The sequence below is a fragment of the Ambystoma mexicanum genome, chromosome 5p, assembly GCF_040938575.1.
Source record: "Ambystoma mexicanum isolate Mex_15411 chromosome 5p, UKY_AmexF1_1, whole genome shotgun sequence".
Lineage (NCBI taxonomy): Eukaryota > Metazoa > Chordata > Amphibia > Caudata > Ambystomatidae > Ambystoma > Ambystoma mexicanum.
In genome coordinates this window covers 592,062,204-592,134,292 of record NC_090930.1, presented here as the reverse complement: position 1 = coordinate 592,134,292, position 72,089 = coordinate 592,062,204, and positions in this window count along the sequence as shown.

Below are 72,089 nucleotides of genomic sequence, written 5' to 3'. Positions count from 1 at the left end.
ACATTTCGGAGAATTCTCCCTACCAGGAGGTCTCTAGACGGTAGGTATTTAGGAAGAGAGAGTTAGATGTAGTGACGGCCACTGGTCCAAAAAGCCTTGTGGACAATGCAGAGGGTCACCAGGAGCCATTGGAGAGATTTCAGGGCTTGTAAGGATATTTGGCGTGTTACAGCACAGAGTACAGCACTACTGCACAGGATCAATGTGTAGCGTGTTTTTTTTATGCAGCACCACTGCATGGGTTTGGTACACTGTTATCATGCAGTTGTTTCAAGCTATGTGTTGCCAGTGTAACATGGACATATAAGTAAGGGCAGGTTATTCAGTCAAAAATGATTTTTACATATAAAATGCAAATACATTTTTCACAGTTAAAAGCACACATCAGTACCTTCAAAATGCACACCATTTCTCACCTGAAATGCCTATGTTGCAAGAGACACATTTGGTAATTAACAAACTAATATCACTAACAAGACTAATAATTATAACTCATTAATAAAAGAATGTGTCTTCACTGCAAAAAGAGGCAGACTCTGAAAATCAGTTTTAAACACACATTCAAGTTTTTTTTTCTTCTTCTTCTTTGCCTTCCTGTGCTCTGTCCACAGTAACTGCAGGAAGCAAAGACTTCGAATAAGCACGAAAACAGCTTGTTAGAGTTGCAACTGTACAAGAAGAACCATTGTTAAAAGTAGGAGGATAGAACATGATTGATTCTGATTGGAGCACGTCACATCAAGCATCATGTTGGAGGCTGTGACTAGTGCTTTGCTGCAGAATCTGGGGGAGGAAAGAGAGAGACATCTGGACACAGCTCGAAGAAGGACGGGGTTGACAGCTGGGGAGGCCTGATTCCTAAAGCAGATTCAACTTGGTTGCAGAGACTGGCTTTTCCAGTCAACAAGCCCCAGTTCGAGTGACGGCAGATGCTTGTACTTGCTGGGTGAACCGCTCCAGAAGGCGAACAGCCAAAGAAGTTACATGCTGAATAAGCCTGGTAATTATCTCGCTGAGGTGTGGGGGCTGAGTGTGTACGAGAATATTCAGTAAGTGTAGGAAAGGAGATTCCTGTGCTTTACTCACGTGTTTAATGTTGCAAATTGAGTTCTTGCCTCCGCCACTCTCCTTTCAGTGTATCACAGATAATGCTGTTACTGTGCTATTTCATTTATTTGTGTAAAGAGTGAGATCGTGTTTAAATGCAACTTTTATAATACACAAAAATACCCAACATATTTATGGTGCGTTGGCCGGGAAAGTGATCATAGAGTACCTACTGGGCGTGGCAAGCGTGTCTCACACTGCCATTTGCACATTAAAGGGAACCCATTTTATAATAGCAGTGTGCCACTAAAAACGAATTTCAGAATGTCACAAAGGGAAACCACATTTTCAGACCTAGTGCAATATTTAGAGGCAAAGTTGTTTGCACATGGGTCGTGGTCGTCGAACAGTACCTTAGAATGGTGTGACCGCATTTAGGGTGAGGTGCAACATGAAAAACTAGACAATATTTTTGCAGAAGGCAGCATAATTCAGGTCTGCCTTACAAGATTATTGAATACAGCCGATAAAAGTGCAGAGAAAGACTGTTTAATACGGCTATGCGGTAAAATATGGTTTATTTTGAATAGGTCCCTGCGAATGCAGGAAAATGATACCCAGCTAATTAACAGGTTAAAACTGAATTAGATGGGGCAAGTAAAAATCAGGAAATGTTAAGAGCAGAATTGGATGTATGCCAAAAAGACATACAATTAAAATGCAGAGACTTTGATGCTCAGTTATCCAAAAGCAAGAAACAATTTGAGGATAGTGAGCAAGAATTGGTACACTTAAAAGCCTTAGTGGACCATATTAGACAGGATAAAGATGAGGTTGTTTCAGAAATGCAGATTTTACAAAAAGAACATTGTGAAAAAGAATGTGCTCTCCAGAGTGCAGAACAAGAAATTATTAAAATGACTCAAGAAAGAGACAAGAGAAATAAAGAGTTCAATGAATGCCAAATGCAAATGTGCGACATGCAGGAGGTGATTAATAAGATGAGTGATGAAAACAACTATTTGCAAAATGAAGCAAACAGACTCCTTAAAAAGTGTAAGGACTTAGAACAGCAAATGTGCATTCCCAGGTCCCAGGAGAGGCGGCAGGGTACCACATTCAATGGAGTGGAGGTGAATTCTAGTTCTGCCCAAAGAGCTAGTGCTCCAGCGACTGGGCCGGTGACTGAACCTGGTTGCAGCGCCCTTGGGGGATTTGATACTCCCATTGGGGGCAGCCACCAATCTCATACACCTGAAAACAGGATTGAATCACAAAGTAGTGCAATTCCATGCATTGCAACAAGTAGCCCCATAAAAATAATGAAATCCATTAAAGCCCTGATCAAACCATTTAAAAAGGGAGGTGAATGCTGCATTGAGGATCACTTAGAAGCAGTGCATGACATTTTTAAAGCACTCCAGATACCTAAGGAACAGTACAGACAATATTTTCATTTAACTTTAGATGCCCCGACGGCCAGCATCATAAGGGGATTAAATGAACAGCAGAATATGACCTGGGTGGAGTTTGAAAAAGAAATTAGGCTTCATTTTTCTCCTTTTCAGTCTTGCAGGAGGCAAAGAAAGTCGCTTACACAATCACTGCTGGACCTAATACATCCCCTCGCCAATTTTTAAAAGACTTAAAAAGAGCATTTTCTCGCTTTGATGTATCTTTTGACCCAAATTCCAATGAGTTTAAAACTGCATACTTCTATGGGCTACAGAAAGACATCATATCCCAATTGGTCCGCGAATTTGACCGTGACAAGTCCCTTGAATGGATTGTACATCAAAGCACAAAACTATATGAGGTACTCTATTGTCAGGGTAGAGAAAGTGATAAAATCAAAGATACTAGACCTAAATCTAAAGAACCCTCAGCCTCAGTAATGGGAATCAGGTCAGCCAAAATGTCCCTTGAGTCTGCTCAAAGCCAAGGTAAAAATAATGTGACACCTGAACAAAGGGGTAATCAACAAAGATCGCTGTTTCCTGTACCAATATTCCAATCACATGATCCTAGTACTAGAGAGAGCTACATCAGCCCTAGGTATTTAGGGGACAGACCTCGGGTAGGATATCGGCCTGATATGGCAGGTATGAACAATAACCAGAGACAAAATCAAGATCAAAGAAATGATGGTCCCTACCAGTCATTGGGGACACAGAGCAGATTTGATCCCAACACCATGATATATGGTAATCAGGATAGACCCCGATATGTGGATCGATTTACTGATATTGGAAATCAACATAGGGGCCAGTACCCACAATCTGAGAGACAGGACATGAGGCAAAACATGAACTACAATCCTTCATCAGTACAATGATTCCCCACCAGGGGACTATAATCAAAGGATGGGTGCACCCCGCTCCCCTCCACAAATGAATCAAGAGTTCAGAAACCATCCCAACAGACATCAATCACCTGAGAGGTATCAGAATAGATCCAATCAGGGGAAAAACAACCAATATCGACCTAGGCCACAGAAAGAGGATTCTAGAGAGATGGAAAGGTTCCAGTGCCTTGAGGCCCAAGTGCAAATGTTAGCTGAGCAAATAGGAAAGCTCTATACAGCACAAAAACAACCATCTAAAGAGGGGGCTGATGGCCCTAGCAATGACCGGGGGGCTTCTGAGAAGTGACTAAGTACTTATGACACCTGCAGTGCCAAAAAGACAGATTGCCTTGATGTAATTTTGCATAATGACTCTGAGATGCCTAATGATTTAAAAGTGAAAGCACCAATAAATGAACATGTAACAGAAAATGCAAATACTTCTAAAAAAGAGGTATGGTTTAACCTAGAACTAAATCAAACATTGAAGATTTGTGCAAATAAAAAAGAAACACCTGGAATTCCAAAAGAACAAAGAGACAGATTTAAGAAAAATGCCTCATGCATGAGGAATACCAGTGAACAGGGAGTAAGTGGGGATGCTATAGCTCCTTCCCTGGGCAAGCAAAACAATGACCAAACACAGGTAGAAAAAGGAAATACTCAAAAGGAGGGTACGGGTCAATCACCTGAAGAAATCTTTGAGCCACATATTTTTTAAGAGGCTGAAAGGGCTGGTATCACACTAAATGATCACAAATGCACAGAATTAAAAAATGAATTGCTGAATGATGTTGTTACACATGTTCAGTTGGAAGGTTGTAATGTGGCCTCTGATGTTACCCAGATGGATGGGCGAACAGTGGCCACACTCCAAAAAACCTCTGATCATGGAGAAATGAATAAAGTCTCTCGCACAGAAATGGGTAAAAAGGAGGGAAAAATGTCTTTCCATTTACCAATGTGCTTAGCCAAAAGTGAAAAAGGCCTGAGAAAGGTGAGCCCTGAAATCAGTAAGAATTCACACTTCTTATGTGTATTAGAGGAAGTTGAGGACAGATATTATGCACCCATCACTGTAGAAGAAAAATGCCACACATTTGCTATGATTGACACTGGCGCACAGGCCACAATTATGTCCAAGGAGCTGGTAAAGAGTATCAATGAAGGGAGACCCCCACAGATTCAGATCACGGTGAAGGAAAATCAAGGTCCAGTGCATAACTTTAATGGGGAGGAGGTGCCCATCATAGGTGTAACCGAGGTTGACATAAAAATAGGAAAGCACAGAATTAAACAAGAGGTATTGATCACATCTATTTGTGAAATTCCATTTCTGATGGGGACAGATTGCCTGAAAAGATTGTCTCCTCTCATAGATGGGGTGAATGGAGTGCTGTGGTCCTTAACCAAAAAACCATTGAGGCCTAAGAAACCAAAATCACAAAACAGCAACATAAATGAATGTCACACCGTTGCCAAAACAAATGATGCTGTGGAGGTATATCTCCAGAATAGTTGCATACCTAGTGTCACTGTTATATTAATGTGTCAAGACAAAATGCAGAGCGGCAATGAAGGACTACCTGTACAAATCTACTTGGACCCAAGGAAAAATTGGCAGACTGCCATAGATGAGCACACATTATGTTTTTATTTAAAAGAGAAAACAATCAAACAGAATATTGCTTCTAAAACAGATTCAGAAAAACAAATTACCACTCTTGCTGAAATACACATGGAAGATGAGCAACCATGGGTTCATGTTGGTTAAATGACTGTTTTAAAACAATAAAAGACACTTTAGCACTTGAACAGGTGAGGAGCTTCATTAATGAGAAATTGTTGCAAAAAATAATGGAGAGGGAGGAAATCCCGAAATTTAGGATTAAAAACCAATATGTTTCTGGTTTGGACAGTCCAGACTTTGAAAACCGAATTGCAGGCAGATGCATGCTTAAAATTAGCATTGGGCAGAAAACAATTTACCATAATGTATGAATAGTGAGTGGAGCACAAAATGAATTTTACATGGGCAATGACATCATGCACAGAATGTGTATGGTGTTAGATTTCCTTAATCAAAAAATATGGTCACGCCTAGGTGGCCCGGCACCTGAATTTAAAGACAAAGGCCCTCATTACGACCCTGGAGGAAAGTGACTGACCGGACCGCCACAGCGTAAATAGCGTTTCCGCCATTGCACGATGGAGCAAAGTGCGGCCCATTCCGACCCATCGGGCACGAGCACCACGCCATGGCGGAAGTGCAAAGTCCGCGATGGCGGAAATGACCCCAAAACGGCCCACACCGCCGCCGTACGGCGCCCTAGGTGCAATACCGCCACCCATCATAGCGGACACCGCAGTGAGCGCCAACCGGAAAGTACGGTGACCGTAAATATACGGAAACGGAAGTAAAAACATGGGCCCGGAACGGGAAACAACACCCCGTACACCTATAAAACCACAAAATACACACAACCACTAAAAACACCACCCTGAGACACATCCCAACCCGTCATCCACCCTAGTGAAACCAAGAAAAATGGGAAAAGTAGCGAAGAAAGCGTGCGACCGCAAGCGGCAGGTCCACTTCTCCCGTGAGGAACTCACCGTGCTTACAGAGACCCTCCAGGAGAATGCCGCCGCCGTCTTCTCCACGCAAATGACCAGGACGGCACTTGCGAACAAGAAGGCCATATGGGCCCTGGTGGCACAGCGGGTAAGTGCGGTGGGGACCGCACCCCGCAACCCACAGCAATGCAGGAAGCGGTGGGACGACCTGCGGATACGCGTCCGTAGCATACTTTCTGCCAACCGCAACATTGCCACAGCCACCGGGGGAGGATCGGAATCACCCATCAAGTTGACCCCCTGGGAAGAAATCTGTGCCTCCACCATTGGAATGGAGAGCATAGAGGGAGTCGGAGGGATGGAGAAAGGAGTGCAGACATCCGGAGAATCAGGTAGGTGGCCCAAATAAAACCATGCCAAATCCACAATGTCCAATCATGTGACTCACATGTGTCCACATAGCGCAACAGCAACACATGGCCAGGAGAACGTCCACACACATTGGCCTGATAGCGCACTTTAAAACTCACAATAAATACATAAATAAGTAAAAACCCCAAAAACACCCACTACACGTGCAGCAGGCACACCCTAACTGCAGGCTGCCAAACAACTGCACCCTCACTCCACACACAAATGAAAGCACCTCCAAGGCCCCGACCCAAATCACCCTCAGGTACCACCCCAATGCATGTGATACATTGCCATTCCAATTCCCACAGACCCATTAATAACGCTCGCCCTCCTTTACTCCACCACAGGGTCCGATCCAAACGACGAGCTCCAGGACACCCCTACCAGCACACCTGCAAAGAGGGCCAAGACCGACGGCCAAAGACCCTCCACCTCAGCTGCACGCATCAAGACACGGCAGCAGCACATGTCAAGTGGCAGCACACAGGAGGGAACATCAACAGGCACCCCAGCAGCCAGCATGCCCACAACAGCACCACCACAGGTCCCCCCAATGGATGCCACAGAAGGTACTGCCTCTGGTGGCAGCAGCACCATAGGTGACACCCCATTAATGGCAGCATGCTCCGACACAGAAGACGGGGATGTCGAAGTCAGATCCATCCATGACCTGTCCCAATCCCCCTGTCTGTTCCATCCCGTACACCATGAGGATACCACGCAGGGGCACCCACAAGACGACGACTGGCCATCCCCCACAAGCCCTGTGGCAGGGCAACATGAGGCTAACAGCCCCTCTGTGACACCACCGCAAATGGCCATGGCCCAGCAGAGGCAACAGTCCCTCGACCAGTTAATCGTGCAACAGCAGCAACTGGCCACGCTCCTCAAGGACCATGCCGATGGATGTGGGGGCACTAAGGCAGACATAGAAACATCAACTGAGACACTTAGGGCACAAATGGAGAGTAGCACCGAGAGCCTGAGAGTCCAAATGGAGAGTAGCACCGAGAGCCTGAGAGTCCAAATGGAGAGTAGCACCGAGAGCCTGAGAGTCCAAATGGAGAGAAGCACCGAGAGCCTGAGGGGGGAACTGCATGCGACGTCCAAAGACGTATGTGCCGAACTTGCCGCAGTGCGCCGTGTGCTCACTGAGCTCTCACAAACCCTTAGGGACATGCATGGACGTGAGCAGGCAGAGACATCATCCGTTGCAAGTTCCGTCCAGGGCAGCCCCCAACGTAGATCTGGGAGGAACCTGCGCTCCACAGGCAGGGGTGCCCCTGATACCCGCAGAGGGGGCTTGCAATAGCGACTGCCCACTGACAATGAGCATCTTTGGACACTGGTGTTCGGGGGGGAGGTAGGAGGGTGGAAAGGGTGTGTTGGGCTCACTTGGGTGGCGGGTCGATAGGGTGTTCAACATGATATCACATATGCCATAAACAATGCACGATCAAACAATGAGATGTGTGGACAATGATCTTTGTGTACTAGGCCATCATAGGCGTACAGTCCATATTGTGCATGTACCAGACACACACAGTGCCACGAGTCCCGTGTCCATGTATCAGCCACCAGGCGTGAGTGCTAGAAGCATGCATCTATGAGATGCTGACGAATTTCACGGCCCTCCTGTGCCTTGCAGACTCCTTGAGGTGCTGCCACATCCCCACCCTCATCATGACCATCTTCAGGTGCTTGCAGTTCTGCGTCAGGGGGCATGGGCACATTTCTACGTACGCACATGTTGTGGAGCATGACACATGCCATCACCATCTTTGCAACCTTCTCATGGCGGTACAGGAGTGCCCCGCCAGACCTGCTGAGGCACCGGAAACGGGTCTTCAGTAGGCCGAATGCCTGTTCAATGACTACACGGGTACGTGAGTGGGCATGGTTGTAGTCCTCCTCATGCTGGTCCCGTGGGTTCCGGACTGGTGTGAGGAGCCATCTCTTCAGTGGATATCCGGCATCACCTGTATGTGGACGATAAACAAATTATGTGGAATGCCATTGCTACGTACGCACCCCCCCCCTTCCTGCCAGGTCATTGCCGCATCACATACCCCACATCATCATGCATGAAATGAGACTCACCGAGTAGCCAGGATCTGTTCCCTGCGTGTCGCTCCATGTAGCGTGGTATTGTAGAGTTCCTCAAGACCATAGAATCATGGGTTGATCCAGGGAATCGGGCACAACAATGTGTAATGATCCTGTTGGAGTCACACACCATTTGTACATTCAGTGAATGAAATTGTTTTCGGTTGCGGTACTGGGCCTCCATGGCATGTGGGACGACCAATTCCACATGGGTGCAGTCGATGGCACCAATGCAACCCGGTATGCCGCCAAGTGCATGGAATCCCACTTTTGTGTTGGTTATTTCCTGCTCCGAGCGTGGTAGAGAGATGTAGTCGTCTGCGTGCTGCAGGAGGGCATCGAGCACTTGCAATAGTGTCCGTGAGAACAGTGGCTGAGAAATGCCGTGCAACTGTCCGACTGTGTGCTGGTAGGTGCCTGTGGCCAGGAAGTGGAGTACAGACACCACCTTCAGTAGGGGTGGGATGGCGGTTGGGCTATCTATCATGCTGACAAGGTCAGCCTGTGTCATGTCCACAATGGCGGCTATGGTGTCCCGGTCCAAACGGTAGAGGGTGTGGATCTGCTCATCAGTGAGGTTGAACGGATGTGCTCGGAGGCGTGGGATTGCGGGCTGCCTGCGTGGTGGTAGTGGCTGTGCTGGCAGCCCTTGCTGGCCCTGCCTTGCCCTCCTCCTCCTCCTGCGTCTCCTCCGTGCGGCCGGTTGTAGTTGGTGTTCGTCTTCTTCTTGGAGTTGGAGTACTTGCAGTGCTATCAGGTCCCCCAGGGCCAACATCGCGAGTCCTGCCGGTAGCATTTCGGAGTGGGTGTGGTTGTGGGAGGAGACTGGGTGTGCAATTTATGTGTTTTCAGGCTGTATGGCCTCCACCTGTGGTGATTCATTCCACCTGTGCAAGCTGCTCTCCCCTTTGGGCGAGCACGTCCCGCACACAACGCTGCAATTCGAGGAATGGCATCTTGCTATTACAATCATGTATTAGTACCCGATGGCCGTGTAACATTGGTTGATATGTTCATTCGGCTATGGTCCCATTGTTTCACATGCATTCTTTGCAGTCGCGAACAGACTTGTGAAGGGTCAGTGGAACGTAGTACTCGAGTAACGGTGGACCCTCATGCATCACTGTACCGAGGTTCACCGACGGGCGGGGCCTCCCATTTGTGAGTGAAGGCAGTTGCCATTTTCACACACAGCCGCACTAGATGGATTAATTTGTGATTTCAAGCGGCCACAGATGCCTTTTCGACGTGATGTTGCAAATGAGGAATTCGAAGGGCGGCGCTTTCGGTCTTCAGCTAGCGGCGAGGAGATGCCCACAGGTCTGACTGCAAATATAACGTTCTATTGTTCAGTGTCCTTGGGACAGGGGCCATGGCGAGGATGCAATGATTGATATGAATAGTTTGGGATGCGCAATAGCGAAGTGGATGATGAGGCCGGACGTTCCCAAATACATGTTACTTCACAACACTGGAATTACGGGCTGGGGCACAGTGGATTTTGCAGGCTGCATAACGCACAGACTCAATGGAATTCTCACATGTTATGTGAGTATGGAAACAGGCGTTATCATTACGGGATGAGGGAATGATGAATGGATGCATGGACAGATGATTTGATACGGTGTTTGCCATGTACAGGGCTTCTTGGAATCTGTCCGCCTCCCCTGCGCTATGTGATGCAGGGCTGCCATAGTGGGACCATCGTCTATCTGGCCTTGTTGAGCCCTCCCTGTCTCGACGCGCCTTCAGACACTTGTGTCCATGCACGTTACCAATCCCATCTGATGGATTCTGTTTTCACAGACGCATGCACAGGTACACTCGTTTGTGATGGTGTTTTCACCTCGATATGGATAGTTATGAGTCGCAAGTGGTTTTGGGGTGGTGATGATCCTTTGGAGTGGGCTAGCATGCATATGGCTGTGGATCTAGTGTGATCATTGAAGTGAGTTGTTCGAATGTAGTTCTGATGGCCATTCTATTCTTTTTCTTTTCTTTTGGTTGACAGGTATCTCCTCCCCTTTTGCCACTGCCATCTGTATGCCACTCCTGCAGATGGGTTTTACTCCCGACACCTGCTGCTTCGTGTTAATCAGTGGAGCAGCATTACGATCTTATGGGACGATCGCCAATGGGCCACATGCCCTTACGCAGTACTAGTGGCTCGGAGCAACATTTCAGCCTTTCAGCTGGACTAGTGCCTCCCTATTGGGACGGCCCTGCGGTTCTAGGCGCTTCCATGTTGCCTTTTCGTACGAGAATGTAGCCCCTGTGTACCATGAAGGAACAGGGCGTCACACAAGAAGTAGCTGGTCATTTATTGCGGATGCAGCCCACAATGGTGAAATGTGTTTTGGAGTTCATGGCCTAATGGCTGTATGGGCTTGGTGAATTTGTTGTGCATTAAATTTCTATTCTGATATGGGCCGTGTAGCGTTCTTCTTTGCAAGTGATGTGGCATATTCCTATTTGGGGAGCGATGTATTGTGAGGAGATCTGCATTGGGTTCCAGCTTCGGAGTATAGTTGCGTGGTACTGTGCTGGGCGCGTTTGCCTACGAAGCCCAGTGAGGTCAGGGGTGAGGGCTGCCAATATGACTGTTTGAATGATGTCATGCTCAGGGGCGGGGGATTAGGTTTTGTGTAACAGATGCCGGTCAGCCAGGTGGATTGGTGGAATGATGTGATTATCGGAATATTGCTGGTCACAGGTGCCTGTGTTTGCGTGCGTTTCTTGGTGGGAGACTGAGGTCATGTCCATTGGTATAGCTTCTGTATTCGTGCCATCTGTGCCCTGCAGCTCCCATTGGCCCCTCTTGTGATTCTTTTGTTCTTTGGCATGCATGGGTGACTTGTACATTTCACTGGTTGCATTGTGACTTTGTTGTACCTACGGGGAGTTGTACTATGTGGCCAGGGAGCGGTGTACAGGCACTCAGTGGGGCCGTTTACGGTTGATTCGCGATGCCGTACTTCTCACCATGGCGGAATGGTACTTTCCGCCGTGCTTGATGGCGTTAAGTACATGTCCGCTAGGGTCGGAATTCGCGTACCCTTGCGCCATGGTGCTAATTACGGTTTGGCATGGCGCGCGCGCGCGTACTTGGTGCAGTTAGCGTTGGCGTTCACTACGGTGTCGCTAATGGCATCGTACTTTACGGTGACGGGTCATAATCGCACCGAGCGCTATTCGATGGCGGTATTGCATTTCCGCCATCGTTTTTCGATTTCCGCCAGGGTCGTAATGAGGGCCAAAGGAAGGGCTTATCATTGTGCACAACTGGTTCCTTATGCAATCGAATTACAAATGAGGAAACATACTATTATTCCTGCATTTACAAAACAGTTTGCAATAACACTGAAATGCAAAAATGGACAGCAGATGAAAGACTCTGATGCATTTGTATGCCTGAATGAATCCATAAAACAGCAAGGCCTGGATTGTGAATATACTCCATTGGTAGATATTGGTGAAGGATCTGTAAAAATGATGGTAAATAATAAAGGTTGTCAGGATATTCATTTAGAGGAAAACTCCCCATTAGGAATGGCCATACAAAAATCACATTATACGGCAGATTTAAATAACATGGTGATTGGAAATATCCCTGAAAAGTATGTAGATGCCAAGGGTGAGTTGCCAGAACACCTGGAGTCTCAGCCCAAAGGAATATTTAAAATTCATTCTGTGTATCCTTATGATTCAAATGAGACAGTGTGCTGCCATCAAGAGGATTGTATATTATTTAATTTAAATGAAAATGAAACAGAAAATCAGCCCATTGAAGTGGAAGCTGATATGCCAAAATATTTAAAAGTGGCAGCTTTACAAAAAGACACAGCCACACAGTTAGAGGAAAGTGCCGAGATTCCCTTACCAGAAGATTTTCCAGAATTTTCCAAAATGGTAGAAGAGCAGATCTCCTTAGCAGATGCGTGTGACAGCAATGAGGATAGAGACAATCTGAGGGAGATATTTATGGAGTTTAAGGATGTATTTGCAAAAGATGCTTATGATTGTGGTTTAACTGATTTACATGTGGCCACACTACCAGAAGGGTGTAGCAGAAGTCCAGTGTTTGCACGTCAGTATAGACTACCGCTGGCATGTTTAGAATCATTGGCAGAGATTATAAAAAATTTGGAATCGCGGGGAATCATCAGGCCCATTCATAGCACCTCCAATACACCTATTTTAGGTGTGTTAAAGCCTGCAGTCTTGAGAGAGTTAAATAAAAGAGTACCAGTGTCCAGATGGCCATTGCCATTCATTGATCAGGGCTTAGCTCAGATACATGGTTCAAAAGTGTTTACCACATTAGATCTCACCTCTGGATATTGGTGCGTGCCATTGGCAGAGGAGATACAGAATTTATTTTCCTTTACATTTGACAGGACTCAATACGCCTGGCTTAGAACGCCGTTCGGGTACATCAATAGTGGGAGTGAATTTGGCATATTTTTGAGAAAGGCCATGCCTGTTGCAGCGGAAAGAGGAACCATAGTTTACGTGGATGATGTCTTGATAAAAAATGAAGGCCTGAAAAGCCATTTTGATGAAATAAGACATATGCTTGGCCATTTGCAGAAAGCAGGCGCCAAAGTATCTTTGCAAAAATCACAATGGTGCAAGAAAAAAGTGAACTTTCTAGGCCATGAAGTGACTGAACATGGGCTAAATCCACAAAAGAAGAAGATAGAGGCCATACAAAGATTAAAGGATCCTAAGAATGTGAAGGGAGTAAAATGTTTTTTAGGAATGACAGGGTATAACAGAAAATTAATTGAAAATTATGCTGAAATCACTCAACCATTGACTAAACTGCTTAAACTGAATACTCCCTGGAAATGGGAAAAAGAGCAGTCTGAGGCAGTGGCTAAACTGAAGGAATGTCTGGTACAGGCACCATGTTTAGCATATCCCATAAAAGGTAGGGATTTCTTTTTAGAAATAGGTTTTCCTGAACATTGTATGCCAGCAGTGTTATCACAAAAACATGATTTGAATCACAAAACAATTGCCTATGCAAGTAAGGCATTTTCCCAAGTTGAAATGAAATTTAATGAATGTGAAAAGGCCCTATTAACCACTGTGTGGGCGCTACAACATTTCCGCCCCATTGTTCAGGGAGAAAAGGTGATTATTGAAACAAATCATCAACCTTTGCAGTTTTTAGAGAGTAAAAGAATTAGGTCAGGTAATCTAGCGCAGTCCAGAATCACTTCATGGACGCTGGCATTACAAGGTTTTCCTGTAGAAGTGAGATATGGACAAAATAAAAAGAGCCCAATTGCTCAAGGGTTAGCTGACTTACATGACTGCGCAGCTGAACAAATATCAAATGAAATGGAAGTGGAACCTAATTGGCAGGAATTTGAACAATCACCACACAAAGCTTTTGATGAAAAAACATGCAAGGATTTGCCAACTGTATATGTGGATGGTTGTGCTTTTCACATTGAAAATGACAGTAATAAACAATTAGTGTCAGGAATAGGAAATGTCTGGTTGAAATGTGAAGGAGTCCCCAGTATAGGGATGAGGATTGGAGCTAGGAGCAGTCAAGTGGCGGAATTGGCAGCCATTTATAAAGCAATTACTACTGCAGTTGATAGAAAGTTCAGTGAAATTGTCCTGGTGACTGATTCTGACTATGCACAGAATAGTTTTGTGGAATATTTACCTGGCTGGAAAGCAAGAGGAATGATTACATACAACAAAAAGCCACTTAAACATGGAAAAATGATACAAGCCATAGACAAATTGGTGTCAGAGAATGATCTAACAATATACTGGAGAAAAATGTGTGGGCATTTAAAAATACCAGGAGAGCATAAGGAGGGAAATGATAAGGCAGACCACCTGGCTAAAATTGGGGCTGTGATGGGAGAATTGCTACCTATTGATGATTTACTGGGTGAAATAAAGATTGATGCAGTAACACGTTCTAAAGCACCAAAGGAGGTAGATCAACCAGTGGTGCAATGGGGCCATGACACGCCAGACCAAGATTTGATTGAGGCACAAAAGAATGATCGAATTTTGGGAATCTATAATAATCATTTGATAGATCCTGAACAAAACCCTTTAACAGAAAATGATTTTATGGGAAAAGAAGAGTTGAGGGTACTATTAAAGAATAAAAAACGAATTAGATTTGCAAGATGGACTCATGATTAGAGAGTCCATAACAGGACAGATACAGTGGGTGGTACCCCTTTCATTCAGAGGGCTAATGCTACAACATGCACATGATTCAATAACTGCAGGCCACAGAGGTTCACAAAAAACATTGGAAATACTGAAAGATTATGCTTACTGTCCACATATGTCCCAAGATGTGGAATTATATACTAGAGGATGTCTAGTATGCGCCCAATTTAAACCTGCTTCACCAATGCATAGAGCACCATTGATGAAAAGAGGCCTAACTCTCCCATGGTCAGATTTGCAAATAGACTATGTAGGCCCTTTAAAAAGGTCGAGCAGAGGGCACTGTTACATTTTAAGTGTGATATGTTTGATGTCGAAGTGGATTGAATGTATTCCTGCACCAGATTGTAGTGCGCAAACAGCAGCCACATTGCTGGTGAACCATGTGTTCTCAAGGTTTGGGTTGCCACAAAGAATTGAGTCAGACAGAGGAAGTCATTTCACAAGTACCCTAATGAGTAAGGTATGGCAAATACTGGGTGTGAAAAGGAAACTACATATCGCATATCGGGCAGCCTCTTCAGGTGGAGTTGAACGGAGCAATAGGTCTGTTGTGGATATTTTAAAGAAATTCGTGGCAGAAGCAGGTTCCAGCTGGGATTTACGTTTACCGTTGGTTTTGATGGCAATCAGATCAACTCCTGCCAAAGCAACAGGTGTTAGCCCCCATGAGGTCTTGACGGGTAGGAAAATGGTGTTACCACAACACCTACTATACAGAACACATGAGTAGACACTTGTGAGTGCATCCACAGTTCATGAGTACATTGATGAACTGAGGAAGCATTTGCAACATGCATTTGCTTTTGTGCAGAGAAATCTGGAAAGGGCCGCTGACAGTGCTAAAACATACTATGATAAAAGAACATCAGTGAGAGAATACAGTGTTGGGGATCAGGTGTACAAGTTTCATTTTGGAAAAAGTAAACAGAAACATTCTAAATTTGTAGCAGCCTGGCAGGGGCCATTTCGAATTATAGATAAGGTCTCTCCTGTGGTTTATAAAATTTTCAAAAATGAAGGTGAAACGGCGATAGAGCAGTTTGTCCACGTAAATCAGATCAAGCCATGCCATCCCAGACACGAGATCAGGCGGCTTGAGCATGTAGAAACAGAAAGCCCTGGGGCTTCTGCCCACTGATATAACAGAAAGTCCCTTGAACACAAAAAGATAAGATAAATGGGTACAGTCAGGAGGCAGTGACAGAGAAGTTAAAAAGTTGATTATTATAATGGCACATAAACACTGTAATATATGTAAATAAATAAATAATATAAAAAGTAAAAAAAATATATATAATGGAAGCTCATGGTCGGTGTGCAGAATGAAAATGCATTGAATTTAAAATGTTGTTTCATGTATGCTTATTTTCTTTTTAACCTGTGTTTAATTTCAGAAAAAAATGTGTTATTTTTGGCAAAGGGTGGTTAGTATGGTGCTATATACTTAATCTGTTTCTTTTCTATTTTGGTTTAGAACATTAACTATTTATACCGGAGGTCACGGGAGACGATGGATTCCTGGAGTCCCCTGGATGAAGACCAAAAGATGCTTGCCTCCAGGTGGAGGTGAAGACAAGATAACCAGAATGCCAAAAAAGATTACTCCTATGGATCCAAGATTGCCAAGATGAAAGAGTACTCGAATGAACCAAATGATGTGACATCGCTGGTCGGGAAATATCAGAGGCAGACAAGTGTCCTGGCATATGGAGTTCCACGTATTTATTGTTTTAATTATTTATTTTAATCTGTTATGTTAATTATTTGTTTTTGTTAGTTGTTTTATTTTATTGTTTTCAATTGACTTATAAAATTGAAACTATGGACTATGGACACTTCCATTGGGAAGGCAAATGTAGAACATTTTGTAAACTGATGAACTCAGATGAATATTGTGTTGATTGCAACTTTTTCATTGATGCACATGAATATTCATTTTGTTGTATTGCTACATTGTGAAAAGAGGAAAGGGGGCAAGTTAGATTTCTTTCGATTGTGGCTTGGACAAGGGCCAAATCCTCTGAAAAGGAGCAGGTTTTTTTTTTGGAATTGGCTTGGATCGTAGCCAAATTTAAAAAAAAGGAGGGTATGTAAGGATATTTGGCGTGTTACAGCACAGAGTACAGCACTACTGCACAGGATCAATGTGTAGCATGTTTTTTTTATGCAGCACCACTGCATGGGTTTGGTGCACTGCTATGATGCAGTTGTTTCAAGCTATGTGTTGCCAGTGTAACATGGACATATGAGTAAGAGCAGGTTATTCAGTCAAAAACGATTTTTACATATACAATCCAAATACATTTTCACAGTTAAAAGCACACATCTGTACCTTCAAAATGCACACCATTTCTCACCTGAAATGCCTATGTTGCAAGAGACACATTTGGTAATTAACAAACTAATATCACTAACAACAAGACTAATAATTATAACTCATTAATACAAGAATGTGTCTTCACTGCAAAAAGAGTCAGACTCTGAAAATCAGTTTTAAACACACATTCAAGTTTTTTTTTTTCTTCTTCTTCTTTGCCTTCCACAGTAACTGCAGGAAGCAAAGACTTCGAATAAGCAGGAAATCAGCTTGTTACAGTTGCAACTGTACAAGAAGAACCATTGTTAAAAGTAGGAGGATAGAACATGATTGATTCTGATTGGAGCAGGTCACATCAAGCATCATGTTGGAGGCTGTGACTAGTGCTTTGCTGCAGAATCTGGGGGAAGAAAGAGAGAGACATCTGGACACAGCTCGAAGAAGGACGGGGTTGACAGCTGGGGAGGCCTGATTCTTAAAGCAGATTCAACTTGGTTGCAGAGACTGGCTTTTCCAGTCAACAAGCCCCAGTTCGAGTGACGGCAGATGCTTGCCCTTGCTGGGTGAACCCCTCCAGAAGGCGAACAGCCAAAGAAGTTACATGCTGAATAAGCCTGGTAATTATCTCGCTGAGGTGTGGGGGCTGAGTGTGTATGAGAATATTCAGTAAGTGTAGGAAAGGAGATTCTTGTGCTTTACTCACGTGTTTAATGTTGCAAATTGAGTTCTTGCCTCCGCCACTCTCCTTTCAGTGTATGACAGATAATGCTGTTACTGTGCTATTTCATTTATTTCTGTAAAGAGTGAGATCGTGTTTAAATGCAACTTTTATAATACACAAAAATATTTGAAAGCAGACGGGTGGTGTGTTTTATATTTACCAATACAGTGCTGATGATGTGGGGAGATGTTTAGACAGTGCAATTGTCATTTTCAAGGTAGCTAAACATAAGATTTGGCTGCAGCCATGTGCACAATGTAATTCAGTATGAGCAATTATGACTAACTGTGTGTGTTGTAGTCTGCCGGAGGTCTATGAGTCGGCGAAAAGGGAGGCCCAGGACATAGTTCACTACCGTATATAAGATAGTGAAAATACCACATGATAGCTCGCTGCCGTAGATAAGACAGAGAGAAATTGCCCATGGTGGCACACTAAAAATGAAAATGTGGTGTTCCTGAAATGCAAGCCTGAGGTCTCTCTAGTGATTACATGAAAAATCTAAACAAAAATAAGGGGTTCTGGATATTGGGGCCACAAATAAAACAAGGGAATTATGCTCACCAAAATACCACCAACCACGCATACCAACCACGCATACCAACCACGCATGTCTGTGAGCTGAAAAATTGCATGTCCACTGTATTATTGTTGTACATGGCCCAATCTGAATACAAGGAGTGATTGTTGCTAAATTATTTTTCGGCGGTAAGAAAATACCGTCAGGCCCCAAATCTCCACAAAAATACCCAACAGGCTGGAGAGATGCAGTCCCTGGGCTTCAGGCCAAGGATACATTTTGCAGTCCTGTTAGGGATGAGCTGAAGAGGGTGAAGAGCCGTGTTAGGAAGATTAAGAAAGAGGCTGGTGAGTAATCCAACCGGGAGAGAACCAGAGCTCTGCAGACAGTGAGCTCCTGGGGGAAGGTGAGAAAAGGGAGAATACATCTGAGGAGGTGGAGCTGGAAGTGGATCTTCTTGGCAAGGTTTTGCTCTGAGGAGAGAAGGAGAGAGTGGAGTCAAAGATGACACCAAGGTTTTTGGCCTCACAAGTGGGTAAAGGGAGGGAGCCCAAAGAGGGTGGTCAGAGTGAGAGTGGGAAAGCAGGAGCAGGGGCCCCAATGAGGAGAATCTCTGTCTTAATGGCATTACAGAAGAGATCGTTGGAGGAACGCCATGCCTGAATAGCATATAGACAGTCAGGAATGAGTGAGGAAGGAGAGGAGGCTGAGGGCAGCATGAACGAGAGCTGTTTTTCATCCGCATAACTCTGGAAGTTAGAGGAGGGGTGGAGATCAGGTATGTCAAAGGGGCCAGATGGATGTTGAAGAATCAGGGTGAAAGGATAGAGCTCTGGGGGTACCACATGTTAGAGAGAGGTGGTGAAGAGAAAAGAGACAAGTTGGACCTGGGAGAGGCGGTCCAAAAGAAAGGATGCCAACCAGGCAGAGCCTGATCTGTGATGCCAAGGTTCTCGCAAAGTCGATTAATCAGGGTGGTGTGATTGACCGTGTCGAAAGCAGAGGAGAGGTCAAGGAGGATGAGGACGGAAGGAGAGCTGGAATCAAGGTTAGAGAGCAGATCTTCACAGGTGTTCAGGAGAGCAGTTTCCATGCCTTTTGCTGCTCTGAAACAAGACTGATGGTCATGGAGACACCAACAGATTCAGTGTGGAGGGTTAGCTGGGAGATGGGCAACTTCTCCAAGAGTTTATCCAGGAAAGGAGGGCTAGAGATCAGGCGATAGTTAACCGGGCAGGAGGGGGTCGGCAGATGGGGTTTTTCAGAGAAGGAGCACAACAGAGTGATTGAGAAGAGAAGGGTAAGATCCAGTGGCAAAGGAACGATTATAGAATTTGGCCAAGGCTTGAGCAAGGGAAACAATGTTGTCCTTAATGGTTCTGGAGGAGCAGGGGAGCACCTGTTTGTCTAGAAACATCATCAGATGTTATAGGCGAGAGGGAGGAGTGAATGAGGGAGGAATGAGGGGAGGAGGGAGGGAGGCCAAATGGGGCCTGCAAGTGGTAGAGGTAGAGGAAGAGTAATGAGGATTAGAGGAAAGAGAGGAAAGGATGTCCTGGGTTTTAGTAGTGAAATGTGATGGGATGTGGCAGGATATAGGAGAGGTGGAGACTGCAGTAGGATTGGCCAGCTCCTTGCAGATTTTGAAACGTTCAGCCATATTGTTAGTGTCCACAGAGATGCAGGCTTGAATATGGACCCTCTTCTTAGAGAAGATGGAGAGTACATATTTTTTTTGGAGCAGGCAGTAGGTCCGTTTGTCAGAGGATGTGCTTGAAGCAATCCACTTCCACTCAGCTACTCTGCACTTGCATTTCAGAGCTGCCAGGTTGGAGTCAAACCAGGAGTTGCACTTTGAGGCAGGATTCGGACGGATCCACACAACAGGGGCAGGGATATCCAGAGTGTTGGAGATAGAAAGATGAATGTTAATAATGGCTGAGTCAGAGTGGCAATCAGCTGAATGGGTAAGAGGGGGCGAGAAAGCGGACGCAAAAGCAACAACTGACACTTGCTTCATCGGTTGAATGACTGCCAAGGCAGGTAGAAGTGCCGGGGGGGCTTTGTCAGGGGGACAGGAAGTTTCAAGTGAGAGGAAATAAGAAAGTGATCAGTCCAAGAGAGTGGAGTAGTGAGGGGGCTGGTGAGGGGGATGTCTGAAGAGATGAGAACATCCAAGATGTGCCAGGCGAGTCCAGGTGGATGTTGAAAACCCTGAGAAGTTTGGAGGCAGAGGTAAGGTGAGAAGAGGTGAGGACAGCCCATTTGGAGAGGAAGGGAGCAACCTGGCCAGGTGACCTGTAGATGGTGGCCACAGTCAGAGAGAGGCCAGGAAAGATAGAGAGCCTGCAGATAAGGCATTCAAAGGAGGAGTAGGCCTGAGTGGGAATGATAGAAGCATGGACCCACTCAGAAAAGATCAGGGCCCGATTGGGCGTGGACTCAGAGAGGATCTTGTAGCCCTCAGGGAGGAGAGTGACAAAACTCTTTACCCAGCTGGCTGTGAACCATGTTTCAGTAACAGTGAGAACATCCAGTTCAAGGTCTTCAAGGAGGTGGAAGATGTCAAAGAAGGGTTTGACAGCAGAGCGAGAGATGAGAGTAGATACGTGGAGCAGATTGTCACTTTTGAATGATTTCCATAGGGGGGTACAGAAGTAAAGTATTATCATCGGAAGTGGCAGAGAACGGGCAGAGGACGTAGAAGGAGCAGACAAAGGGGGCAGTGAGGAGGCAGAGGGGGAAGCCTGAGTGGAGGCAGAGGGGTGAGGTTAAGAGGAAGCATATTAGGTAGAAGAGGGTGGCAGATGAGCCAGAGAGATGGTAGTAGGAATAGCAGGAGAAGGGAGACAATTGATGAGATGCAAGAGGCGCCTATCAAGGAGGAGGTGATTGGGCTCAGAGCTCTTGACCATGAGGTAAAGAAGGACTAAATTCAATGTATTTTCTGTGGGAAGTTGTCACAGAGAATACCTTCCAATAAACAGCTGCAAAGCTTGGGCTCCTCCACTTTGATTCAGCACCTTGTCTGTGTCCATTGGGACAACATGGAAGAACCCTACAGGAAGGCACATTTTTCATCATACGGTGCAAGCCCATGGTCCACAACCTGCATGCCAGTATCGGCAGATCAAAAGCACTTCTGTGCTGTTGCATACTTGTGTTATACAACTCTAATTACAACATCATCATCAAATAATACCACAAGACGATCCACAAGTCTTTACTCCTTTATTCATAGTCCTTAAGTGCCCTCCTTTCCCCACACCACATTCCATTCCTCCTTCCCGTTCTACCCTGGTCACATTCCATGGTCTACCAGCCACAACATCCCCCCCTTGCTCATCATATAAGTTCATTCTTCCATCTGTCCAGCAGGATCACCTCTACATCTGCTCAATCAGACGTAAGGGTTTATGAATAGTTCTTTGAGGACAAATAGCGTCCGCTCCTCGAACTTCCTCACCAGTCAAACAAGGTGGTGAATGTCCACAGTCTTTAAGTGACATCAGACCAACAGGTTCTCCATCAACAGGTTCTCCATTTCCCCATATCTCAACAGATTCTCCATGTCCACATGTTTCATGTGGTTCTTCATTCTGTCTTTCCTCACATGTGTCTCCTCTATCCGACTCATCTTGGAACATTACATGAGAGAGCAAAGCATCACCAGCTGCTGCACTACCAGCCCTCATGACGGTGACTGGGGGCCCTTTAACAGTTGTCACCAGGTAAGGCTTGGACTCATCACTAGAGCCCATCTTCCTTTGCTGCCTCTGCCACACCATTATATTCTCATTTACTGACATCTGGTATTCTTCAGCCATTCTCTTGCGAGCTGACCAAACTGTGTCCCTCTTTCTTCTTTCACTTTCCCTTTCACCAATCGCTTCACCATTTATGCAGTTATAACTTTCATGCCATGGAATGTGGTCCTTCAGGTGATACTCCATCACTCTTTCAATGGAAGCACACCCTGTCGCCTCACAGGCAATCTTTTGATAACTCTTTAGGACTTGTGAATTGTCCTGCATTTCTTCCCGAGGCAGCCAACTTCTTCTTCTAGGCATTGATTCTTGATCAGTTGTGGCCACATAACTTTGCTCTCTCGTCTGCCTCTTCAACTCCCTCCAGCTCATCTCTGCATTCTCAAAACGGTCCATGCTTCTGCAATGCACTCCAGCAAACTAAGAGTTCTGCGAGCAGATGCCTTTCCGCCTGCCTTGTTTGACCTGGCGGGCAGAAAGGCACCCGCTCGCAGACCTTGATGGATGCACCGGCACGGTGTCCAGTCATAATGTCGAATACAATAATTTCGAAAGTCAAAATGTCGAAAATATTTATTCGAAAATAAAAATGTCGAATTACAAAAATGTCGAATTTTTTTCGATTTTTTTTCGAATTAATGTTTAAATAAATAATGAATTAATTATAGTTTATAAAACATAATTTTTTTAAATGGTTAAAGGTATATCCATGGTGGGTGGGGGGATGGGGAGGAGGGGGGGGGTTGGGGTAGGGGTTTGGGATGGGGTTTTTTAATAATTAATTATTTAATTAATGTTTTATTAAATACTTTTTAAAAAAAATTAAAGGTATATCCATGGGGGGTGTTGGGGGGGATGGGGAGGAGTGGAGGGTTGGGGTAGGGGTTTGGGATGGGGGGTTTGGGGGGGGACCCCCCCAATAAAAAACGTTAGTATGTGTGACATTTTACATAGTTATTTTAACATTGGTTTTTCGATTTTGTTTTGGACATTTTATTTTCGAATTAATGACTTTTTCTATTATATGTATGTGTTTTCGACATTTTTGAATTCGACATTTTTTTTTTGACATTTTTGTAATTCGACATTATTTTTTCGATATTATGACTATAAACCCACCGGCACCATTCATGAACGGTGCCGTTGCATCCGTCCTCCCCATTCCCATTTAGTCCAATGGGACTTGAATAGGAATTGGGAGTAATATTTTCTGGCACCCAGCAATGAGGAATTACCGGGACCGCCGGGGCTATAATGTCCCGGGAAGTCCCCATTGCCGGGTGCCGGAAACAAATTACTCCGGCAGCAGCCGTGCCCTTTTACTGGCACGGCTATCGCCAAACTCATAATGAGGCCCATTATGTTTATTTTCTTTGCAACAATGGGGAAGAATTCCATCAAAGAATCAACAGGAATGTGTCAGGACGAAGGATCGCTTGCAGGGAAGTAAAGTATTTAAATCTAGAAATGTTAATTTTGATGTTTCATGTTTTGTACAATCATGTCCTGATGGCTATATACAAATGCCTGTTAATGATAACATTTTTGAACACGTCGAAATTCAAATAGAAGACATGTTAAGTAATGATGTAAATGGCACCAAGTACATTTCAATACACACTGATAATACCAAACATGTTTCAATATTATTAGTATGCAGTAAAAAAAAACAGCTTTTTAAGAAAAGAGAAACTAGAACTTCTTTAAGTGTTAAGCAGAGGAATACAAATATTTATTAAAATCTTTTGAGATGTATGACATTAAAATCCAGGCATGTGCTGAGGTGTTTACTGCAAAGAATAAGGAATAATTAGAAAAGCTTTCAATATGAAAATAAAATTGTTCATTTTCGTGTTGCCTAAACTTAAGAGTTACTTACACAACAAAACGTTTGTGAAGTCTTTGTGGAAACACACTTCTCATACAAAAAGAGTCTTTAAAGAAGAGAGTTAAATTCAAAAAACGTGTCTGACCCTTGCTATTGACGAGAATGGACGTAGCTATGAAGTACAAAATGATGTGATTTCTGGAAAAAAAGAAAACCAAAAGACAGTCACTAGTGAAATAGAAACTTTAGGAATGCGTGCGATAAAAGCAACAACAAAACTCAGGTATGAATGTGTCATTCTTTGTGCAATAATGACAAGTTTTCTTGTAAAGTCTTGAAGAAATGTTTGCAACTGGTGCACAAAAATAATATTGTTCAAAGACAAATCAAAATGTGGCACTGAATAGATGACTTTGAAGTTCATGACAAAACAGGACTTCTGGGTCACTCTCTAGCTTGTCTTGATATAAGCAGATGCAGGAGTCAGTTTAATCATATACTGATGCGGGCTCATAGCAAAATGAGATGCCTTCTTGTTAAATTTTATCAGTACAAAATGAAATGTGTATGTCTCTTACACTTTTATATAAAACACTCATGACTGCAACTGTAGAAAGTTTACTTTCAATACTTCAGATGATTAACCTGACTCATTTAAAATATGATTTATATGTGGATGAAACAGTTATAGGACGTGGAAATGATGATTGTATGCTTTTGAAGGGTCTAATTTTTCAAGAGTACAAAAGAGGTATTGCGAGGGTGGTGTTGTCTTCAAGCAAAAAACTTGATATTGCGTGTCTTGTCGATGCACTTTCCATAAAACACAAGTACAACTAGTGTACATTGAGGAGAAAGTTACATACACTGTAGAAGAGGTTTGGAAAGACTGTTACCTATATTTGTTTGTTGATGAATGAGTTAAAAAAAGGGAGGCACTATATTCCAAAGAAAATGCATTCCTCATAGAAGTGTATTGAATGAAATGGAAGTGCCTAACATTTCTGTTGTGCATCAAAAATAGAGCATGTTTGAAGAGATTACATTGCAAACTGTTCATACTTTCCAAGTCAGTGTTAGACTACAAACAAGATGGCTAAGCCACCTAAGAAATCATTAGTGCAATGTGTGAGAGGCAAAGTTGTGTATTTGCCTGTCAATTTGCAAGAAAATTTCAACAACCTAGGAGTGAAATGTCACATTGCAGAATCTTTGTTTGTTTTAGTAAGTAGTGTTGCCACAAAAGATAAGTGGGTTTGGCAACAGCTTGTAGACAACAGAAAGGTGAAATAAGTTTTATAGTGTCCAATGAAGCAAAATGATTTGTATAAAGACAGTATGACTGTGCCAGACATGTCTATGCTTGATGTTGAGTCAACAAACATTGCACCTTTTTTCTCTACACCCACATGAAGTAATGGGAAACAGTCTAGAATTATACCAGATGAAAGCAACACAGGTACACCAATTCTCTTTGTTTCCCTATGATTTTTCTTACTGGAAAGGAGCCAAATTGGATGATCAGAAGGTTCCAATTCTTCTTCAGAATATTATTGTACACAAATGTGTTCTGAAGATTCCCGATTCAGCACTAATATTGAATATATTTTTCATTTACTGTATGAAAGTGAACTTTCACCATTGTTATTCGGTTACTCATACACTTCAGACAGGAACTAGATTTTAAAATGTTTCTATATGTGAGATACTGCAACAGGTGAAATAATTTTCTTTTTTTTTAGAAGGAACAATTACCAAAATCCTTGCCAAAATTAGAGGAACTAAGGAATTGTGGTTTAGGCGACATGCAGAGGTAAGATGCATGATCAGAAATGTGAGCCCTCCAACTTGGTTTGTGACTTTAAGTTGCACTGAGTATGGCTGGGATGATCTTGCAGAGCAGATTTGTGGAAGCATTCTACAGAAAGACAGAATACTACACATGTCACTGGCAGAATGTTGGCCATGGACCATGTAAGAGTATCCCAATTCCTTCATCACAGATGTTTAGCCATGTTACACTTTATATGTAACAAAGAAAATGGTCCAATAGGTACTGTGGAACATTTCATTTGAAGAAAAGTGCACCAGACACATGTGGCTCCACATATAGATATGCTGTTGTGGATTACAGATGCTCCTCAGTTTGTTACAGAGAGTAATGATTGTGTGACACAGTTTATAGACAAATATGTTACTTGTTCCATCCCTGCTCAGCATGTCAATGCTGATTTACACACCATGGTGGAAACGTTTCAAAAGCACTTGTGTGGAAAGTGCTGTCAGAGAAAATATAAAAGTAAAGACACGTACTCCAGTCAGTGCAAATTGGACTTTCCTATGCCTATTACACCAGTTGGTCGATCAAATAGTTTAATGTCATCTGTACAACACCATGTTAACGGTAAGTCACCTAGGAATACGTACCATATTAAAAAGAGATGAGAAATGCCAATTCATTAATGATTACAATCCTGTCATGCTCAGCTTTGGAATGCAAATACAGATGTACAGTATATTGCAAATGATACAACAGCTGTTGCTCCTTATGTTACAGTATACATGACAAAAACTGAAAAGAGTAATACAGCGGAAATATGGGCAGACTTATCAGCAAACACAAGATTTAGTCATGAACTTCTAAGCTTTGCTCAGAAGATGCTCTCTCACAGAGAGTGTTTAAGCTATGAAGCTGCTGTTCGACTAACTAGATTTACCTTTGTATGGATGTAGTATTAATATAGCTGCGTGTCATCTGCATAACACTGGAAGTGAGGAGAGAAGGCGAAGATCAAATGGGCTAGAGGGGCAAGGTAGATATTGAAAAGCCACATCGAGAGGATGGAGCCCCGAGGGATGCCGCACCTAGAGAGTGTGATGGGGAGAGAAAAGGACCCAGTTAATCCTGGGAAGGACAGTCAGAGAGGAAGGAGGTCAACCAGTTCAGTGCCAGGTTGTGATGCCAAGGGGACCATGGAGCTGATTTATAAGGGTGGCATGATTGAACGTATCACAGACATAGGAAAGGTCAAGAAGGATGAGAATGGAAGGAGAGTTGGAATTGATATTTGAGAGCAAGTTTTCACAAGGGTTCGGGGATGCTGTTTCCTTGCCTCTGGCTGCTCTGAAGCCAGACTGGTTGTAGCGGAGAGAACCAACAGATTCAGTGTGATGGATCAGCAGGGAGATGACCAGCTTTTCCAGGAGAATGCCCAGGTAGAGGGTTATAGAAATAGGGTAGTAGCTAGCCGGGCAGGAGGGGTCGACAGAATGCTTTTTGAGGGGAGTGAGAAGGAGCCAGTGGCAAAGGAGTGATTTCAGAAATCAGCGAAGGCTGGAGCAAGGGATGCTATGATGTCCTTGATAGTTCTGGAGGAGCAAGGAAGAACCTGTTTGGAGGAGGTTTTCATAGAGATGAGTTGTCTAGAGATCTCATCCAGTGGAAATGGGAGAGAAAGAGGAGTAGGAAGGAAGGGGAGAATGAGGGCCAAGAGAGGCCTGGGAGGAGGTGAGGGAGAAGGGAGGGGTGACGAGGATATTTAGGACAGGATGTCCTGAATTTTGGTTATGAAGTGAGAGGCCAGTGCACTGCAGAGGGTCTGGGATGGCAGAGGAGAGGAGGAGACTGCAGAAGGATTGGCAAGTTCATAGCAGATTTTGAACAGTTCAGCTGTGTTTTTAGTGGCCCCAGAGATGCAGGCTTGGACACAGGCCTTCTTCGAGTGGATTGAGAGTATGAATTGTCTTTGGAGCCGGCTGCAGTTTAGTCTGTTAGACGATATGCTTGAGGCATGCCACTTCCGCTCAGCAACTCTGCACTTGGGTTTCAGAGAGGCTAGGTCAGAATCATACCAGGTGTTGTGCTTGGATGCAGGCTTCATGCAGATCCTCATGACAGGGGCAAGGATGTCAAGAGTATTGGAGATGGAGAGGTCAAGGTTTGCAAGGGCTGTGTCAGTGTGAGCATCAGTGGCCAGAGTGTGATGCATAGTGAAAACGGCAGCAAAAGCAGCAACTGGCACTTGCTTAATTGTTCAAATAACGGAGAAGGAGACCAAGAGATCCAGGTGAGAAGACAGGATAGAATTGTCAGATCAGGAGAGGGCTTTAGTGGGAGTGTTGGAGATGGTGATGTCTGCTGAGATGAGAGCATCCAAGGTGTGTCCGGCTGAGTTCATCAGACTGGAGAGTAGAATGGTGAGTGAAAGAGAGTCCCAGAGGCTGTGGAAGAGTCCACAGCCTGCATCAGGAGATTTAAGGTGAATAGTGAAGTCTCTGAGGAAGAGAAGCTTGGAGGTGGAGAGCAGGAGCGATGTAATCAATCTGAAAAGTAGTAGTTGTTGCGAGTGGAAGAGAACATTTATCTCATAATACACAGGAAGATAGTTAAGCATGATTCATTACTATTTTTGAGGTTGTACTGCAGGAACATGGTGTAATAGATAGAAATATAGGAATGTCTTATGAGTGGAATCACGAGTGTCCACAATGTTGTAAAAAGCAAATCAATCAAGATCTTGCAGAAAGGTTATATCTTCATTTCCCTTATAAGAAAATTATGCATTTTTCTAATCTTGTAACAAAAGCATATCATGCTATGTGATGCAGCGACTCTGGTTGTAATTTACAGTCAACACTGCAAAATCTACTTTTTAATAAGTACTTTTTTATAATGTTTCAGAGATATAGAGTAGATTAAAAAATATAGTACTAACATTTTCAATTTTGTAAACAGTCAGGTTTCTATTAGCAAGAAAACCTTTAAAACATGCACAATAATTTTTCACGAGGGAACATACATTCACTGTGGACATTTCACAACCTGGGTGTAAAGAAGTAGATTGGCTTGTCTGCAATGCTTCTATAGTCACACACCAAGGTAGATTTCCAACAGGTTTAAAGAAGGCTTACGTAATGTTGCTAGGAGCTAAGTTTTAAACTATGTTGTTTATTCTTTGTGAATATAAACATACACAATTTAATTTAAAAAGGAAAATTAGAGATTCCAAGATAGCCAAACATGGGAGAAGGACTCATCCTTGCATGCTCTGAACTGTGGCCGCAGCAGCACTCTACAGAAGCTTTATCCATGCCAATGCAAGGCAGATACTCGAGCACATCTAAATACCCCCCCCCATGTGGCGGCAGAGAAGGGGACATAATATCGGGGGTCCTGCGAGCAGACGCCGGAAATTGGTGAGTAGAGGCAATCCCCGCTCATCGGAGCTCTCTGACTGGCCCGGGACTTTGAGGGAAGAGTTGCCAGTCATTTCGGAGTTGGAGACTGTTGAGAATTCATTTTGGGTGCTGGTGCCGGAAGATGGAGAATGCTAACCTATGCCGTAGTGCAAAGTGCATCCCAGAAGAGGACGTAGGTGGAGTAGGCAGCACAACGGGCCTCGACCGATAGCCTCCAGGCCTTACAGGACCCGAAGCAGGGTCAGTGATTGCCAATCGAGGGGCATGGTGCTGGGCCCTTGCTGATGCAGTGACATATCAACAGCTTTGGCATACAGAGGAGGATGGATAGGTCCCCGGCAGTAGAGTACTTCCTCAGAAAGGGGTGAGATGGAGGGGCAGGGGTCTACCGCAGTGGGGAAATATCAGAGAGGGGCCTTCTTTCCCCTTCTCCCCCTTTCCTCTCCACTCTCCACTCTCCACTCACTGTGTGATCAGGAGGGACCCGGCATCCTCACCCCAGTAGGGGCAAGATAGGCATCAGGACCATCCCAAATAAGTAAGGGAAGAAGGCCTTCCTTAAGGAGAGTGCACCCACAAGGCACAGTGACAGCGAAATATAAGGGTGGGGAAGATGACACCTCCTCAACAGGAAGGAAAAGAGGGACCCCTGAGGCACAATCAACAAGCCACAATCGCCTCCCTTGGGAGCAGTGAAGCAGGTGCTGAGAACAGAGAACACAACACCAACATTGTCTGAGTGGGGCACACCTTAGATATGCCTGGTAAATGAGTGCCATCCATACCTAGAGAGATACCTCCTGTGAACCAACTGCAGCACGATCAGAGGACAGAGGAGGAGGGCTGCTACTCAGCAGAGGAAGCAATCCAACACTGGATGTGGGGACGCAGACCCCCAAATTGCAGGGTGTGTAGCATGTGAAGAGGACAACCAAGAAGGCAACCCTCTGGGAGGCACATGCCACAAGTCAAAGGAAGAGGAAGCAATAAGGTTACCCTGGCACACCCCACGGTGAACACTCATGGGTCAGAGGGCATGATCAGTAGGTGCTGGCAGTCGGAGGCGCAGAGGGCTCCAAAATCTGCCCAGTCCCCTATGTGAGAAACCTGAAGGTGTCTCACCTGCAAGTCCCCTGAGATCTGTCATCCAGGTGGCCAGGTAATGCCCATCGCTATTGGATACAGTTCCTGGGGGTGGACCAGTGTGGGAGGATCACCTGAATGAGGGGTCTACGGCGAGTGGTAGTGGGATACCGAAGGGTGAGATGCTGTATCTCCCTACCTGTAATGCCTTTTCCCCATCCTACCAGGTGGGATATCTAGAAGCTCAACCCCTCCCCCTTTCCCGACATGAACACTTTCTCACGGACATTTAAACGTAAGCGACAACCGACTAACACCAGAGCCGTATACCTGACATGTCGCAACACAAGGGTCAGACAAAGTCAGGCAATTACTGATAATTACACACACCTGACTTTCATCACACTTCCCCAAACAGATAAAAGGTGGAGCACGAAAACACACTCTGAGCAAGGCAAAAGACATGAGGAAGCAGCATTTCCGAGATGGCAGTCTAAACCGAGGAGGAAGGTGGTGAGTCCAGAGAGGGCTGTAAGGAGGGAACTACCCTTGACCTTTTTCAAAGAAGAACCGCTACTTTCAAGGGGCCTCAAGGAAAAGAAACATAAGATCGGGAATTGCAGCAGAACAACGGGGAGAAGCGATTGCATCCATGATTCTGTCCTTGGCTCCGACAACAAAGCAGCACCAGTGAACACAGCCGGTGAGTCAGAGAGGCTGATAGAAGACCGGTCTCTGTTACTCGAATCAAAGTGGGACAAGCAAGGGCTGTACCATTTTGTTAAGTTCTGCAATGAAGCCGACATGTACACTGTAGTGACGGTGTATGCACCAAATTCCAGACAGGATGGATTTCTCAGGGCCACCCAGGTGGAACTCGAAGGAATAGCGGAGGGGTATGTTATATTAACAGGAGACCTAAATATGGCGTGGGTTCCCAAGGCCGATAGAAGTAGAGTCGTATATACATCCCAGGGTGCAACGTCCCAAGGACACAAGGAGAAGTTTAAGCGGCTGGGTTTAGTGGATACTTGGTGCACTTGTATGGGCGCTGAAGCAGGATTTACATTCTATTCGCATTTCCATAGAACACAGTCACACATAGGCTACATCTGGGTTTCAGCCTACCTGGCAGGGAAAATCAGTGAGGTATCCCCGGGGTGCGATTGATACACATTAACCATGGATGGAGGGGCTTTGGCAGTGGTCATTACTAGAATAGGAAATTAGAGAACATACAGACCTAACTTAGAGAGAATGCCATGTCGGATACCTCCCCCAGAATATGGTGGGACGCCTTTAAGGCAGTTGCTAAGCGGGAACTGATAGCGCTTGAGGGCTCTAAGGAGAGGCAGAGTAGGACATTGGAAGAGGACTTGGAATCAAAACTTAAAAATATAATGTCGAAAAGGGGGAATTACCCAATGAGAGATATGATGAAAACGTATAGAGCAATTCAATGGCAGTTAGACTTACTAATGGCCAGGAAGCCAGAGAGGAGCCTTCTTAAAGCAAGACAACAGTAATACATGAGGGGGAATAGGACGGGAAAACTCCTTTTGAGACAACTCAGACAGAGGAGTGCAGCCCAAATGATCTTAAATATCAGGGAAGGAGGGGAAAAGGACGCAGTAGACACAGACGGAAATCTTGGGTGTTTTGAGCACTTCTATGGTGCTCATTATTCTTCTGACAAGCCCCAAAATGACACACAGAAATCATACCTGGAAGAACTGCAAGGGGATATCACGGAAGAGAAGGTTTGCGCGGCTATTAGGGAACTCCCTCTGCACAAGGACAAAGGCCCTGATGACTTCATTGCCACCTTCCATAAAAAATACCAGACAATTCTCATCCCCCATCTAACATGACCATGTAATTAATTTGAAAGGACAGGGAGCATTACGGATTCCATGGATAAGGCCAAATTAGTGGTATTTCCGAAGCCAGGCAAAGACCTAACGCGATATGGTTCATCGCGCTGATTAATATTGATGCTAAAATATATACTAAAATTCTAGACTGGAGGATAGGCTTCCAGACCTCATTGACCCTGATCAGTCCAGATTTATTAAACAACGTCAGATATTCTACAACACAAGAAGGGTATGTCACCTGGTAGAAAAGGTTGTGAAGCATGGAATCCTGGCGGTTTTGCTTGCACAGGACATCGATAAGGCATTTGGCCGCATGGAGTGGTCATCCTCTTCCAGGCCATGAAATGCTTGGGGGTTGAAGAGTGCTATCTCCGACGCATGCAGGCATACTACCAAACCCTCACCCTCCACCTGTCCATCAATGGACAGATCTCCAGCCCCATCCAGTTAGAGAGGGGGACCAAACAGGGATGTCCACTGTCTCCCTTGCTTTATGCCATCTTCTTAGAACCCTTCCTGTAATGTCTTTGAGATGTACAAGGAGTGAAAGGCATCCAATTTGGCGGAAGGGCCCATAAAACAATGGCATTTGAGGATGATATGCTCTTGGCTTTCTCGGAACCAGCGTTGTCCCTTGAGGCAGTGGCCTCTGAGATAGCACTGTCTGGTGGCTTGTCAGGACCAAAAATAAATATACATAAATCAAAGGTACTAAACCTCACATTGGCAAGGGAAACATTAGGGGAGGTAGAAGAGAGCATTAAATATTTAGTGATTCACTTCACAAAATCAATGGCAACACTGTACAATGTGAACTACCCCCAGTTACTAAGCACCCTTACGGCAGACTTGCGATGGTGGAGCACTCTACATAATATTGTGGATGGGGTGGATGGCCTCGATTAGAGTGGAAACCCGCACTTTCTTTATTATTTCCAAGCACTGCCGGTTCCGCTTCCTAGGAAATTCTTTAAATCACTCAATGGACTCCGATCGCTTTTATATGGAACAATAAAAGACTGAGGGTGGCCTTTCGGACTTGTATGGCCCGAGGAGCAGGGGGGGGACTGGCCATCACCATTATTTGGGAAACCCCAGTTCACACAAGCGATGGGCGTCGAACCTTCAGGAAATGGATAAATGCAGGTTAAGATTCAAGGACATGATGCATGGCCAGGAAGTTAAAACATTTGAGCAGTATAAGCAGTCCTTTGGCCTCTCAGAGGGGACCTGCTCTGTTATTACCAGCTGCAGCACTGGGTGGTGCACCCTCTCAATAAAATAGCAGCAAGTAGACAATTTACCACATTGGAGAAATACATCCCTCTTAGGGGATGCACATCTCATTTCAGCATTTGGCACTCTAATAACTGACAGGGCCACGCAGGAGGAGTGGATGTATATGGGCAAGTGGGAGAAAATATTGTGTCGACAAATACCACAGGAGGAGTGGGGCGTCTTGTGGGGCAACATTCCTAAACTTACTTGGTCTATCCAATTGAGAGAAATGTGATACAAGGTGCTCACTCAATTGAGAGAGATATGGTACAAGTGGCATTATACCCCGCAGAGGCTTTGGTCTCTGTACCTGGAGGCATCCCCGGAATGTTGGAGAGGATGTGTGGAATGGGGGGATTGGGGGCATATTTGGTGGTCATGCTTTGAGATCCTTCTGGGGCCAAGTGCACACAGTAATTGAGGGAGTGGTGAGCGTGGACCCATCAGTGGGGATAGAGGAGTGTCTTTTGGGCCTTTGGAGCAGGAGAATCAGCACTGCAGTTAAGGGCACAGTTTAAGGCATGAATGGTGCTGGTACTAGCAGCCCTACTTGTGATTGCCCGGAAATGGAAAACAATGATGCCCCACACTCCACGATTGGCTAAACAAGATATGGCACATCTTGGCTGTGGAGTGGGTACCCTACAATATACAGGACGACTATAAGATGTTCGGGGAGGATAGGGGCCTGGTGTTGCAATACCTAGGGGAGGACAATTGACTTCAAATATGCCTGCAAAACATAAGGATTATGTACATTCTTTGAGGCCTCTGGCGCCTATGAAGTTAAGGGGCAAAGTCGATTATCCGTATGTCGTGAGGGCAGCAGCTTGGGGGAGGTAGGGGAGGTATGGAAAGGGAGGTTGGGAAGAGAGGGGGGAATTGTTACTGTTTGACACTTATTTCAAAATGCCAATAAATAAAGTTAAAAAAGAGAAAATAGGTAATAAGGGCCTGATTCATGGATTTTTTTGCATGGTGCAAATTGACTTTACACTGCCAACAAACACCCTGATACTGGGTTATATTAGTGGTGTTATGTGCATTATTTTGAGTGCTTGAGAGTGTAGATGTCGATAACTGTTTACATCTAAAAAAGTAAACAGTAGGAAATAGAACAAAAAAATTGAAAGTATTTTAAAAGAAATTAGTTCTGACCACCGATTGGAATTTTAAGGAAAGATTTTGGAACATTCTCATTTACTTCTTAGGTGCGTAGGTAGCCAAAAAAGGACGCACACAAATTTCACAAGTAGTGATTGAATGAAAATGAAAAGGAAATCAGTATATTTTGTATTAAATGTTTGTGATCTTAAAACAATGTATATATACTTCTTATTAACACCTCCACATTTAATAAACACGTGTGTAGGTATTGCCTTTGGGTATGCTTCTGTGTGAAAAGTACATGTGAATATCACATTGCAGTGCATGGGAATATCACTATATTGCACAGATCCTTGAGCTGCATTTCTTTCAGCAAATCTGCCTAGTTTTAGAACGAGTTCGTTCGTTTGGGCATTTTTATAGCTCTACGAACCCTCAGGTATCTGAGCACTGCTTATTTCCCACGGTGTGTGGTGCTCATTTATTGATATCGGAAGGATGATTTTGGCCCTGCCAGGATTCAAACCTGCATCAGCAGGCTCTTCAGGGATGTCAAAGCAAGCACTCTACTCACTGTGGTATCTGACCAGCTAAGGTTGGTGGATTCTCTGAAGCACCTCCATTTCTAGTGGGATACTTTCTAGAAAAATCTGAGAATGTGCCCTGCGGTTACACTGTTCAAAATAAAATATAAAAAAGAAGATATATTTTTGAAAAATACCAATTTATTTTTGCAGGATAGATTACAAAAATTCATTAACTTCTGATGTGTGTAGGTGGCCGAGAAAAGGATGCACACAGATTTGAAAAGAAGTATTTTAATGATAATTTAGAAATAATTAGAATATGTGTTACTAAACCTCTGGCTAATAGAAAATATGATCCCATACTCCATGCTGTACTCCTAGTGTTGTAGACACATGACTCTGAATGTTGTTTCAAGGCCTTTTCAATGTGAACAAGCAAGCAAAGTGGTAGTTCCAATTGATTACAGACATGCCCATTTTAGCTGGCCCTTTGAGCTACCCCACTTGTGGGGCACTTCACAGTTTAAACATCACTTTGTGGTAACCGTGAGGTACTTAAAAACTGTAGTTTACCAACTTTAGAAAACGTTGACAATTGAAGTTAATATTAGGAAATGTCGTTATTAGCTTGTTATGTGTGTAGATTGGCAAAACAAGAACAACACTGATTTTACAAGAAGTATTGAAATTACATTTCTAAGATATATAGTGTAGCGTGTAGTAAATATTAATACATTCATGTATTTAGATACAGGGAACATTTTACTGTCTATGTATTATTTCTAATAATGGTATGCCTAGACATTAAAAAGGTTTATTCTCAAAACAATAGTACAATGCTGGCATGCCTATATTTATTTTTGTGAAACTGATGACATACTTAGGTTATATGTCTGGGTTTCCTAGGTAAGGTTTTATAAAATACTCTTCAAATGTGATGTTTAAAACAAATGAAAGTTTGTACAGAAATTATACATTGGCTTTGTGTATATAGTTACTTTTTCTTATGATAGTCTTATTGCACATATTTTCTTCTAATAGAATGTTTAGTATGATATGATGTGGCATTTATAATGTGCTTGAACACAGGTGTTTCTAGGCGTGACAAAACAAGGAGGGGGAAACAAGGGAGGACAAAATAACGATCTTAGTAGGCCTTGTGTCATTCAGATCGTGCAAGTGTGGGGAAGAGGGAAGGGGAGAAGTGCCAGGGAGGAGAGGAAGGGGGAAGTGCAATTAAATCACAAGTGCAGCCAGGTGGTTCACAGGTGCAGAAAGAAGGGACTGCAGGGTTGCAGATACAGACCCTTAAGTGTTGGGGAGCTCAGAGGTAGTGCAAGGGCAACTGAACAAGCAGGAGCCAGGGCCCGAGTTTAGAGGATGACCAGGTGACCAGTACACAGAGCAGTCAAGTGCGTCAGCAGTGGAGAGGAAGAGAGGAAGCAGAACCTAAAAGGAAGGTCTTGAGTTGCTTCCGGAACCGGACATGGTTCTGCTCAAGTGTGAGAGAGTCAGAGGGAGAGCCCAGCTGAGGAGATAAATCTGCCCCCAACTCTCTGCTTGCAGAAGCGTCTGACCCTCAGAGAGTTATGATATGATATGACATTTATAATGCGCCTATAGACAAGTGTTTCAAGGCGGGACGAGGCAAGGGAGCGGGAACAGAGGGAAGGCAGAGACAATGATCTTACTTGGCCAGGTGACATTGAGATTGCGCAAGTGCAGGCAAGGGGGGAAAAAGGGAACGTGCGGGGGGATGGGTGAGGGGGCAGTGCAGTACATAGGATCAACAGTAATAAATACATAGAATAAATAGAAACAATAGGAAACAAGTGTGGCCAGCTTGTGGCAAGTGCAGCGGTAAGTGCAGACATCAAGTGTCAAGAACTGGTGGGAAATGTAGGGATACAGAAACACCCCCCAAGTGCAGGGGTTGCCCGGGAAGCAGTACAAGTATGCAGCTGGCAGGTGTGGGGACCTGTACCCGAGTTCAGCCCATAGCCAGGTGACCAGTGCAGTTTCAGTCAGGAGTTCAGCAGGAGAGAGGAGGAGAGAAAGCAGAAGCAAAGAGGAAGGTCTTGAGGTGTTTCTGGAACCGGAGATGGTTCTCCTCAAGTTTCAGGGAGGCAGGGAGGCTGTTCCAGAAGGAGGCCCGGCCGAAGAAAGAGATCTCCCACCAACTCGTTACTTGGAGAAGCGCCTGACCCTGAGGGAGTTGGAGGCGGATGACCAAAGAGCTTGAGAAGGAAGATATTTAGGAAGAGAGCGTTGAAGGTATTGAGGCACCAGGCCCCAGAAGGCCTTTTGGACAATGCAGAGGGTTTTGAACGTAATCTTCGCAGCCAATGGGCGCCAGTGCAGAGATTTCAGTCCTGGAGAGGTACGATCCCTGGGTTTGAGGCCAAGGACAAGTCTTGCAGTCCTGTTCTGTATGAGTTGCAGAGGGCGCAGGGAGCTTCTGGGGGAAGGAGACGAAAGGAACAATGCCTATGAGGAGGTGCAGCTGGTAGTGTGACTTCTTAGAAATGTCAGAGATGTGAGGAGAGAAGGGGAGTGTGGAGTTGAAGATGACCCCAAGATGACCCCAAGGGTTAGCCTCACGTGTGGGAAAGGGAGTGGGCCAAGAGAGGATGGCCAGAGAGCACTTGGAAAGGGGGGAGCATGATATGATATGATATGGCATTTGTAACGCGCCTATACACAAGTGTTTCAAGGAGCATGTCTGCCGATGAGGAGAATCTCAGTCTAACTGACATTAAGGCAGAAATCATTGGCGGCACACCACTCCTGGATAGTGGACAGACAGTCAAAGATGAGAGAAGGCGAAGAGGTTGCAGAGGAGAGCCTGAAAATGAGCTGAATGTCGTCGGTATAGCACTGAAAGTTGGGCCAGAGAGCGGAAATGTTGTGGGCAAGAAGTGTCAGGTATTGATTGAACAGCAAGGAAAGAGGTTAGTCCCCTGGGGGACACCACAGGTAGAGATAGAGATAGAGGAGAGGAAGGACCCAAGTTGGACCTGGGAGGGTCATTCAGAGAGGAAAGACGTCAGCCAGGCCAGGGCCTGATCGGTGATACCCAGGTTATCATGGAGACAGTTGAGGAAGATGGCATGGTTGACCATGTCAAAGGCAGAGGAGAGATCAAGTTAAATGAGGATGCAGGGGGTATTGGAATCAGGCTTTGAGAGCAGGTATCACAGATGTTCATGAGAGCAGTTTCCATGCTTCTGGCTGCTCTGAAGCCAGAGTGATGGTTGTGGAGACAACCAAACGATTCAGTGTGAAGATTAAGTTGTAGATTGCCAGCTTTTCCAGGATTTTGCCTAGGAAAGGAGTGATGGAGATTGGGCAGTAGTTTGCAGGGAAGGAGGGGTTGGCTGTGGGTTTCTTAAGAAGATGGTGCACAAGGGAGTGCTTCAGGGGGGAAGGGAAGACTCCAGTGGTGAAGGAGTGGTTACAGAAGTCAGCCAAAGTGGGAGCCAGGGTGTCACTGTGGTCCTTGATGGTTTTAGAGGAACAGGGGAGAACCTGTTTTGACGAGACTTTCATAGATCAAACTTGTCTAGAAAACTTGTCTGGGGAGAACAGGAGAAAGGCAGAGAAGGAGGGTTGAGGGGTGGCCACAGAAGGGCCAGAGGAAGAGCAGGGAATAAAGGGAGGAGGAAGAGAGGAAAAGAGAGAGTACAGGATGTCCTAAGATTTAGAGATAAAATGAGAAGCCCAGGCCGTGCAGAAGGCCTGGGAGGGGACAGGAGAGGTAGAGCTTGCAGCAGGATTGGCCAGCTCATTGCAGATTTTAAAGAATTTGGGCGAGTTGTTGTATGCCGCAGAGATGCAGGCTTGGATGAGGGCTCTCTTCTTGGTGCGGACAGATAGCCAGAATTGCCTCTGGAGCAGGCGGCAGGCCAGTTTATCAGAGGATGTACAGGAAGCATGCCATTTCCTCTGAGCCACCCTGCACTTGCATTTAAGGGTGACAAGGTCTGAGTTGTACCAAGCGTTGCACTTGGCTTTGGGCTTCAAGCAGATCTTCTTGACAGGGGCAATAACATCAAGAGTATCAGGAATAGCAGAGTGCATCATAGAAAGGGCAGTGTCAGGGTGTGACTCAGCCAGAGAGGGAGGGGGGTTGAGAAAGTGGCAGTGAAAGCCGCAACTGACACACGATTCATGGGTCAGATAAATGAGAAGGTTGGTAGCAGTGCTGCAGTTGGCTTGCCCTGAAAGGTGGAGAGAGTGAGCTGGGAGGAAAGGAGAAAGTGATCAATCCAGGAGAGAGGAGTGTTGAGAGGGATAGAAAGGGGAAGGTCTGTGGGGAGGAGAACATCCAGAGTGTGCCCTGCAGAGTGAGTCGGGCCAGAGGGGAGGATAGAGAGTGCGAGAGAGTCGCAGAGGTTGCGAAAGAGTCAGAGGAGGGACAGGAAGCATCCAGGTGGATGTTAAAGTCTGCAAGAAGGAGGAGTTGAGTGGTCGAGACCAGGAGGGAAGAGGAGAGGTCTGCCCACTCAGAGAGGAAGGAGGAGATATGACCAGGTGGCATATAGATGGTAGCCACAGTAAGGAAATGGCTAGGAGAGGGAGAGAGCCTGCAGATGAGGCATTCGAAAGAGGAGGAGGTCTGCGCAGGAATGACAGAGGCAGGAATCCACACAGGGAAGGTCAGCGCTACGCCCCCTCCAAAACGATTGGACCTTAGCATGGAGAGGATCTTGCAGCCATCAGGGAGGAGAGTGCCAAAGCTCGTGGCAGAGCTGGCTGCGAAACATGTCTTAGTGAGACCGAGGACATCCAGATCAAGTTCTTCCAGGAGGCGGCAGATGTCAGAGGACTGTTTGACCGCCTTATCGAGAGTTTAAAGTGGCAATATGGAGAAGGTTGCCATCCTTGAAAGACTTCCAGGGAGGGGTACAAATCAGAGGTACGCCCTGTGGAGGTGTAGAAGAAGCCCGAGGGGGGGAAAAGAGGAAAGAGGAGAGGGCAAGGTAGCCAAGGAGGAGACAGAATGGGGAGGCAGGGAAGCTGTGGAGGGGACACAGGGGGCAGCATGAGAACAAAGGAAATGGATGAGGTGCGGGAAGCATTTGTCAAAGAGCAGAAGGTTGGCCTGAGGGCCTTGGACCAAGACGGTACCATTCAGATTACCATTAATGATGACCTTATAGGAGTGGAAGGAGGCCAGGAGGGCCTCCCACTGGGTGCCACCTTTAATGGGGGAAGAAGAGAAAGGAGAAAGCACAGAGACCATATAAAGAGTCCATATTTCTGGCTAGGGAACAACAAAGAGTATGTCGGTGAGGGTTTGCCTGGAGAAAGCACTGGTATCGGTGTCTGCAATAGGGACGCCTGGGTTGGAGACCAGGATGTCTTTTTTAAACAACTTACTACCAGATTTAGTGAGGAGAGCAGGACAGTCGATAGAGAAGCAGTTAGACAAGATAGGAGAGACAGAGAGCACCATAGAGTAGGTAGGGAGAGGAGAGAAGAGGAAGGGGGAGGAGGTGGGTACGGGCAGGGGAGAACACTAGGGAAGTACACAGGGAGGGGGCAAACAGATGAGACAAGGAGAGACGAGATAGTAGTAGAGAATTTAACAAAACGACAAGAGCTCAGACAACAGTTTGATACATGAACGCTTTGCTAAGAAGATAAAACCAAGACAGCACTACTTTCACAATGTGGTTTACATACTGGAGACAACACAACTAGGTCTGAGAGTCCTGTACAGTGGGAGAAAGGCCTAGGTTTCACAATGCACTTTAAATATGGCAACTAACCATAGTGTTATCTCAGAGTGACATAGGCTAATAATCACAGTATTATTCTAGTGTAGGCAAGGTAGCTATGTGGCAGGGTTTTCAGGGTAGAGTGATTGCTCTTTTCTTCACCTGGGCCACTCCTACCATACTAGTCGCTGCTAGTTGACGGCTGCCACTGGATTCCCCTGCTGACACCTGCAGACACAGGCTGGACTGCCTCTGCAGGAGCCGCCCTTTGCCTAGAGGCCCTTAGCCACAGGGGCTGCACGGGCAGAGGGCTGCCCTGGGAAGGTCAGTTATGACCAGGTGGATGCACCAATCAAGGGAGGTGGGCAGGCTTGGAGGCGGGAGGGGAGGGACCAAGGGAGTGGTTGGAAATGGATGCCAGGGGGGGGAGGGAAGGGAGCACACCAGCGCTGAAAGTGCCAATCCAGCAATGTAAGCAAAACAAACAAGCAGTGGCCCGGAGGACCAATGCTGCTCTCACCTGCTAGGCCAACAAAGAAGCGAGCAGGGAGTTTTGTGGGCCGGTAGGCCTGAACGCATTGAGCTCTACAACAAATCAGGGGAGGTGGGCTTTCTGGGAGGCGGGAGGGAAGGGACGAAGGAAGTGGCTGGAAATGGATGCAAGGGGGTGGGAAGGAAGGGAGCACACCGGCGCTGAAAGCGCTAATCCAGCAAAGTAATCAAAAACAAACAAACAGAGGCCTGGAGGACCAAAGCTGCTCTCACCTGCTTTGCCAACAAAGAAGCGAGTGGTGAGTTTTGCTGGCCGGTAGGCCTGGATGCATTAAGCTCAACAACCAATCAGTGGAGGTGGGCGGGCTGGGAGGCAGGAGGGAAAAGTCCAAGGGGGTGGGAGGGAAGGGAGAACACCAGCACTGAAAGTGCTAATCCAGCAAAGTAATCAAAAACAAACAAGCAGAGGGCTGGCGGACCAAAGCTGCTCTCACCTACTTCGCCAATATAGAAGTGAGCGGGGAGTTTGCGGGCCGGTAGGTCTGGAGGCACTAAGATCTACAACCAATCAGGGGAGGAGGGTGGGCTGGGAGGTGAGAGGGAAGGGAACAAGGAAGTGGCTAGAAATGGATGCAAGGGGGTGGGAGGTAAGGTAGCACACCAATGCTGAAAGCGCTAATTCAGAAAAGTAATCAAAAGAAACAAGCAGAGGCCAGGAGGACCACTGCTTTGCCAACAAAGAAAGAAAGAAAGAGAGTTGGAGGTGGATGAGCGAAGAGCTCGTGAAGGAAGACGTTTTGGAAGAGAAAGTTGGAGGTAGAGCGGTCCCAGGCCCCAGAAAGCCGTGTGGACAATGCAGAGGGTCTTGAAGTTGATCCTTGCAGCCACAGGGAGCCAGTGAAGAGATTTCAGAACTGGAGAGATATGATCCCTGGGCTTGAGGTCAAGGACAAGTCTTGCAGTGACATGCCCCCCTCAGAATCTATGAAATTACCAACAAAGGATGCAGGTGTAACATAAAAGGATACAGTATCCTGATGATGTCTTCTAACTTCAATGTCGAATCCTCAGGGTGAAAACCTTTCCATTGATTCCACCCACTGTCCGATATGAAATACAGCCAGAGCGAGGAATCAATTGAAAGGGTGAAGTAAGAACACAAGCTCCAATCTGTATGATAGAAATAATCAGGTAAGAATTCAACCCAATGAATCAGACATAGGTATCTCACAAGTTAATTACCCACTAACCTGAATAATGAAGTTCCAAGGTCCAAAAGAAATCCAAGGTGAAAGTCGCCAAATAGAACACAACGACAAGGGTAAGGGAGGAAGTTAGTAGGATACTAAACCCGAATGGCACGAGGGTCGCACTAGTGCCGGGTTGGTGCACACTGGAAAGCGTTCTCTAGTTCTGTGCACTAAATTCAACACCAAAGGTTTTGTCTTCTTCAGAATGTCCAAGGCAAATAATATTAGTACAGCTTAATTGTCACCCAAATAATTGATTCTGGAACTATAAGGAAGTGTTCTTCTTTAAATACACCCCTGAAAAGTAATATGAAAAGAATATAAGTTCAGGAACAATGCCGCACTCTAGAATGAGGAAGAATACCTCTGTTAATGTCTTTGTTCAGCCGGCGAGGAATAACTGGAAAGTGGCGTGACGTGGAGAGCCGCTATCGCTGGAAATGCCGCAGAGAGAAACCTGGATGCGGCAGGCTTGCAAGCAGCATAACACGGCTTACACGTGGAGAACCGCCATTACTGGAAACGCCACAGAGAGCAGCCTGGATGCAGCGGCGGACACACAATGAATGTCGTATGGAAACTGGACATAGACCAAAGTCCAAAAAGATATGACTTGCACAGAAGAGTCACAAAGCATTGCAAGGAAGTGAAACAGAATGCAGGCTCACTGCGAATCGGTCGAATAGAATCCACGATCAGAGGCACCGATCGATTAGAAGAAAGCACCTAAATACTTTCAAAGAAAACACGTGATAATCTAAACCAACGTATCACGTGACCTAATGCTGGAATCAAAAACGTTTTACAGGGAGTCTATTAAAGAACCTCCACTTCGTATAGAACGGTTTAGCCGCCGATCTAACAGCATTCGGATTCCTGATCCCAAAAGAAGGGGAATGGAGCATTACAGGTGAGCGAGGCATGACATGCAGTCCTTTTCTGGATAAGTTGTAAAGGTCAAAGAGTAGAGGCAGGAAGATTTGCAAAGAGACTATTGCAGTAGTCCAGCCTATAGAGGACCAGAGCTCTGGAGACAGTAAGCTTCTGGGGAAAAGTGAGAAAAGGAAGAATAGATCTGAGGAGATGCAGCTGATAGTTTGACTTCTTACAGAGATGTGAGGAGAGAAGGAGAGGGTGGAGTCGGAGATGACACCAATGTTCTTTGCCTCACAGGAAGCAGCAGGAAGAGTGGCCAGAGTGGGCGGCCAAAGAGAGAGAGGAAAGGAGGGAGTGGGTGTCCCAATGAGGAGGATCTCAGTCTTACTGGCATTAATGCAGAGATCATTGGTGGCACACCATTCCTGAATTGTTGTCAGACAGTCTGATATGAGCGGCGAAGCAGACGTGGCCGTGTAGAGCCTGTGCGGGAGCTGAGTGTCATCACATAACATTGAAAATTGGAGCAGAACGTAGCGATGCATTGGGCAAGAGGTGCCAGGTAGTGGTTAAAGAGCCAGAGAGAAGGTAGACCCCTAGGGAACACCGCAAGTAGAGAAAGAGATAGAAGAGAGAAAAGACCCCAGTTGGACCTGATAGGGTTGGTCGGTGAGAAAGGAGGTTAACCAGGACAGGGCCTGATCAGTAATACCAAAGTTGTCACCAAGACGATTGAGCAGGATGGCATGGTTGACCGTGTCAAAAGCAGTGGAATGAGGACAGAAGAGAGATTAGAATCAAGAATGGAGAGCAAGTCTTCACAGGTGTTCAGGAGAGCAGTTTCTATGCTTCTGGCAGCTCTGAAGCCAGACTGGTGGTCATGGAGGCAACCAACAGATTCAGTACGTAGATTAAGCTGGGAGATGGCTAGCTTTTCCAAGAGTTTTCCCAGAAAAGAAGTGATGGAGATCGGGTGATAGTTAGCCAGAGATGAAGGATCGGCCGAGGGCTTCGTTAGAAGGGCGTGCACAAAGGAGTGCTTAAGGGGGAGGGGAAGGTTCAGTGGCAAAGGGGTGATTGCAGAAAGTGGCCAAGGCTGAAGCAAGGGTGTCTATGTGGTCTTTTATTGTTCTGGATGAACAGGGGAGAACCAGCTTTTATGAGGATTTCATAGATCGGACTTCTCTAGAAACATTGTCATGGGTGAAAAGCGGAAAGGAGAAGGAGAGACTGCCTCAGATGGGTCAGGAGTGGTAGAGGAGGAGGAAGAGGAGGTAGAGGAAGAGAGGGTGAACAGGATGTCCTGATTTTTAGTAGTGAAATGAGAGGCCAAGGCTGTGCAGAGGGCCTGTGAGGGAACAGGAGAAGTAGAGACTGCTGCAGGACTAGGTAACTCCTTGCAGATTTTGAAAAGTTTGGCCGAATTGTTAGATGCCTCAGAGATGCAGACTTGGATCTAGACTCTCTTCTTAGAGAGGACAGAGATTCATACCTTTGGCAGGTGTACAAACCAATGACATAGCTGAATGTGTATTTGGAATTTGCTGATGCAAAACCAGTTTCAAAGTTACCTGAGTGGTTAATGTAGCTGCCCTACCCATGCAGTGTTGGTTTCCATTGTTTACTGACTCTTGTCCCTAAAGCACCCTCTCCACACCCCTCCCCTTTCCAAGTATAATTATCCTAACCTCCACTATTATTAAATGTAGGGAGCATAAGTACCCTGACTGTGCCAAGTTTCTGTTCCAAACATAGCGGCATTGAAAAGGAGTATTAGGCTTTTTAGAGTGTGCTTTTGGATGTGAATACCAATAATTATACATGCTATGCATTATCATATCTTGTTGGCACTTATAAAGTGCAACGTTCACATTAATGCATTTTGGTGCTAATAACAGCAGGCACAGTGAGACAAGAAATTGTGGGATTTGTTTAAACTAAAAGGTTTTCAAGAGGCAACAGAAGGAGAAATGATCCACGGTTGCAATGCATGGCCACCCACCTGGGTGAGCCAAACATGGGGCACTTGAATGCTAAGCAACTCCTGAGACCATAGAGGACAATTGGATACATAGGGGACGAATGTAATCAGCGAATACTATGCCCTAATACCATTGAACGCCCAGTGCATTTAAACTGAACTTTTTGTATGACGGGAATCCAATGCAGCTGTCATAAGGCAGGAGAAATATGCGTAGAAAATGGGGACTGCGTTACTAATTTAGCCACTGCGATTTGCAGAGGTGGTGCACCAGATACAGGGGCTGAGCTAGAAAGAGAGAAACACAAAAGTGGATTATACCGAGCACCAAAGAAGCCATTGCTGGTGCATGCATCCGAGATGGTACAAAGAGCAGCACTTTGCACAGGATCCTTGGATTGTAGGGCCCGTATTGGCAGAGAGATGCTATCTCCACCTCAAGGGAGAGAGAGGCCAAAAGCCTAGATCCCTCACCACCGACAGTGGTTCAGGAAAGGGTCCAAAAGAAGGGGGCCAGAAGGAGGGTGCTCCATAGAGAAAGGGCAGAAGGGGGCCCACCACCAGGCTTTTCTTCTTGTCCCCATTCAACTTTAACCAGTTATCACGTATCCGACCACCCATGGCCTCAAGACAGACCCACAGCTGAGATACTGGACCAGGCTGAAACAGGTCAAGTCGTAGAATTATCTGGGTGTCATCAACGTACGAGTAGCACCGGATGGCTGTGCGAGTGGACGAGGTTCACCAATGGCTGGATGTATAGATTGAACAAAGTGGGGGACAAGGCAGACCCCTGGGGAACCCCATAGAACAAAGGCAGATAAGAACAATGATAAGGGGGAGAAATTGAGCCGGATCTGACAGAAAAGATTCAAAACAGGGCAGCACCTTCCCGGCTATCCCAGCCCCGGCCAGGCGATCGAGCAGGATGGAGTGGTCGATGGTATGAAAGGCAGCCAACAGGTCCAATACTATCAGTGCCCCCACTGAACCCTGATCAGATAGGCGGGCTAGGTCATCTATGGTCATCTATGGTCAAAGAAGTGAGAGGATTCAAGAAAAAGACTGAGAAGTGGGGAAATTAAATAAGGCCCATTGCCTTACTTGGCGTTGACCCCAAAATCTTCACCTTAGTGCTTAAATATCTTAAGGCTTTGGCTGAATCATGTGGAGTTTTAAAATCTTAGCAAATGGGCATTAGGGCGAATATGGACACCTCAATTGCTGGGCTCATTGTAGATCAAGTACAAGAAATGGCATGGCAGAAAATCACTCCTATTTATGCTGTAGTAGTGACCTTCCATTAGCCTTTGACTGGGTCAATCGCAATCTACTTTGGCGCAAAAATGGGGTCTGCCAGACCCTGTACTAAACAAATTAGTGGCATTGTTTAACAATACTACTGTAACAGTCAGATTGAACCAGTTGGGAAACGTGACTAAACAGATTAATACTGCAAATGGTTTAAAACAACGATGTATAGTTCCACCTTATTTGCTTAACTTGTACTTATTGGATTTGGATGGTGCACTGGTAGATGCAGTCTTTGTGTCACCAGTAAGGTTTGGAACTAAAACTCTATTGATCACCTATGGAGATGCCATTCTGTAATTTGAGTGGCTAAGCTTGGAATAAACCATCTCCTAAGGGCTTTCAAGTAATATTCTAAAATAAATGATCTGACAATCAATACTGGCAAGTCAAAGATGCTTGTATTTAAGGCGTTTAGGAAATGGCAAAAAATACACTGGGCATTTAATAATGATTTTTTGGTGGAGGTTACTGAATTAAGATATCTTGGAATTCAAATATATAACAAGATGAAGAAGAGCAGTTTAATTTAATTTCTCTATAACAGAAACAAATCGCTGCTATCTTAGTTTAAACATTTCAACAATAGAGTTGGTAGAGTCTCCCTTAATCCAGCAATTACATTTTATGACTCAAAAATCATTCCTTCTCTAAGTTATGGCTTAGAAATTTATCATCTATTAAGTGATTTTAATTTAAAAGAGGACTGTTAGGCAGAAACCTGTGCAGTTCCCTTAGGGACCACTGCAAAAGATTTAAGACTACAGGTGTTAGCAGTAAACCCACTTGGTAGCAGTCTGTACCACCCAGATTTACCTGGTAGCTGTGGCTGAGCAGTCAGACTTCCCTCAAGAAGAGTTAGGCAGTATGCAAAGTATACTCAAAGGCACTTAGATACAATAATATAAGCAAACGCTGACCAGAGCTTTGGTATCAAAGTATAGAATTATTTATCTATAAACACACAGTGAAACACTCCAGCACTCTTATTGTAAAATATTCTAAACACAGTTACTATTATGATATATACACCCCTTTTCCCCTTATTAGAAAATCACAGTAAACACCACTTATTTTCATGCAGAGGTGAGCGCTTAACCAGATTGCACCATTATTTAAGTGCCCATATCAACTGTAAGAGCTTAGCTTGTCTACTTTATTGAACAAGTCCTGCCTCCACATGAGTTTCTTCATGAAAATATCAGCATCCTTACACTCTGTTTTGCAAAAACCCCATCTTCAAGCCATGAGTGATAAAGCAAGTTTAGTTATCTTCCACTCTTCATAAAGCGAATCCGTCAGGTGGTACTTTAACTTACTATATTGCTGACCCCTTTTCCAATGAATGATCGCATTTAAAGAGACAATCCCCATTTCTTGCCTTATACTCACATATGGAACAGTGAGGTAACCCGAAAACACCTCTCCACAAGATGTCCTTGTTAGGGAGAATTCTCTGTTTAGGCTGAATTTCCTAACCTAGTGAGTCCCCCAGCAGCTTTGCTGGATTTTTGGGGTTTATTTTTTTATCCTGCCAAGAGTGAGACTCTTTTACCCTCACTCTTGGACATGATTTGAGTGTGTTTCTTTGAATCTAGATGTCTCTAATGGGCTATGGGGTCTTTTACTCCATAGGGTTTCATGTGTTTTTGTGAGGTGTGTTACACAGCACCCTCCGTGCAGTAACACAGGGGTGTCATAGTGACCCCCCAGTGTAGACTCCATACCCTGGGACTGACTACTGTCTCCCAGGGCATGTAAAGTCACCATTGACTTTACTAGTCTTAAATTCTGAACAGAACCAGTACAAACCATTATATTGTGGACGTACTGGCTGGGGCAATTCGATTGACAGTCACAGGGTCAAGGACAGCGACATGCACAGGCCCCTCCACAGTGACATGTGCTGCCTCCTGATCCTGGACTGCACCACTTGCACCAGTGGTACTACCCCCACCAGGCACCATGTGCAGCTCAGTAGCGGGCTTCTCCTCCTCTGTGGAGACCACCAACATGGATGTCTCCACAACATCTTCCACCATTGCAAGCCCCTCTGGGGGCTCACCCAGCCCTTCCGCTACAGCCGTAGTGGCAGACGCGGCACCAGCCCCCTCGCTCCCGGATGATGGCAATTCCTGGGAGGGTGGCTGGGCCTTGCGTCGCCGTCCGGTGGAGGCATCCCCGCCGCTTGGCTCCACAGCGCTGTCTCTGCCCTCTTCTTCACTTGACGCTGCGCAGAGGGAGACATAGAACACAAGCATCAGGGTACAGTACAATATTCCCCTAGACAGGAAGCAATAACACATGAGTGGCACTGTCAAATGTCACTTCCATCCTGTCCCTCCACAACACATGGGTGAATGCACGCAACACACATGCAGAAACCGTCCCGGCGCCTGCAATCAACATTAGCATCCATGTACAAGGGCCTCTGTTAACCAAAATGTTGCCTTCAAACTCACATGCATCATGGCTCACACTGATCCCATGCACACACATCAACGGAGGGTCATGCATCATGGCTTGTACACCACAGACACAGTGGATAGACACAGTTGATACAACAGTGACGGCACTGCATGAGGGAATCTACACATCATAACGGACATGTGTCATGCATCCATGGTGTTTCAAAGTCACACACACACTTCTCAGACACACACACATGTGCACCATACATGTACATGACAGCAGCACCCATCCATCACACCCCCTCCATGTCCAAGAACAGAGACTCGCATGCTTTCATATGTGCATTCTGCATACAGCTCCCCATGTTGCTTGGAACACATGCACCATCCATGTGGTTCACACATTACTGGTCTCACATGCATGACCATGATGTCCCTACACACACACATCCATACATGCCCTATGTCACAAATACAGGCAAGTATCAGACTACCAGCACACTGCAACATGCCCTGTATCACACAGCAATGCTTGGCCACTTACTGCTCAACTCCAGACGGGGCTGCCTCTGAAGGATCTGGGTGTGGAACGCAGGGGCTACGTGTTCCAGGACCCTCATCTGGATGTTGCTCATGCTGCCCCAGCCCCCCTCCGTGAGGCGCCAGGCCTTGTAGAGGGTCCTGGAGCTCAAGTCCTCCCAGCGCTTCTTAACGTGCTTGATGTCGCGGGTTGCCACCCCCTCTGAGTTGATGGCAACCACTGCGTCCGCCCAGATCCTCTCCCGTCCTTCCTTGTTGGCGCGTGATATTCCAAAGAGGGCATCACAATGCCCCAGGACATGCTCCACCAGGACACCAACTTCCTTCTCACTGAAGCTGGTGGCCCTCTGCCTCTCTGATTGGGGGTCGCCAGTGATCTTAGATGGTGTTTTCCCTGACATGGCAACCCCCAAGGCAGGCGTGGGTGGGCAACTGGGTCCTGGGGCTGGGCTGTGGAGCGATGCTATACCAGTCGGGAGTCTTCTGTTCCAGCAGGGGTGGACACAGCAACTGGACCCCTGCAGATGGCTGACGTGCAGGCACCAAATAGCAGGGCACATGGGTAGCAGGCAGGCAGGCAGCAGCAGATGGCTGGTGGGAGGGTGCTCGGGGCTCTTGGGGGCAGGAAAATGGCCGTTTTGGCAGGAGCGTGGTTGTCCGTGTGTTTTCGAGTGGCCAGCTTGATGCAGAGTGATTTGGGACGTGAAAATATTGCACGTCAGTGTGTAATTCGAGGAAAGTCCCGTTGCGCGTAAGCGCGTCTGTGACATAGCGCGCACAGGCGTTTCCCTCATGATGTGGGCATAGTGGTTCAGCGCGCGCGTGAAAAAACAGCACGTCTGCATGTGAATTTGTGTAATCCGAGGAAAGGGGCTTCCCTCAGCACGGGTTAAAGGTGAGCGGGGCCAGCAGTTTGCTGTACGTGCCTTTCATGGAGACCGATGTATGTTGCTACTTCGTGTTGTTTCGCGCGCCATCACAACTTCACAGCGGATCAAGGACGTATCTCTTCTTTTGTCGGGGGTATTGGCTATGCGTGTTTTTCATTATCACGCTAGTCAGATGGTGAGTCGCGCACGCTATTTTTCCCACTGCGGGTGCCCCTGTGTATCGCACCCATTTTCGAGGTCATAGTAGCCTGTGTGTCCCACGCGTATGCGTTTTTCATGTTAATGGGTGCCACCGCGTACTGCGGGAGGTTAATTCCATGAACGTAGGCTGCAGGGTTGCGTGCATGGTTTTACTGCAGTTTTGCGGTGCCTGAGCATTGTGTGACCCATCGCTACATCACCGAGGTCACATGCAGCCTTGCAGATGCGGAGGGGCTGTAAACATCTTGCATCCCACCCCCTTCACCCCAATTGCCCAGGACAATTGTGGTGTACACCTCCCACTGGCACTCCTCCATCTGTGCCGGCACTACTCCATCAGTGCCATGGTTGGGAGGCCACCAAAGGTGAGGGGCGCATCAGCTGGGCGTCCTCCTCATGGCGGGCGTGGTCAGGGACGTGGCCGGGGTGACCAGGGAGTAGGGGGACTCCAGGGTGTCCAGGGTGGCCGCAGAGGAGAAAGAGGCAGGGGTGCGCCACTTGAGCACAATGTTGTGCCATGTGTCGGTGCAGTCATGCCACCACCCCCTGTGGTTCTGGGAGATGCAGCTTCTGCATCTGGCACTGGTGCCCGTGTGACCCGCAGTCTGTTTCATCGACTGACACAGCCCCAATGGTAGTGATAGCTGCAGGTGCAGCTGTGGATACCACCACCAAGGCTCAGGGTCTGCCAGCGCAGGCTGCGTTGGCACTTGAAGAGCCCTTGGAAGATTTCCAACAGGCCAGGAGGGAAACCATAGGTGCACGCAGGGCTGCCCTGACCAAGACATGTGTCCCTGGGGCAGTAATGTCATCTGCTGCCCCGAACAGCCGGGTGTTGGCAAGTGCAGGGGCAGATGCAGCCAACAACACCCCAGTTGTGAGTCTGCCAACCAGGACAGTCGCGGTCAATGACTCTGCCACAGCGGATGTTGCTGCGCAGGGTCCATTAGAGGGCACCCAGCTGCCACTGACGCAAGTCAGGCCTTTGGTCGTCCCTCCACCTGCCACTCCCTTGGCTCAATCCACCGGTGCTACTGGCCATAGTGATCAGGGCGGCATTTGCCAGTCAGGGTCTGTGCCACAATCCAAGAGGAGGAAGGTTGCACCTGCAGCACAGGCTGGGACCCCACACACAGCCATGACCTCCTGCACGTCGAGGAAGAAGCCTTTCTGCAACCAGGAACTGGACTACCTCGTGGACTACGTGCGGGACCAGAGCCGTGACATGCTAGTGGGTCCTAATTGTCAGACTATGGCTGCCCACCGTGATACCCACTGGAAGCAAGTTGCGGAACATGTGAGTGCATTCGGCCGTGAGGTGCGCACGGGTGCAAAAAGCATTGGAATGACCTCAAACGCAGTGCTAAGGCTAAGCGTGCCTCAAATTACAACTTGACTCTGGTGACTGGCAGTGGGCCTGCACCTGAGGAGGAAGACCTCACTCTGCATGAGTCACTCGTCGCAGAGATCATACCATCTGAATCGGTCGAAGGAGTGGGAGAGATGCCGGACTTTGATGCCCAGTCCAGTGAGTGTTGCTGTGTGTTTGTTGTGGACATGTTTGTTTTACTTGTGTGATGTGTTGTGCATGACTGCCACTACATGTCACATGTACATGGTTCTGATGTGCAAGTAATGCAATGCTTCCCTGATGCATGTCTGCTCTGCTGGATGGTGGACATGTGGAGTGGACGGGGACTGTCCGCATCACCACTATTGCACCCTACTCACATGCTGGTCACCAGGATGCCCCTCAATTCCATGTTCCAGCTCACTGGCCCTTCTGCATGTAGCGTGGGGTGACCTTCCTCTCAGCCCAGGGACTATGTCATAGCATGACTGACGTGCATGTGTCCTCGGAATGCACGTTGGTACTCTATGTAGGCATGCTCCCTTGCCCCTCCACACCCCCTGCACCCCAATTCCGCCTTAGCACTGGTATGCTTCAATTTTGCCGTTGAGTACTTCACTGTTCATGCGTCCTGTGTACATGCTAACTTCCAGCAGCCAATCTGCCAGACATATGCTGTGTGGTACATCCTTTGTACTTGATGAAGGGTGTCTAGCTTGGACTGTGCAGAGGTAAGATGCCCCGCAGGGACATGAGTGCCCATTCATGCTCCATGTGTATTCCAATCATGCCCCTATGTGTCCTTGACTGGATGATCATTGCAGTAGGAGTCCAGGGGGACCTACATTGCATGGCATTTCATCAGCCTTCCCATGTCCACTGTGGCTCAGTCCTGCGTCGCACACATGTTTGGGGTGTGACAGTCTGTGTGGGTCACAGGCCTCAGCCTGTTTAATGGCCAATGACTCTGTCCAACTGGTGTAGTGTCTTCTTCACACTTGGGTGTACTCCGGAGGTTTCATCATGTGTCCTGCTTACTGTCCCATCATCATTTGCTGTGTTGTCACTTGACTCACATGATGCAGTTGATGCTAGTCTACACTGTCTGTCAATACACAAGTCTATGGTCAGCCTTTTGATACCATGCTAGGCATCCCTGCATTTGCACCTGGGTGTAGGGGTGGTTTGCTTGTAGCCATGCTAGCCATTGAATGCACATTGCACGTGATGGCTGAAGTTGACCTTGCACTGCCTTCACATTTTCAGATAGATATCATGAAGTACTTGTACATGTAGACAGTGAGTAACGTACAAATTTGCTGCACTGCATCGACCCACTTCTGTGCAAAATGACACCATTCTACATGCCTAATCACAGAAGTGGGTCGATGCAGTGCAGCAGACCTACGTGTGATCGCCGCACAGAACCAGACTCACCCGTCCAGCAGACTTGCTGCCGATGAGGGGCAAGCTGGGGCTAGGCGTAGTCAGGTTCCTGTGCCACGTCCTCCTTTCCAGGAAGAGCCAGACTCGGACGACAATCTATCTCCCACATAGGTCGGGCTGTGCAGGCGTTGAGCCCATGGAGGTTTTTGTTTTTCCACAACATCATTGCATGTGGGTGTTGAGCAGCACCCTGTACCTCCCCCTCCTGGGTGCCCCCCCTGGGTCGAATGTGGCCATTTTTAATTTTTAGTTAGTTAAGTTTCTATTTGATAGTTAGTTTAATTAGTTAATGTAGGTTTTTCATAGTTAGTGTAATTAGTTAATATAGTTTAAAATTGCTTGTCTATTGTGCTTTCATGTGACGGTGTGGTGCTTTGTGGCTTTTGAAAGCATCCACTGTCTGTTCCAGCTGGGCCCTTCAAGTTTGTCTTGTGTATGTGTTTGCAGCTTGGGGTCCTTGACTCACATATGTCACTCCTGCTTCCCTTAATCATGGGCTTGCAAGGATGGTTCGGTGTAACAGCCTATTACACAAGGGCTTTGGACTGTCATATCTGTGGCATGTCTGCTGCTGTCGAACTTGTGTTAACACCCCTAGTGGGGATGATAGGGGTGTTATTGACCACTGTTCTTCTTTCGCTAGATGGGGGGTTTCATGATTCATGTGTACATTCATTGCTATGCATTGTGTAGTATGTTTCTTATCTTTACTGTACATGTGCTTGTTGCTTGTTGCAATTCATGCCGTAGATAGTGTGTTCCACACTTTGCCTGTGAACGACAGACTGATGGTGTGATTTCTGTTGTACGTCTCTGACATGGTCCAGTCATGAAATGCCTGAAGAGACATACACAGATGACTTTAAAGCATTAATCATGTGTTTCATGCCCTTTCTGCAGGGGGATGAGCCTCCAGACCACCTTTGCCAGCAGACATGGGCCATTGGACGTCTGCAAGCTGGACACGTTTGGTGGTGCTGACATGCGCATGTGTGTGCAAGCAGAGGCACAGGGATTGCGCTCATATATCCGAAAACAGCTGATGTGTTTCAAGGGACACCAGGCAAGGTGAGCAGCACAGGGGGGCCACAACACAAACCTTCCACCAGGCCAGTTGCACATGCATGCTTAGTAGCAGCACTGACGGTGAGCTTGGACAAATATTGGTGTTGAAGCGCACAATACAGCAGAGATGTGTTGGTGGACTAATGGCTAGTTGATGGGAAAGTTGTCTGGGGCACCTGCAGGGGCAGTGGCCCATACCCTACGGTCCACCATGGTCTTTGAGGCACTTGTATTAGCCATGTAGCGTTGCGAGACATGGAAAGAAGCAGCTCACAGGGACAGACAGCAAGGGACAGACTTGTGTGCATTTCTATGTAGAATTTGACTCATGCACTTCCTACTTTATTTCGGTCATGGTGGAAAATGACTTGTTCTGAAGTCATATGTTGCTATATGCGTCTGGCTGCTTACCCAGCGAACATTGCATGTTATGTAAATCGTGACACATTGGTCTTCCATTTGCCATGCATCCACCGGCGCCTGACTTACTGCATTGACTGTGTATGAACTATCACAGGGGTAATGTTACGTATGGGTGCGGAGCATCCACACCAGATTGTTTGTTTGTAGAGTGGTTTGTTAGTTTGGGGCATATATGGTGGTGTGTTTGTGTGTTATGGGCATGCACAGATTAGTAACTGTGGCTCTCTTTGCAGCATTGACCTACTTCTGTTACCGGACCTGAGAGTGTGCAGGCAGGAGGCCAGCACTCACCCCAGAGATAAGTTTCTCTTTGACTTCCATTTGAGTAATGTGTTACTATGTGCATGATGATCAAGTTTGGTGTACATTTGTATGTGTTAATGTGAGTAGCACAGTTTTGTGCATTTCCTACTTTCCCGTGTCAATCCTACTCCCCTCTCCTGCCCCGCATTCCGGTTATCCAGTATACCAATGCCTGTCCCGACTGCATATCGCTGACTATCCTTACCCACCAGGGTCTCAGAGGCCTGTGTGAGTTTGACCTTGCAGGCATCCAGACCATGGTGGGGGTGGTTGGTTCGTGCCACTCCTGCGCCTGTACAGGGGAGCTGTGACAGTACACATCAGTTTGTGGTGCATCATTCTGTGTTATGTACCACACAGGGTACACATCCTGTTGTGACATTGTTTTACTGTGCTACCTTAGTTGTTACGTCATTGTGGTAGTACTTGGGCTTTGTGACATACTGCTACTTCAAGTCATCTACTGGAGGCTCTTCTGGTTTGTTTTGCTGCCTGCAGGCTTTTTGCTTGGCTTCTTTGTTGGCCTGCTTTGAGTTCTCTTTGATGTGGTGTTTTCGCAAGTCAAGGTGGCCTATGAGGGTGCTGGACGCTTTTTGCACACAAGGTGGGAGATGGTGACAAAGGGGAAGGGTGATCCTGTGGCCAGGTGAAAATCAAGGATGAAGGCTACATAACTCAGGTGCAGTTGTTCAGTGGGTCATGGTGATTTGTGAGGGAGGGGGGGTGTTTTGTTGTTGACAGTTGCCTTGCCCTACAGTGTGATGCGCACCCCGACATTGTAATTGCGGTATCCTATGTACATGATGTATTCTGCTGATCAATGCCTGTTCATGTGTTGTGTTTACCTTTCAGGTGTGAGGGAATAGTTGTGGCTTGACATGCTCGGGTGTACACATGGTGAATGTTCACATGTGATGTGTAGAGGAAACTGATGGTCACTTGATTGCTCATGCATATATTGAGTGCATGTCCCTTCTCACCCACACACTCGCACTATTATCCACTAAATGTACAACCACCCTTCCATGTCCACATGTACACTCTGTTTGCCTTCTGGTGCCCACTGTGTCCCTGCAGCACATGATCTATGACCAATTGTGGCTCCTGTACATGCGTAATTTGCTTTTTGATGTAGTTTGTCGCTTAGATGTGATGCTCAGGGTGTGCGTCACACACAATGGCTGTTCACTATGCTGTGCGCTGAGCAGTGTGTTGCAGGAGGTGGGCACGGCACACAGAAGCTGCAGTGTTGATTTTGCAATGCACAATGTGCATGTAGACAGGCATTCATTGTTAACTACAACTGTTGGAATGCATTTGGGTATGACTTATTTTTGGTGGGAGGTTGTTGGTCAGTCATTTCATCTGATTCCTTGTCAGGCATCATGTCTGATGCCACTTTACATTTTTCACATGTCAATGTGTACCTTATTGGTACTGTGTTGGTGTATAGCTATTGCTTGCCATGTCATGTTGGGGTTTGGGAGGGTTTGGGTGACATACCAGCGATAGTCATGGCCTGTTTTGCAGGTCTGTGTGATTCACACCTTGCATGGGTGCCTTTTGGCCACACAGGATTGCTTATGTTTAAGTAGCTAGGGATGCACACAATGTGGCACAACCATGGCAACATTCTCAGGGTGGTAAGGTTGTGACAGTTGACTGTCTCTTTGTCATCATCGATTGCCACCTGGTATGTGCCAGGCCTGTGTGCACTCTGCAGGGGTGGGAGTTTAAGTGAAAAATGTGGCCACAAGCTGGGTCCGGGCTTCCTCGCCACATGCCCTTTCCCCTCCCATGGGCAGCGCCTGTGCCTGTGGTTGGGGATGTGGGGGCACCACCATGTCCACCGGTACGCCCTTCCGTGTTGCAACATTGTGCAGGACACATGCTGCCACAATGGTCCTGCACACTACTGGGGGTGCATAGAGTAGCTGTCTGCCAGAGTGGTCAAGGGAGCAGAAGGGTGACTCGAGCACTCCGAATGTGCGCTCCACTATGGCCAAGGTTGCAATATGGGCAGCGTTGTTTCTTACCTGGGGTGGTGTGGTGGGGTTCCGATTGACGTCATCATGTGGTTGCTCAGAGGGTAGGCACTGTCCCCTGGAGAGGTGATGATGGTTGTGATTATTGGGGTTTGTGTATTTGTGTGTGTGTGTGACATGCATGCATGTGCACAGGCATTTGTACTCACCTAGGAGCCATGTGTCACCATGCTGCCTAGCTTCCAGGGCCCGGCTCAGGGCAGACATTCTGTATATGAAACTGTCATGGGTGGAGCCAGGGTAGTTTGCATAGACAGAGGTGATGATTCCCTTTGCATCGCATACCACCTGCATGTTGATGGAATGCCAGTGCTTGCGGTTTCGGTAGATGTGCTCAGTGGCCCTAGGTGGACATAGGGCCACATGGGTGCAATCTATGGCACCAAGCACTTTGGGGAAGTGTGCCACCCTGTAAAAGTCCTGGACAACGGCCTGCCTTTCTGCGGGTGTTCTGGGCATGTATATGTGCCTGCGGACTGAGGGGCACGCTGTCATGATTGCCAAGACCTGGTGTAGGCAGCGTGACTGCGTGGCCTGTGAGACCCCCCCACTATGGCAGTAGTCTGCTGAAATGACCCAGTGGCCAAAAAATGCAGGATATTGATCACCTTCTCCAAGGGGCTCAATGCTTGGGAGCAGAGGGTGGGGGATGTAAGGTCATCTTCCCACTCCCTGACCAGTTCTAGGATGATACGAGATGGAAACCTATACCGGCCGTAGACCTGGTCATCAGGCATCCCAAAAAGGCTTGTCCGGGGTGAAAAAATGCATGCCCTGGCTATTCTCCTCCTTCTGCGGTGTCCCAAGATCAGAGCTACGACTAATGGGGAATTCAACGTAGCTGTATATACGTGTTTGTTGTTTGTGCACACTTTTATACTGTGCGCAGGGATGCTTCCGCCTGCCTTCCTGTGGCGGATGGGTTGTTGCCTATGCACGTCTTTTGCTGTGCGCAGGTTTCCCGTATTCTAATCCATGAATATGGGTTGTTCGCGTGCGTGTGGGCGTTCTGTGTAGTTCCCTGCAGTACTTCCCCAGTTACGCCTTCTTTTTCACTCGTTGTTCCCCATTCCGCATATTACTCCCACTGTTCCGCCCACTTTTGTTGTGTGCGCCGCGCTATGTGCACTTTGTTGTGCGCGTTACGCACACCGTTTGATGACGTGTGCGCCTGCGTGCGCCACTCACGGATTTGGCACACAACCAGTGGTAAACACACACAGCACCTTCCTTGAAACGCATGTGTGCGCTTGCTTTCTCACGCTTGCGCCACCTTGCGCCTGCTTGCGCTGGGTTTTTCGGCACACGTTTGTTCCATGAATCGGCCCCACAATGTCCATTAAGCACGTTCATTAGCTTGTACAAGATCTCAATATCCTTCCTTCTGAGTTTTCCTGGGAACAATATATAAGGACTATTACTTCGAGTCAACGCTGATTGAACATTATCACTGCTTGAATGCTATGCAATTAGTTGTATTTTTATTAATTGTTTTAATGAATTGAACTGATGTTGATGTTTTATCATTTTTTGTATTTTTAGCTAAAGATGATTTTGAATTGTGGTGAATCATGGATTAAAAGAATGAGATGAGCAGCCACTAAAGAATTGCGCCACACTTGTCTGGTACCAACCTCAAAAGAAGGCCCTTTATTACTTGTTTACACGTGTTTCGGCTACTCAAGAGCCTTTCTCAAAACAAAATAGGGCATTGACAGGGTACACATCATATTCCGACTTTTTCCATAAGTCCCGGGTAAATCCCTTGAGGTTGTTATCATTCAGTCTCCTCGCGTCGGCAGGTTTGAGGTTTGTACCAGACAAGTGTGGCGCAATTCTTGAGTGGCTGCTCATCTCATTCTTGTGACCAACCAAGGAGGTAGGGGATTGGTTCCTCCAAAAAGTGCCACACAGGATGCGACACGGCTGAAAAGCCAACAAAAGTTAATCTAGGTCGCCAACAGAAGAGGTTGTACCGACAAATATCCCGAAATAACAATCTGTGAATCATGGATTAATGTGGTTTATTGTGTATGTATATTGTTGAAAATGTATTAAGGTTTGAGTTTATTCAAACTGTATGATGGAATAAATAAATAAATAAATGCATAAATACAATTTGTGACATTGCTTACAATATTACAATAAATACAGGTGGGCACCCCTATATTATACTATTATGTATTTATTATTTATTTTTTATTTGTGTTTAACTGGGTTTTACCAGTTTTTACAAAAGTTGCGCTCCATGATATTCCATTTTTGCTTTAAAGTTTTTTTGTTTTTTTTAATTTATTTTTTTATTGGTTCCGTAATTCCAAACCTCAATTTTATTGGGTTTTTTTCTGATGAAGTGGGATTATTACTCCACAATTATACTCCACAATTATTTCACAATCTCATTCTTCTTCAAATCCTAGTTTTGTTAATCCTAATTCTTCGAAGCACAATGGTGAAAATTCCTTGGCACAAAGCTATAAAATACACACACAATCCAGGGTTGCCCTTGAAAAAAACATGTGCTCTCGCTTTGCTCTAAACTGAGCTACAGATAACATACATAGTCAACAGATTAATCCTAATTTTGTTATACCTGTAGTCATTCACAAAAACATCACATCAGTTAAGTAACACAGTTCAATGTAATTCTTGAGGCAGTGTTTATACATAGTTCCAATCTTGCCAAATGCATTTCAAATATGGTGCTTCTTCAGGGCAGAACCCTGTGTAATAAGACTCCTTGTGTGAACTGTGTCTTCACCTATACTGGTAAATAGCAAGGTTAAGTTCAACAATCCCTTGTCCTGTATAATGCCGAGTTCATCGCGAAACTCGCAGAATCGCGGACGCAATATTACCTGTATGGCTGGCAATATGATAAAGGGGTGAGCTTTGGGAAATAATGTACCTCTGAATTGCTTGAATTGCTGGGAACACAGTGACTCACACTTGAAGCATACCTAATATATCATTTCAAATGTTTACAGTCCATAAATGGAGAGATCTAATGCATGTTTGCACGTTTGGATACTACAACCACATCTCTGAAGTGTAAATATATAAATGCTCAAGACAAGAGTTACTTTCTGTTAGATCGCAATTGACGGAATAGCTTCAAGCTATTAGCTGTGCAAGTTACACTTCGGGCCTCATTACAAGTTTGCCGGTGCGGTAACAATGGTGCCCAATGGGAATGGGGATTAATATTTTCCGGTTCCTCGGAATGGGAAATTACCGGGTCTGTCGGGGTTGTAATACCCATTCCCGGGTGCCAGAAAAAAAACGACTCCAGCTACCGCCGTATTCGTAATGAGGCCCTATGTCTCCTGCATACATGCACGAGTAGGAAAGGCTCTTACATTTTCACGCAGTCGAAAAAAAAAAACCGTTCATGTGTACAGTATTGTTAAGAAAATTAACGGGAATTCCAGTGAATATTGGCAGGTTAGTCCAGTGTACCCAAGCCTACATTTAACCATGCTGTTAGTGGAAAGTTATAGAAGACTAGCCTATAGTGTGTTGACTATGGAAGGCACAGAGGAGCAATAACATAAAATACCCTGGACCGATTTATTTTTTTATTCATTGTATTTAAATCATGGTGCCAGCATTAACAGGATGTATAGCTAGCTAGAAATGCATTTGTTGAAATAAACATAGGGTCAATTTCAATATTTAGTAAACACGTAAAGGATTTCCATTTAAAAGGAACAGAATAAAGTAAAATGAATTCATTTGCATATTTACATAATGCATTGAATACCCTAGAGCAGCCCGAATGGCAGCATTTATAATGATTCTATTAAATACATTATTGTATACGTTTAGCTTTAACCTTCAAACTACAGTAGCACATTCAAATGTCCCAGATATTCCCCTTGAGCTGCAACCACCTCACAGGGAGACCATGCGTGGAGCTTCGATCGAAAACCTCAATCTGATATTAGCGGCAAACTCATGATTTCCTGAGAATAATTTGAAATCAGTTACACAAAATAAATGGCAGGACATTGGGAAATATGCCAATATAATTATTTAATTACAATGCTTTTCTTCATTTTCATGTGTCTGCAGTCATTATTCAATTAAATATTGAAATTGCCTTTATCTTTGGGTCCCTTGCATCTCTTGTCAATAGTGAATATCCATTGAGGAGGGGGTCGGAGGGAGGAATGTTTCCACCAAACAGGTGGCTTTGTGCCTGACTATTTACTGCTGGTATCGTGTTGTAGTTTCCGCTGCCCGCAAATGTCCGCCTCCGCTCTGAACACATTGGGCCTCATTATGAGTATGGAGGTAGCCATGCCGCTTTTAGCGGCATGGCTACCCCCGTACCGGGTACCGGGTCAGGTTCCAGGAATAGGGAATTACCGGGTCATTCCGACCCTGGCAGGCCCAGTAATTCCCTTTCCCGGGACCTGGACCCGGTACATCCCCATTCCTATTTGGGCCCATTGTTAGCATCCTGGTCTGCTAGCGGGTCCCGCTAAGGACGCCTGGTTTTACCAGACGTCCTTAGCAGGACCCGTGAGCAGACCTTGTGACGAGGCAGTAGAGGTTTAACGGTGCCGGCAGCTCTACCGACGCCATTAACCCTTTACCACACTCATTGTAATGAGGCCCATTGACCTGTTAGCAATCCCTCTTCTCCTTTCATTTTTCACCCACTCCTTCCTGATTGTGAATCCTTGCGCACCCTGTGTGACTCGCCATCACTTCCATTTGGTTTGTTCATGTCCTTCTTGTCACGCCATGGCCTTCTGTCAAACCAACTCACTGAGTCACGATGGAACCTTGCCTGCAACCCCAAAAGAGTTCATGTCTTGGGGCCTTTTTTACTGCTAGTGCCCCTTCTCATTTCCAGGACAATACTCCATTTCTAGTGCAACTCACTCACTGGATTGGATCAAGTGATCCTGCCCGCAATTGCTCCCACTATAATAGCAGTATAGTCACCCTGAGTAGGCCATATGTGGTGTTTCAAGTGCAGGAGACATTTCACAGTTGATATTGCCCACTCGCATACTGTAAAACAGCATAAAAATCCATGTTATGTGTGATATGTTTAATGGTATGTTTAATAACAGATAAGAGACAGATAGAAAGCATTACGCTTTTAAATTGATATTTCTTGCATGAATGGTAAATTGGTGTGCGTCTGTTTTTTGGCCATCAAGCTAATGGGAATTTTGTATAAAACGTTATAAAACGCTATAAAAAAAACAAAAAACGTCCAGGGTGTAAAAACACAATACATTGTACGACATTTCTAAAAATTTCCACACTGCAAATTGAAGGTTTTTAAACATTGACCAAACTTACACTTAAACTGTTTTCATTTTTTTTTTTGAATTGGAATACTTTTTAAAAATGTGTGTTTCCTTATTTTGGCCACCTACAAACATGACTTAAATCACTACACTGGCTCCCAGTGGCTGCGAGGATTAAGTTCAAAACCCTCTGCATTGTCCACAAGGCCTTCTGGGGCCTTGGGCCAAAATACCTTCAACTCTCTCTTCCAAAGTATCTTCCTTCTTGAGCTCTCCGCTCATCCGCCTCCAACTTCCTCAGGGTCAGCCGCTTCTCCAAGCAATGAGTTGGGGGTAGATCTCTCTCCGCAGCAGGGGCCTCCATCTGGAACAGCCTTCCTGACTCCCTGAAACTTGAGGAGAACCATCTCCTGTTCCGGAAGCACCTCAAAACCTTCCTCTTTGCCTCTGCCTTCTCTCCCCCTCCCCCCCTGCTAAAATTACTGAAACTGCACTGAATCTGCTACTGGGCCACCCACCGAACTTGGTCCTTGGCCCAGCCACTCTCCCCTGCACTGCCGCCCTGGCAACCCCTGGACTGTGGGACTGTCTCTGTATCCCTACAGCCCCCCTTCCCAGCACTTGTCTGCACTTACCTTACACTTGCCACCAGCTGGCCCTTATTATTTATTTTTGCTATTCTACTAACCATATACTGCACTTCCCCTCTCCCTTTCCCCCTTGCACTTTTTCCCCTCCCCTCTACCCTTGCACTTGCGCGATCTGAATGACACCTGGCCTAGTAGGATCGTTGTCTGTCTCCTCTTGTCCCCACCCCCTGCCTCGTCGCGCCTTGAAACACTTGTGTATAGGTGCGTTATAAATGCCATATCATATCACATCATATCGTAAGAGACAGTCCTCATTGTGAGTATGGTGTTAAGTGTAAGGTGTTTTTGAATTGTGGTGAATCATGGATTAATGTGGTTTATTGTGTATGTATATTGTTGAAAATGTATTAAGGTTTGAGTTTATTCAAACTGTATGATGGAATAAATAAATAAATGCATAAATACAATTTGTGACATTGCTTACAATATTACAATAAATACAGGTGGGCACCACTATATTATACTATTATGTATTTATTTATTTTTTATTTGTGTTTCACTGGGTTTTACCAGTTTTTACAAAAGTTGCGCTCCATGATATTCCATTTTTGCCTTAAAGTTTTATTTTATTTTTTTTTATTTTTTTTATTGGTTCCGTAATTCCAAACCTCAATTTTATTGGGGTTTTTTCTGATGAAGTAGGATTATTACTCCACAATTATACTCCACAATTATTTCACAATCTCATTCTTCTTCAAATCCTAGTTTTGTTGATCCTAATTCTTTGAAGCACAATGGTGAAAATTCCTTGGCACAAGGCTATAAAATACACACACAATCCAGGGTTACCCATGAAAAAAACATGTGCTCTCGCTTTGCTCTAAACTGAGCTGCAGATGACATACATAGTCAACAGATTAATCCTAATTTTGTTATACCTGTAGTCATTCATAAAAATATCACATCAGTTAAGTAACACAGTTCAATGTAATTCTTGAGGCAGTGTTTATACATAGTTCCAATCTTGCCAAATGCATTTCAAATATGGTGCTTCTTCAGGGCAGAACCCTGTGTAATAAGACTCCTTGTGCGAACTGTGTCTTCGCCTATACTGGCAAATAGCAAGGTTAAGTTCAACAATCCCTTGTCCTGTATAATGCCAAGTTCATCGCGAAACTCGCAGAATCACAGGCGCAATATTACCTGTATGGCTGGCAATATGATAAAGGGGTGAGCTTTGGGAACTAATGTACCTCTGAATTGCTTGAATTGCTGGGAACACAGTGACCCACACGTGAAGCATACCTAATATAGCATTTCAAATGTTTACAGTCCATAAATGGAGAGATCTAATGCATGTTTGCATGTTTGGATACTACAACCACATCTCTGAAGTGTAAATATATTAATGCTCAAGACAAGAGTTACTTTCTGTTAGATCACAATTGACGGAATAGCTTCAAGCTATTAGCTGTGCAAGTTACACTTTGGGCCTCATTACAAGTTTGCCGGTCCGGTAACAATGGTGTCCAATGGGAATGGGGATTAATATTTTCCGGTTCCTCGGAATGGGCAATTACCTGGTCTGCCGGGGTTATAATACCCATTCCCGGGTGCCAGAAAAAAAACGACTCTGGCTACCGCCGTATTCGTAATAAGGCCCTATGTCTCCTGCATACATGCACGAGTAGGAAAGGCTCTTACATTTTCACGCACAGTAGAAACAAAAAAACTTTAATTTGTACAGTATTGTTAATAAAATTAACGGTAAATTCCAGTAAATATTGGCAGGTTAGTCGAGTGCACCCAGGCCTACATTTAACCATACTGTTAGTGGAAAGTTATAGAAGAATAGCCTATAGTGTGTTGACTATGGAAGGCTCAGAGGAGCAATAACATAAAATACCTTAGACCAATTTATTTTTTTATTCATTGTATTTAAATCAAGGTGCTAGCATTAACAGGATGCATAGCTAGCTAGAAATGCATTTGTTGAAATAAACATATAGTCAATTTCAATATTTAGTAAACACGTAAAGGATTTCCATTTAAAAGGAACAGAATAAAGTAAAATGAATTCATTTACATATTTACATAATGCATTCAATACCCCAGAGCAGCCCTGAATGGCAGCATTTATAATGATTCTATTAAATACATTATTGTATACGTTTAGCTTTAACCTTCAAACTACAGTAGCACATTCAAATGTCCCAGATATTCCCCTTGAGCTGCAACCACCTCACAGGGAGAACATGCGTGGAGCTTCGATCGAAAACCTCAATCTGATATTAGCAGCAAACTCATGATTTCCTGAGAATAATTTGAAATCAGTTACACAAAATAAATGGCAGGATATTGGGAAATATTCCAATATAATTATTTAATTACAATGCGTTTCTTCATTTTCATGTGTCTGCAGTCATTATTCAATTAAATATTGAAATTGCCTTTATCTTTGGGTCCCTTGCATCTCTTGTCAACAGTGAATAGCCATTGAGGAGGGGGTCGGAGGGAGGAATGTTTCCACCAAACAGGTGGCTTTGAGCCTGACTATTTACTGCTGGTATCGTGTTGTAGTTTCTGCTGCCTGCAAATGTCTGCCTCCGCTCTCAACACATTGGGCCTCATTATGAGTATGGAGGTAGCCATGCCGCTTTTAGCGGCATGGCTACCCCATACCGGGTACCGGGTCAGGTTCCAGGAATAGGGAATTCCCCGGTCATTCCGACCCTGGAGGGCCCGGTAATTCCCTTTCCCGGGGCCCGGACCCGGAACATCCCCATTCCCATTTGGGCCCATTGTTAGCATCCTGGTCTGCTAGCGGGTCCCACTACGGACACCTGGTTTTACCAGACGTCCTTAGCGGGACCCGCAAGCAGACCTTGTAATGAGGCAGTAGAGGGTTAACGTTGCCGGCAGCTCTACCGATGCCACTAACCCTTTACCACACTCATTGTAATGAGGTCCATTGACCTGTTAGCCATCCCTCTTCTCCTTTCATGCTTCAGCCACTCCTGCCTGATAGTGAATCCTTGTGCACCCCGTGCGACTCGCCATCACTTCCATTTGGTTTGTTCATGTCCTTCTTGTCACACCATGGCCTTCTGTCAAACCAAATCACTGGAAAATGTGTGATTCCTTATTTTGGCCACCTACAAACATGACAAGTAAGACACAGGCCTCATTGTGAGTATGGTGTTAAGTGGTACAAATGGAGATAACTGAGTTACCTCCAATTTTACCACTATGCCAAATTGTGAGTTTTGGAGTTGAGTGAAGGATTTACCACCAGCAAAATGTAGGTAAATCTTCCCACTCAATTCCCAAAAATCGGCAGAATTACACCTTGTAAATCCACCAGTGGTAATTCTGCCAAAAATCCCCAATGGAGTCCTATGGACTCCAGAAAATGGGGATTTACACCATCACTTGTAATCCCTTGGTAAATCCACAGGACCAAGTGGTGGTAACTGTAAATGAATTTGGTGGTATTTCAGGGGATTAGCCTGTGAAATACCTCCAAACTCGTAACGAGGCCCACCAGTGTATCTAAATCTATATTAAAGGAAGGTCTCCTTTCAGCACTCTAACTCAAAACCGTCTTTTGAAACGTCTTAAAACACAGTGCACATCCTACATGACATAACCACGTAAAATCAATTCTGACAGAATGGGGAGTTACTAATAAAGGGTGTGAGGGAAGAGCTTCACATCAAACTGCAAAGTGCATGCACAGCTGCAATATTTTAAAAATAATTAAAAATAAAGGTATCCTGCTTGTTTTCTGGTAGGGGTTACTACGTACCCACATTCATTTGGAGTCTTCCCATGTCTGTGCATTGAATAACATAATATGTGATCACATACAATGGAACCCAGGTGAGTAACTGCCCTTCCAAAGCACACAATTTCCAAACATATTGTGAAAGTGCCAAATATGGTTGCTGTTTATTCTGTATGAATTACTATCAACATTTTGTTTTGGTTATACACGCATTGTGATCATATGCATGAAATGATGCTGTAAATTATGGTACCCATGGTGCTCTGAATGCAATGCAGTCATTCAATGTACTTTCAAATCTGTGACAGAAATGCCACAATCAGTTTCATATATATTCTTAGTGAGGAACATGTGCAATTCTAAGGTACACAAAGTAAAGACCCTATTTATTCAAACTAAAATGTGTCTTCTTCCCTAACAAATAACTTCTAAGAGAGTTGGTGATATATGTCTTACATACAGACAAACAGCACATTGTTTTTAATAAATCAGGAAGATAAAACAATAAATTCCCAAAGCCACATTATCAACAAATTATTAAATAAGTCCTTCAACAAAACAGTCAGAAATAACCTTTAATGGGAATTATATTGTCCTCACATATAACCATAGTATAACATGTACTACTGGTTTATCATTCTTCTGAAAACACTGAAATAAAATATGGAAAACCATATGTCCAAATAATACCTATAAACTGTACTAAATTACAAACCTAAACATATTTAATATATTTTATATAAACAACAATTCATATTATACATACAATCACTGACCTTCAGCACTTCCAAAGAATAAATAGATCTTCACAATAGCCACCCACAGAACATCTGCACACTCTAGGGTCTGCAATCAGAATGCCAATATTACACAAAATGGTCGCTTTCATCATTTTCAGAAATCAATAGCACTTTCAAAAAAAGGTCGGTACAAGGCCATTTTTACTACAACCTATTCCACTCAATGAACCCCAAAACAGTCCTTCTAAAGACGACATTATAGAACACGTATAAAGTCAATTAGATGAAACCTTTTTTTTTTTTTACATTAGACAAATTTCATAGCTGCGGCTATAACCATGGTTACACTGAGAGGACCCTCCCATAGCCGCAGATAGATGCACATTTTTCCATTTGTTGTAAAAGACATATTACAAAGATTTCAGATTTGAATGACACATGCCTTGAGGTGAGAACATCCAAACAGAAAGAAAAAATATCTGGTAAAACATCCATAAAATAAAATGTTTATTGCACCAAAATACAAACAGTTGCAGCCGTGGGTAGGGCAGACAGACTCATTCCCAAAACTATACCAGCCTGCCAAAATGCTTGCCGTCCAATTGGAATGCTGATAGCCTCAGGTGTGGACAACGGCTGGTAGCCGCCGCTATCCGTACCATTTCTGCAGATTCAAAAAGACATGTTAACAAGGTGTAAACATTTAAATGACACAAAAGTACACATGAAGGCATAGAATCAGAAACACATGTAAAATTGCATACTGTAAAATCCATGAAATATCATGATCAATGCACTAGAACTGGTATCGCTATACACGCGACTAAGGCATAGTTGTAGTGCGGCTGTGCCCTCCCAATAATTGTGTGACGCCCCATTCACCTACTGGTACCAGTGGCTATAACCCACCCGCCCCTTGACAGGACATGGCGTTTCATAGGCTGCAGTCATAGCCACGTCTACTCATAAAAAAAGGCATCAAAGGTATTTTCGTTTCCAATATACTTAAAAAGTTCTCTGGGTGGCTATTTAAAGGGTCTTTGGGTTATTTCACCAATATATAACCAAAACATATTTTTTCAATCATAGACATACTCTTCACCTCTATTACAATTTGGAAAACGTCTCTGTGCTCTTTCTTTAGATAATTCATTAATTTTCATTTCCCAAAGAGAAAAAGAAACCTGTGCTCCCAGTCAGAGATATTTCTCCCCGTTTGCAGCATAAACCTCTCATTTCAAAAACTCTGTCAAAAATATTATTATAGAACCAAAAAAAAAGTTCTAAGCCAATGCTTTGACAATACATCATCTATGTCCTCGACATCACTATGAACCCCATTCTCAAAAATTCTGAAATTCTCTAGTCTTCTGAATAATTGAATTCCTCTCCTTCTGAAATTGGCTCCATGTTTCAAATATCCAGCAAAACAATAAATATATCCCACAAATAGCACAACCTCCTAAAACTACACCTCACTGTCAAGCAATTAGCATTTAATATAAAGAACAACTCTTCATATAATGATACAATATATTCTACAGTTTTATTGGCACTTATAAACATCACTCAAAAAAGTACATTCTCTGATAGGGTCAAGAGTTGAACAGTATCTGAGGTACTTGACATCCTATTGGCAGAGACTCACCACACAAACAATAAAAAACCAATCAGAAAATAAATACACGAAGTTCCACCTTCTCTCCTAATGTACTCTTCCTCCTTTTCTCATTCTAATATCTGAGGTGACAAGCAGTATTTTTTTTCTATCACAGTACAATCGAAAACTACATATTATTGAAGAGAATTATTGTACAGAAGAGGAAATAAAAAAAAAATGTTGAATAAAAGAAACCAGACGAAAATACATCACATTTAAGATTGTGCGAGTCTATTCATTAAATGTATGTAAAATTAGACTAATGATAATATGTTATTGAACAAATATCAGTAACCAAACAGATATAGGGGATAATTCATGGAATAAATGTGCGCCGAAATTAGTGGTGCAAGCATGCAGAAGCGTGAAAAAGCCAGCGCATGCGTGCGATTCGCACACGTGCGATTCATGGAAGGACCTGCATGTGTAATTTCCGGGACCAGCGCACGCATCATTTCTGCATCCCGAATGCTGTGCGCCGACGCGCACAGCGAAAGCGCACGTCAGCGCACAAATCAAAAACGGGCGGAACATGTGGAATGGGGAACAGCGCATGAAAATAAGGGCGTAACAGGGGAGGTACCGCTAGGAAGTACACAGAACGCCCACACGCATTCGAACTACACGTATTCATGGAATCCAACAGAGAAAACCTGTGCATGTCAAAACACACGCACACGCACAATTACGTCTGCAACACAAAAGCAGGCGGAAGCGCCCTCGCGCAGCATAACAGTGCACGCAAACAACAAACAAGCATATACAGCTACGATGGATGTCCCGTTCCTCGCAGCAGTGATCGTGGGACACCGAAGGAGGAGGAGAATAGCCAGGCCCCACATTTATTTGCCCAGGACCAGCCTTTTTGGGATGCCTGATGACCAGGTCTAGGTAGGTATAGGTTTCCACCTCATATCATCCTAGAGCTGGTCAGGGAGTGGGATGATGACCTCACATCGCCCACCCTGTGCTCCCAAGCATTGTGCCCCTTGGAGAAGGTGCTCAATGTACTGCAATTCTTGGTCATTTCAGCGGACAACTGCCATAGTGGGGGGGTCTCACAGGCCACGCAGTCACGCTGCCTACACCAGGTGTTGGCAATCATCACTGCATGCCCCCCAGTCCGTAGGCACATATACATGCCCAGAACACCCACAGAAAGGCAGGCCGTGGTCCTGGACTTCTACAGGGTGGCACACTTCCCCAAAGTGCTTGGTGCCATAGATTGCACCCATGTGGCCCTACGTCCACCTAGGGCCACAGAGCACATCTATCGAAACCGCAAGCACTGGCATTCCATCAATGAGGAGGTGATATGTGAAGCCAAGGGGATCATCACCTCTGTATATGCAAACTTCTCTGGGTCCACCCATGATAGTTTCATATTCAGAATGTCTGCCCTGAGCTGGACCCTGGAAGCTGGGAAGCATGGCGACACATGGCTCGTAGGGGAGTACAAATGCCTGTGCACATGCATCCATGTCACACACAGACAAATACAAAAGCCCCACTAATGACAACTATTATCACCTTACCCGGGGACAGTGCCTACCCTCTCAGCACCTACATGATGACACCCATACGGAACCCCACCACCCCAGGTAAGATACAACGCAGCCCATATTCCAACTAGGGTTATAGTGGAGCGCACATTCGTAGTGCTCAAGTCACGCTTTCGCTCCCTTGACCGCTCTGGTGGCCAGCTACTATATGCACCCCCAGTAGTGTGCAGGATCATTGTGGCAGCATGTGTCCTGCACAACGTTACAACACGGCATGGCGTACCGGTGGACATGGTGGTGCCCCCACATCCCCAACCACACGCACGGCCGCTGCGCATGGGAGGGGAAAGGGCATGTGGCGAGGCAGCCCATCCCAGCTTGTGGCCACATTTTTCACCTAAACTCCAACCCCAGCGGAGTGCACACAGGCCTGGCACATACCAGGTCACAATCGATGATGACAAAGGGACAGTTAACTGTCACTACCTTACCACCCTGAGAATGTGTCCACGGAAGTGCCACGTTGTGTGCATACCTAGATACTTAAACACAACCAATCCCATGTGAAAAAAGGGAACACATTTAAGGCATTCCCCCCCTTGCTAAACAGGGCATGAAAAGACTGGCATGCCATCCATACCCTCCCAACACTCCTCGACCCTGACTGCCACACCATACCATGGCATGCAACGTGAAAACATCCAACCATATGCACCATACATGACACAATAGTCATGAAGTGCCATGTGAGAAATGTAAGTAGTCACCATACAATGATACCTCACATGGAATCGGAAGAAAGGAGTGACCAAAATCTCACACCCAGAAAATGGTGCCGCAAATTTATGTCACCAGTCATTTAAGCAACAAAAGTCTGAATACCTTTCGCCATGCACACTGGACAATAGCAAATGGTTATATCAAACACTGCACACTGCACAGCACAGTGGGTGTGCGTTGCATTTTTGAAAACACCTCTGCATCAGTTCAAAAAAGGCATACAACCAAATATCACCCTTCCATGCATGTCCACGAATAATGACTCAGAAGTGAACATCGATTGTCGTGACACAGCATGCATGAGAAGGCAATCTGAGTGCAATGTATCTGGGGGCGGTGTTGCCTAAGTGTATTTGTCCATAGGGACATGTCTAGAATACATGATTGTGAAATGAAGTGAATGCCAGTGTCCCGTACACAGCACATTTGAACATAGCACCAAGGACCCCCCTGTGTCTCAAATCTCACCAATCCCCTAACACGTCAAAATAAATCACCACATTGCATCAGCCATTGACCAG